Consider the following 72,089-nt stretch of genomic DNA (forward strand, 5'->3'; position numbering starts at 1 on the left):
TGTGGCAAGCTCATGGCCATGTTGTGGCCAGCTAAGGACAAAACAGTTGATCATCAGAGCACCACCACGACATGGAAAGCCCTTGGCCACATCATGGGATTTGGCAGAATGCCAAATTCTTCATTAAGTGCTTAATCCCTATAGATCTAAGCCCAAAACTTCAGATCTACTTCTTTTCAATGACTAATGGATAAAGTTTCCAACTTTATCCATTAGGACTCCATTCAAAGGCTAGAGCTACAACCGTAAGTCCATTAAGTCCTTAATTAGGCTATAATGTAACTTTCCAAAAATACCGAGTGAAAATTTCATTTTAAATAAGTCTAAACCATTAATGTGCAAAAATATATCTATCAACTTTTAAATTTATAAACCTAACTACTTAACTTCTTATGTACCTATAAGCATTCTATCTAGTCGAGTTATACAATAGCTTGGGTAATTCGGGTGTCGATCTCAAGGAACGAAATTTCAATTTAGAAAATAACTACTTCTAATTAAACTAAGAAAACAAACCTTAAAATGGGTTTTTTTTCCTAATTTTTCAATTTCAATAACTTAATTCAAATTACTATCACTTAGTGAAACTAACAAGCAATGAAATGATTTTTACTTCAAGATTAAAACGTACTTCTGTTTAGTTCTGATTTCCCTTCTCCTATGGTTCTTTTCTAGTGGATGGATTGTATTGATTACCAATTCATTAATTTACTAGCTATTGTGATCAAATACCTAGATGTACCAACATAAAATCAATATAAGCATGGATTTGACAATAAATGAGAAATCTAAGAGTTACTTTCCTATGATCAAGTCAAGTAACCAAGCATAAATTATGATTAATTAAGCTCTTTAACACAGTTAAAGTTATTAGCTTTCAGTTACTTAATCCTAGGATATGATTAATCACTAGCTCTAATTATTTAATGATCATAAACAATTAGGTAACAAATTCATGCAATTAGAATGATCATCTATCACAAAGAACTTGATTAATAAGCAATAAAAAACTACAACTTCAACATGCTTGGGGTTTGATTATCAAACACAAGTAAAATCAACATAAAACGTCCATAAATAAAAATCAACACATAAGATCCAGGTTCATCTTCACTAAACATAAGTATAGGTTTGATTAGCCCATAACTAAAAATAAAACAAACAATAAATTGAAGTTAACTAGAAAAGACATGGTAAAATCTAGCAAACTGAATGATTTAGTGATGATCTTTCTTTAGTTCTCTTCAAATCTTGAGTGCAAATCGAAATATTCATTTTTGGAGGTTTTCTACGGGTTATAGTTGTAAACCTTAGTTTATTCCGTATATATATATATATATATATATATATATATATATATATATATATATATATATATATATATATATATATAGTTTTGCTAAAATCTTATCGCCACGACGTGGGAATAGGTGCCACGCCGTGGGCATCTTTTAAATATCGTATCACTTACCGGAAGCTTCTAGGTCTACACAAATGGCCATGTCGTGGCCTTTAGATTGCCATAGCATGGCATGCAATTATAAACATCTTCTCTTCTTTTTCCATGCTGCTGCTAGCTTTTGTTGGAATAGTGTCTAAGCCTGTAACCATCTTTGTCAAGTACTTGACTCGATTGTGTATGGTCGTTTTGGGTTGCCTTCACCAAAGCAACTTGACTGGAGAAATAATAGAGAAAGAGGTTATTATGATTTATTAATACGTTATAAGAATAATATATTAAATGAGAAATCATATTTGTTTAATTAATATTGGTCATTAATTAATTAAGAATTAATTTTGTGATCAAGTGTAATTAATTAAACTAGAGGGGCTAAATTGTAATTATGTGATAGTTACAAAATATGGTAATGGTTATCCTTGATATGGGTTGGACGAATTCAAGGGATAAGATATCCTTGAAATCGTCCAAAGGATAAAGGATAAGGGTATTCAAGGCTTATCTTATGGTTACTTGGTGGGCAAGCAACTAGATAAGGATAATGACTGAAACCCTAATCCCTACACCTATAAAAAGACCCCTTGGCTAATGAAATTCGTCCATGCCTTGTCTAGGGTTCCTAGGAACGACTTTTATACCTCTTCCCTCTCTCTCTTGGCTCTCCATTTGCTCTTGGTGTTTGTGAGCCATTAGAGGTACTACACTTGTGGTACTTGCTTTCAAAGACAAGAAGATTCAAGATTCAAGATTCAAGTTGTTATTACTATATAACAACAAGAGGTATGTATTTCATCTTTCCTTGTGGATTTCGAAATTACTATAAGCATTTTAGGGTTCTTCAAGTGTTCATAATGTTGTATAACTAATAGTGATAACATAGATCCAACTCTAGGGTTGCATGCACACATAGGATTGTTTGTATAAAACCCATCAGCTTTGACCTCCAAGTTTCCAGCTTTTTTCTTTTTTGGTCCTTTTCCTTCACGAATGTCCTTTTTGGCTGCAAAATATAATTTAACTCAATAATACCAATTATCTTTGAATTTTACTAAATTATAGCTTAAACATATTAAAATAATGCCTAAGCATATGTATAAATATGGCAATATAAACCATTCATTCATTATCCCAAAAGACGATAAGGATAAAAGTATTCTCAAAACATCAGTGTAAAATTATAAACAGACAATGCAAAATAAATCTCTAGGGGATGTAGTGTGATCAAGTTAGACCTTTCCTTAGCCCTACTCTAGCATGCAATTCACATAACATGCATACTAGTCATATACTTAGGTATAGGTATTTTGGGAATCACTTACTTGAGCTCGTTTGATTGCACATATCTCACCCCTTTTTCTTTATAGAAATCTTCGTAAAAAATTTATTTATTTTTTGAAAAAAAATACCAGTTCCTCAGTTTGAGTTCAGACACAGCCGAGAGTGTGCGCAAATTCCCCAAACCAAGGCTGTAATACCAACTTGTAATGTCCCAAAAATAATGAGTGAAAACATTATTTTAATTAAGTCAAAATTGTTCATTTATTATCCTCAAAGATGATCAGGATAAAAGTATTCTAAAAACATTAGAGTGAAATCATAAACTATCAATACGGAATAAATCTCCAAGGGATGCAGTGCGATCAAGTCGGGCCCTTCCTTTTGAAACCAGAAGTACATGGGAACATTTTAAACATAAGCTATAGGCACAAAGCTTAGTGAGTTCCAAAAAAATACCACATACCATACATATAATTTCCATAGGCTACCCCCATGGTCTTTTCCATGGAATGACATGGGCTACCCCCAAGGTCTTACAACCATGTGCCATGGGCTACCCCATGGTCTTTCCTTGGAATGAAATGGGCTACCCCTAGGGTATTACAATCAAGTTCCATAGGATACCCCTATGGTCTTTCCTTGAAATGGCATGGGCTACCCCCAAGGTCTTACAACCAAGTGCCATGGGCTACCCCATGGTCTTTCCCTGGAATGCCATAAGCTACCCCTAGGGTCTTACAACCAAGTGTCATGGCTAACCCCATGGTCTTTCATGAAATTGCCATCGACTACCCCATGGTCTTGCATACAAATGTCACAGGCTACCCCCGAGGTCTTCCATGAAAACATCACAAAGACAACTAGCATTCTACATACCAAAATCCTATGGGTCAGCATTGGTGCCTTCGACCCATGAGTACAGTGCGTAGACTCACCTGAATTATTCAACATAAGCCCCAATGTAACACTCGTTCTGATGCACGGTGCTAAACATATTATCTCCCTCAAACTAAGGAAGCTTGTGTTTTTTTTTCCATGATTTCACTGTGACAGGGAAGCCACAAATACACTAAAACATATATTCGCTCAAATAAACATTGAAATTCTCATCGGATCGTGTCACACCCCCAACTGGCGGTGGAAACACCGGGTGGTGTAACGTCATTCCTTGTATCACAGTTATATAACATATATTGAACAATACAAAAAAGTTTTATAAACTATATACCGTTATTGATGATACAAAGTTGCATTATTCTTGTTTCCTAGTATTTATCACATAATGTCCGAACTATCGCACATGTCTTAACAGATATATGTTCTTTACGAACAAAAAATATAATAATAAAACTTCTCCTATTCGAGTAACAATCCAGCTTATCAAATTCCTGAAAACACATGCGTTTTGAAAATACGTCAACATAAAGTTAGTGAATCCATAGGTTTTGACTCTGAGTAAATATAGTACTTTTCCCAAGTTTGAAAAGTATAAAACATAATTTGAAAATATCATTCTGACTCATACTTGTTTCTCACATATAGTATATATATCCTAGGTAAAATGGTTTACTTACTAAATAATCATTATACCTATAAGTTTCATATACTATGAATACAAGTGTTTGTAATCCTATACAAACGAAGGTCGCTACATATAAATATTATTTCAGATCTATACGATTAAAAATCGCTGCATATAAATCTTATTTCAATTCTATACAAGTGAAAACCACTACTTATAAATCATATTTAAATTCTATGCGAGTAAAAATTGCTACGTATAAATCTTATTTTAATTCTATATGAGTAAAAACCGCTAGGTATAAATCTTATTACAATTATATACGAGTATGTGTGCTAGGTATAATTGTTTACTTAATGAATAAGTAGAATACCTACAAGTTCCTTGTACTTACAGTATAAGTGTTTGGGAAAATTATACTTAACATTAATTGTGACATCCCCAAAATCATGGCCAAAAAAGACCGGTTTGTTTATGCTTTGTTTAAAAATCAGAGTAACATTTTAAATAAAAGTGTTGCGGAATTTGTCCCAAAACAAAATATGATAAAGATTTATCAAAAGCATTTCCGTAGAAATGTATTTCATTAAAAGACCCGGGATGTCATGTTCGTACAAATCAAAAGCATAAACAGTACAATATAAGCCTTACTACATTATTTCATATCTACAGGTCTATATCCGTAATCCCTCGTCCAAACATCATATCTATGCTCAAGCGCCACTACCTGTAATACAAGAAACTGAGTGGGTCAGGCTTGGGAGCCTGGTGAGCACATAGGGTTTTCAACCCACAATAAATAAGTTTATTAATTTCATCAATCAACAATAACCCGATTACCCGTTCCCGTTATCCTCACTTTACGTCCCTAAACACCTATCATAAGGGACCTAGCCTAAGGATCATCATCGGGACGGACACTACTGCTAAGGGGATTCCTCAGTAATAAATGTCCTAAAGGCAACCATGTGGGGGATGGAGTACACCGGTGAACACATCGTTAACAAACACCTACAGGTTGTGAGCCTGCTAGTGTTCCACTGGATTGTCTAGAAGAGTCCGTGGTCGTCATCCATACTCCGCTAGATGACAGAATCAACAACATCAACATTGAGGCCTCTCATCATTTTATCACACATCACCTATTACATCTACCCATGTTTTACCCCAACATTTGCGTAGATATAAAATACATATACAGTTTAAATTATTGAAAACATGTATAACAACGTTCATCCAGCATAGATAGCAAGTATTCAGATAATATGCACACATAGCATGTAATTTATATAAAATACTTCATATCTATGTGTAAGCTGAAAGTAACTATGCACTCACTTGATTAGGTGGTGACTCAGCACTCGGACAGCGCTTCGATACTCTCAAAACGATATTCCTTTGATAAAACCTAGTATCGATACCACTAGGGTTTAGTTTAACGATAACCGCGACAAATTCATTAGTCCGAGTATTATTAAGTGTTAATAATACTCGATATAACTCATTTTAATAGCCCAAATAATTATTTTAAGGACCTAATAACATTCCTATAATTATATGAAAGCTATATTAAAAATTGCGTAAGCGTAGCACACTTACATCGAATTTTATCGAAAACCGGGACTTAATTGGAGCGGCGTTTCGAAACCGAAAAACTCCTTTTTCTTGGGACTCCGAGAGCCTCGGGGCTTCCCTAGGGTGCTAGGGGTTTTATCTAGGGCTTACGGGGTGGTTTGGGGTTGTAGAGAGAGAAAGAAGTTAGAGAGAGAAGTGATTTTGGTGTGAAAAATGAAGAACCATCGGCCCCATTTATAGCCCTGTGAGGCCTCGGTACGCTGAGCGTACCTCGGACCTACGCGGGGCGTAGCCATTAGATAAGAGCGCCAGCGAGCTTCCAGCTGTTAGCCACTTCGGAGTACATCAGGGCGAGCGTACGCGGGGCGTACAGACTTCGGACGCGGGGCGTATGCGAAGGGCGACGTGTCAAGATCCGAAGCGCGTTCCTTCATCAGCGATGGACGGCCCAGATGCAGCCACGTCATCAACCTCGCAACAGACTTCGTAGATTCATGCTTCAACTTTAAAAATTCGTAACTTTCTCATACGAACTCCGTTTTTAGCGTTCTTTATATCCACGCGAAGGTGGGAACGTACTCGACAACTTTCGTTTAGACTCTGTCGGCTAATTTTGGCTCGATTTTAAATTTTATATTATCAATAGGCCGGGACATGCATGGTCCGTTAAATCCTCATAACTTCTTCATCCGACATCCGTTTTCGCCCATATTTTTCTCGTTACGCCACTCTTAATGAGATCTACGATTCTCGTTCAGGTCGTGTCGGCTAAAAATCGCTCGATCTAATATTCAAATTTCGGGTTGTACACTACTAATCCGAAACTTCGAAAAATCATAACTTCTTCATACGAAGTCAGATTTGGGCGTTCTTTTTATCGATGTTCTTAGTTTAACATATTCTACGACTTTCGTTTAGATCGCTAAGGCTAAATCTCACTCTATCGTAAATTCACTATTTACGGTCTCCGGTATCGTGTCGGTTCTGTCGCGAAACTTCGACGGGTCATAACTTCTTCGTTATAACTCGGATTTCGGCGTTCTTTATATGTACGGAAACCTTGAGACATATTCTACAACTTTATGTAGAGATATAGGGATTATCTAACGCTTTAATTTTGACCCTCATTTTTTTATTCTTTATTAATTATACATTTATAATTAAATAATAAACACATAAACACACATAATACTCAAATATTTCATCTTTATTACTTCAAAAAGAGTTACAAGAGTTGACCTAGACTATTACATTGACAAAAATGATTAGCCCCGAAACCCGGGCGTTACATTAATACTTGTATATCGACAAAGTATAATTCTTCTAAAATTGTGTTACCATGAGTCCATAATCGCTACTATACGACGCCACTACCTCTGAATGGTGCTACAAGTGTCGCACCATGTGATAGATTTTCGCATGCTTCATCGACGTGAGAATATAATATATTGGGCAAGTTCGTCACCCGCAAACTGTTGGTTTGTAGCTAGCAACCACGGGTGGGGTTGTCAACCCGCATAGATCTACACACAACTTCCTTGTTAGAAAAATGGACAACTTTGTCACCTGAAAAACCGTTGGGTTGTAGCTAGCAACCACAGGAGGGGCAATAACCCGCATAGATCTATACACAAGTTCCTCGCTCACACGAGATTAGCGGTTACAGGTCAGAGGATTTCCCCTACGATTTCTAATCTTAGTTAATGAATAAAATAGCTAGCTCATGTAGACTTTGTCGAGTTCCGTTAGTTCCAATAGTGAAAGCATATACATGTCTAAAACCCTAAGGTACTAGACTATGCTTTAAATGTTACTCCTAATTTTTATAATACTTAGGCAGTACAACAACTGTAACTTGAAGTAAAAGCAAGTTTTATCTAACATAAAACCAATAACAACAACATACTTAACAATTAGTGTATATAACTCCCGAGTATAACTCCAGGGCTATATCACACATAATATATATAGAACTCCCGAGTATAACTCAGGGTCTACATTAGTATAATCTATAATAACAACATGCTAACAAGTAAAATAGTTGTATGATTTCGATATATGAGATATATTCTAAGTATATATGATACAAAACAACTATATCCTGGTTAATATAACTATTTTTGTTGATACAAATATACTATCATGTAAATATAATATTAACTTATATACAATATTTAGCATGTGTTTTCCCCCGAAAACATTAAAAAGTGGGGTCGTGAAACTCACCCTAGTAGTGTGATCTATAGAATCTAACTAAAAAACGGTCATAGGCTCGTCGTTGCCAGGCTCGGGAAGGGAAACGACCTTCGGAAAACGAGAGAGAATGAAAGTAAAAGGTGTAAGGAGAGAAAGGGACTCACTTGATATTTATAGGATGTCCAGGGCAAGTTCACGTTGTGAACATGCATGTTCACGTCGTGAAGCATGGTTGCATCACTTCATAGACTTGTCATTTGCGTTCTAGCTTCAAAAGGTGTCTGGATGACATTTTGATGTCGTGAAAGTGTTATGTTCACGTCGTGAGATTCCATGAGTCATCTCGTAGCCTTACCACGTGTTTTCTAGCCTCGATTAGTATCCTAGACGACTTTCACATCGAGGACTTAATGTTCACGTTATGAACCAAGGTAGCTAGGGTTTCTGTCACGTGTCATGCACTCAGACGGCTACATCTTCGGAAGATGTTCAAATGACCTAGATGGTTCACGGTCGTATATGGTTCACGGCCGTCATCAGTTCTCGGCTGTACACATAATGTAATTTCACGGTCAAATATTGAACACAGTCAAACAATTGTTCATGGTTGAAAACAATGAATGTTTCACGGTCAATGAATGAAACACGGTCTAACAACAGTTTACGGTCAAAGGAGTTGAATGGTTCACGACCGTATATTCTATTCACGACCGTACACACTTCAACAGGTTGAAACCATGAACACTTAAACAAGAGTTTTTCTAGCAGATTCTGATCCTTTAGCCTTGAATACTCGAACAAATGCAGATATCCAACAACCTAACACAAATCAACCACGAAAATGAAGAGAAAACTTGAGCCGTAAACACCAAAAACGAGTTTGACACCGGATTTGGCTCTGATACCAATTGTAAAGTCCCAAATCCAAGGAACCAAACCAGTGATCAAACAATGAACAATCAAAATGAATAAGAATGGAGTATTAGAAGGATTTAATTAAGCAATGCACACGTTTATTGATCAAAACGTCTGGTACACCTTGACACACACACACACACGACCGTTTGACTTCGATAAACTCTCACATTGACACATTCTGAGACTATTTAAAGGACCAAGACCGAACACAGTTAACGTCCGTGAACACCTACACGGCCGCAAACACTAAAGCAACAAGACCAAAACCCTACCAAGACTTATACATAAAGAAACCTAGCCTAAACCATAAAATGTGACCTAACACTTAATATATTATTGACCGGAGGGTCTTAGTACATTGTAGACCGGATAGTCTTGGTACACTATTGACCGGAGGGTCTTAGTACATTATTGACCGAAGGGTCTTATTTGTTATAATGTGATATGTGTTATTGTGCATACTGTCTTTGTGACTTATGCGGTTATAGTATTTTGTGTATATAATGATCTTATGTGCTTATACTGAGACATGTGTTATCATGTTTCTGTCTTGTGATATATGCTATATTATTTTGTGCCTTATTGAGTAGGACCGGAGGGTCCGAACCGAGTTATGAGACCGGAGGGTCTCCATTGAGATACATGACCGGAGGGTCCAACCCGAGCTGTGAGACACATGACCGGAGGGTCCACACTGAGTCGTGAGACCAGAGGGTCCTCACCGAGACGCATAAGACCGGAGGGTCTATGCTGAGTTATAGCGATGAGAGGCTTATTATTTGTGTACGTGGTATTTTAGGGAACTCACTAAGCTTTATTCTTACCGTGTTGTGTGATATGTGTTTCAGGTACTTCTTCGGATCGCAGGAAGACGTCGACTTGATTGTACACACTGATTCGAGACTATGTGTGGATGATTATAGGATAGTGACATTATTATGTGGATTTGTGTTAACACTTGAAACAATTATGTTTTTGAGAAATATACTATGAGTTTTTATGTGTTTTAAAAATGAAAAATTTGGTTTAAAAATTTACGTTGTTACATCATACCCCACTATTTTTGTGTTTTTCACACTTTTTGGGGGGAATACAAGTCAAATCTTATTTAACCATTGGATAATTGCATGTACCATCGTGTTTATATGTTTAACCTTTGGGCAATAAAGTTTTTATCATGTTTTAGCTACATAAAACTATGGTGTACATGTTTGACTAGATATTGCTATAAAAAATTTCAAGGTTATTGTATGTATTTTGGTAAAATTCGTGACTTGCTAGAGTCACAACAAAAATAAAATGTTTGTGTTACAAAACTTGATTATTTTACTAAAAATCATGCTTACTACTAAAATAGTTGTTATATGTTGTCACCATTTTAATGGTTTAAAAACTTAGAGGATTATGCTATTTTCACAACATATATTACAAGTATACAAGTCCATTAGTGATTATTTATAAAAAGGTGTTATAAACAATTTAACAAAAACGGTATACAAAACAAAATTTTACGACAGAAAACGTTGTGTGTCATAATCTGTCTATCATAAAGCTATTAAAGCATGAGCAATAAGTTGTATGTCGTAAAGATGTAAAACGCATGTCATAAAACTTCAGTCATAAATTTACACTAGTAATGTCATTCACACCATTCAATAAAGGGGAGTCAAAGTTTGCATAAATCTGTTAAGGCTCTTGTGAGACTCTCCTTCACCGTACCTACCTAGCGTACACCATAAGTCCTGTAGTTATAACCAGAGTCTCTAGGAGGGAGAGTGAGGTAATTGTGTATAGGTCTATACGGGGTTGACACCCCCACACTTGAGTTGTTCACTACAGCTAGACGAGCTAGTCTAGGGTGACAAATATCTTACCTAAACCGACACCTGAAGAACGTCATGATAGGCATATCAGTCACATCAAGCATGGTTGTAACGACTCGCATAGGAATTAACAATACGATTTTGGTTTACGGGAAGCTTACACTTCATCGGTTTTATTAAACTATAAATCTACATATTATTTTCAAGTATACGGTCCATTATACTTTTGGTCTTAGGGTTTACGACTACAGTTTCATGCATCAGAAAATATTGGATTTTCTGGGAACACACTCTTTACAAATACAAACAAAAGAAAACAAAGGACATGCATTCATATGTTCACGATTTTAGAATGAGACTTACAAACTATTTTCATAGAAAATATCAGATTTTCTAAAAGTACTACAAGAATTATTCTAAACAAGTACAAAACCATTTTATACAAAAATGCTTATGAACTCACCAACTTTTTAGTTGATGCTTTTCAAAATGACTTGTATTCTCTGGGATCTAGTAACAAGTAATCAACTCTGCTATGAAGTCAAGTGGTGCAACCTTACGAAATTTCACTTTTTGTCACTTTTATGTAACTGACGAACAACTACAATATGTAAACAATGTAAGAATGTATTTTCAATGTATGTCACTTGTAATGCTATGTTTCATTCATATTCAATTGTTATGGTACTATATAATGATGTCATCTGCCCCCGGACGTTTCCGCCGTCCTGGTTCGGGGGTGTGACAGTTCGGGATGGTCGAGGTCTTTTGACACAGTGTGGTTGGGTGTGGGTACCGGTAACCGGGGGTGTGAGGTAGAAGATCTTGGAGGAGTTACACAAATCCAAGTTCTCTATTCACCCGGAGGCCACAAAGATGTATATGGATCTGAGGTTGAATTACTGCTGGCCCTACATGAAGCGAGATATTGTATGGTTTGTGGAGCAGTGCTTGACCTGCAGGAAGGTCAAGGCTGAACATCAGGGACCTCATGACAAGGTTCAACCATTACCCATTCCTATGTAGAAATGGGAAGAGATCACCATGGACTTCATCACGAAGTTACCGATGACGACGAGGGACGAGGACTCCATTTGGGTCATCGTGGATAGGTTGACGAAGAGTGCCCATTTTATTCCGATACCCAAGAGCATTTATGTTGAGAAATTGGCAAATATATATGCAAGAGGTGGTGGTCAGGCACGGAGTGCCAGTATCGGTGGTCTCGGACCATAATGTTCGATTCACCTCCAGATTCGGGAGGAAGTTCCATGAGGAACTGGGCACCTAGTTGCACTTCAACACTACGTACCACCCCCAAACAGACGGCCAGAGTGAGTGGACGATTCTGACGCTCGAGGATATATTGTGGGCATTCGTATTGGACTTTGGATGGAGTTGGGATACATACCTCCCACTAACAGAGTTTTTATATAACAACAGTTATCAAGCTAGTATCGACCGACCACCGTTTGAGATGTTGTATGGTCGGGGGTGTAGGACTCCTGTTTGCTGGGGTGAGGTAGGGCATCGAGTCATGGGGAGCACTGAGGTGGTGCTCAAGACTACCGAGTTGATTCGGCAGGTGCACGACAGGCTACGAGTCGTGTAGAGCCATCAGAAAAGCTATGCTGACCGGCGCTGATTGGACCTCAAGTTTCAAGTGGGGGACTTTGTTTTGCTGAAAGTATCTCCATGGAAATGAGTCATCAGGTTTCAGAAGAGGGAAAGTAAAGGGCCCCGATATATTGGCCTGTTCAGGATTTCTGCTCGGATGGGCAAAGTGGATTACCGTTTGGATCTGCCGAACGAGATTAGCCAGATACACAACACCTTCCATGTGTCTCAGCTTCGGAAGTGTGTCACAGACGAGGCTACGACCATTTATCTGGACGAAATTCAGGTAGATGAGATCATATACTACATTGAGAGGCCCATTGCGTTTCTGGATAGGAAGACTAAGGTCCTTCGTAACAAGGAAGTGAAGCTAGTGAAGGTGCAATGGCAGACCGAAGAGGCTCCGAATGGACATGGGAGCCGGAAGATGAGGAGATCCAACTCAGTGAGTAGGTTATGGTTTTTCCCGGTTTCCTGAAAGCGGAAGGAACTCGACGAGTTTCTAGATGCACTCGACGAGTTGGGTCAACATCAACTATTGACCTTGACTGCTGACTTTGACTTTGACCATGGTTGGCTAAGTTTGACTTTAAGGGTATTTTTGGTATTTTGGGATTTTGACAAGTTAATCACATGATGGTTGTAGGCAGTGAGTTGGAGCTGCGAGTTGGGTCATATCTTATCAGTTCAACATTTCTTGAGAGGTGAGTCTTCTCACCTTACCAATGGGTCTAAGGCACCACGGTCGGCCCATTTTATGATTTGTGGATTGTTGGTTGATTATGCGTTATGTTAGTATGACATTTGCATGGAAGACCCCGAGGGCTTCCCATGGCAGTAGATTAAGACCATGTGGGGGTTCCCATGGCATTTGGTGTAAGACCTTGGAGGTTTTCCATGGCACCCTAGTATGTTTGTATGTTTAGCTTGTGTGATATTTCCTTGGTTAGTGAAGACCAAGTGGGGGTTCCTATGACAGCTAATGAAGGCCATGTGGGGGTTCCCATGGCAGGTAGTTAAGAGCACGTGGGGGTTCCAATGGCATTAGGTATAAGACCTTGGTGGGTTTACATGGAATCCTTATATGTTTTATGCATGGCTTATGTGATTTATGTAGATGCTATAGCTAATATGGACTATGTGATTATGTGGATTGTGTGGAGTATGATCTGGGGAACTCACTAAGCAAGTAAGCATTATCTTATAGTTTGTTGGTTGTTTTAGGTACTTCAGAGCCTAAGGGCAAGGGCCCGACATGATGGCGCGACATACACTCTCTCCGACATTTTATTTGGGGACACTCTGATAATTTGAATAAAATGTTTGATGTTATGGATTTTGAAAAAAATTGTTATTAAGATTTCATATTTTATGGGAATGTTTTGGTTATTTAAAAATGAAATATTTATTTGGAAATTTGGGTTGTTACACGTCAGTACCGATTCCGGTTAACCGCTGGTTTCGGGTACCCGGTATTAGAATCGAAACTGGCGAGTATCCAATGGGTTTCGGTTTCGTAAAAATTAGAATTGGAACCGGAACCGCTTAAGGCGGTTCCTAGACTTTAGGAACCAGAACCGCCTAAGGTAGTTCTTGTTCCAAGACTGGTAGTTTCGAGGCGATTCCGATTCTGAAAGCAAGTACCCACTTTCATAGCTCATCCCTACTGGAGGTTATATGAGGTGAAGGTGGGTGGGTGTGGATGTGGATTTTGTGTGAGGTAGGTGGCATGAGTGTTGGTGGGGGATAGAGTTGGGTGGATGGGTGGTTGTTATTGGTATGGTTGTAGGGTGTGGAGGTGGGGTAGGGTAGGTTTCGGTTGGTCTAATAGGAATAAGCTTTAAGCTCTAAGCTATAAGCCTTAAGGGTTAAGCCATAAGATATAAGCATTATGTCATCAGCCATACGACATAAGCATTAAGCCATAAGTCAATATCATAACCCACAAGCCCTAAGCCTTAAATCATAAGCCATACGCCTTACACCATAATTCTAAAACCTTAAGCATTAAGCCCAAAGATATAGACCATAAATCTATTAGCCTTCAACCCGATGATATAAGCTCTAAAGCCTAAGGTATACACCTTAAGCAACAAGCCATAAGCCCTATGTCATAAACATCGGCCCTAATCATTAAGCCATAATCCATAAGCCCTAAGTTATAAGTCGTATGCTCTAAACCCTAAGCCTAAAGCTAACCGTAAGTCATAAATCATAAAACCTAACGCCTAAATCCTAGCTCCTAATGGGATAAGGCTTATTCCCTAACCATACAACATACACCATAATCTATAAGCTATAAGCCTCAAGTATTAAAATATAAGTCCTAAGACATAAATTATAAGTCATAAGCCCTAAACCCCAAACCCTAACTCCTAGTGCATAAGCCTTAATACCTAAGCCTTATGTACTAATCCCTAAGTATAAACTCAAAGCTAAAAGCCAAAAGTTGTAAGTGATATGCCTTAAGTCCTAAAGCATAACACCAGTCTATAAGCTTTAAGCAATAAGCAATATGTTTATGTATACACTAACATACATACACACTTACTCCCCCCCCCCCCCCCCCCCCCAAACCCCCCATATATATAATCGAATATTATAACACATAGGTACATATAATTTAAAATATTTTATATTTAATTATAAGTAAAATATTAAACTAGAGACTTTTTATTTTTTGATATTTGTTTTGTTTTCTTGCTAGAACGAAAGGAATACTTTTAAAACCATTATTTGTTTATGAAATATATATATGTATATAAACACTTCAATTTTTAAAAACCAAAACCTAATAAAAATAAAAATTATATTATTTCATATAAACATTTTAATCCAAATAATTTCAATTCCCCTCTCCATGAAATGGACAAGCGCCACAAAAATATTATTATCCCTCTTTCATATAAATATGAAAGGTGAACTTTCCCCCCACCCCTAAATTTTGACTGCCCTGCATCTGAATTGTTCCAAGTTCACCCAAAAATCAATTTTTCCATCTCTTAAGATTAAGAGATTAAGAATACCACACCATGCTCTTTCCCTTCATTTATCTATCTCTAAATAGTTTTAATTTTTCATCTCTTCCCCACCTACACAATAGCAATGATGACATTATCGACGTCGACCAACACCTACCATGTTACAGAAGGATATATTAAAATTAAGACAATTGAAATCGAGAGGACATCGATTCATCCATTTTTCACCTACTCGGGTTGTCATCATCTTGCGGGACATTGAATTTATAGGTAACATGACACGTAATCATCTTTTTCTGCTTTTCCTCTCCGCTTTCTTCCTATTATTCACTGATTTCCAATTGCTCATGTAGTCTTGCTTTAATTCACTGATTGTAACAACCCAAAATCCAAGACCAAAAATTTCATTTTTGATTTAATAATTTATATAACGGTTTACTGAAAACACTTTAGTAACCTTGTTCCAACCATTGGAAACATTTAATGAAAACTAATATCAGAGTCAAATCCCAGAGATCACATATTGCAGAATAACATGGGTGAATGCGCTGCGACTGTCCTGGGCTCCTATATCTAAAAAACGTAAGCACCTGAAACCAAAACTATAAACCGTAAGCACGAAGGTTAGTGAGTTCCCCAGATACTACATACCGTACATATCAACTGAGCCATACATAACTGTGAGCCATACATATCAATCATATATCAAGTAAGTTGCTATGTGCCCCACATAGTCTTGCCGTTATGCCACGGGCCGCCACGTGGTCTTTTTTGCCAAGCCGGGGGGCATCCCCCTGGGTCTTACAGACAGGTGCCAAGAGCCGTCTCCTAGTCTTCCATGCCAGTATCACAAAGACAACTAGCATATATACTACTCTACTTAGCTGATGAGCACGCAGTGTGCCATGAGCCACCTCCTGGTCTTTCATACATATTGCCTAGGGCTAACCCCTGGGTCATCCTAGCATACATAATAGCATACTGTGTGCCAGGAGCCGCCTCCTGGTCTTTCATACATATTGCCCAAGGCTAACCCCCAAGTCTTTCTACCATACACAATCTAAATGGTTCGACACTGTGGCCGTAGACCCATACACACAATGAGGAGACTCACCTCGCACTACTGAAGTCCTGCAGATAATCCTCTAGTTGCTAACTGGAAATTCCACGAACTGCTAATCCTTCAGCTCCCCGAGCTATCAATACCAAAATAACACTTAGTCCAAAATGCCCTCAAAAGTCAAACTAGGTCAACCTTGGTCAAAGTCAAAGTCAATGGTCAAAGTCAATGCTCTGAGTTGACTCAACTCGTCGAGTTATCTTCTAACTCGTCGAGTTCCCATGCTAATCAGAATTGATGTGTCGCGACCCAATTCGTCGAGCTTACACCCAACTCGACGATTTCTACCTTTTTAGGACCGGGACATTTCCAAGCCAACTCGTCGAGTTCCTCCATGAACTCATCGAGTTCTCTAGTCTGTTATCTCTTCTTGATGCATTAATCCCTTATACTTCAAATCTACACTCTATACTCCGAATCTAGGCTGGAAATGCTACTAGAAGGATAAAGTTTCCAACTTAACCCATTACTACCTCTCCTAAAGGGATTAAGCTCTAACCCTAACCCAAAAAGGTCAAGGTCTTAATCTAAACTTTACCAAAACTATAAGATAACCCATGGGGTTGTAGATTTGGACTCTAAGGGCAAGAAAATCACGTAAAGCTTCAACCTTTATCCACATGCATGGCCCTTTGGAGTTAAAAAGGCTAAAATAGAGGCTTAGAGGTTACATGAGACTTCCATGGCCATAAAGTTGACACCTTTATGCCATGAGAGTCCCTCTAGACACTAGATCTGAAGTGTTCCTCACTTGGGACGTCCAAATCCCAAGAGTCATAACATTTGGACCAAAAACCACATAAAGATGCTAAGATAGAGATCTAATCAACTACTAGTCAAGTTTGAGGCTTGATTACCAGAAAGTAATGGAAATGAAGTGGTGTTTTTGGATCTACTAGCTTCTTCTTGAATCCCCCAAGCTTCTCCTTCTTCCTCAAGCTTCAAAGCACCAAAGAACACTAAAAAAATGGCTCACTATAACATTAGGTTTTAGAGATCTAGGGTTTGGAATGTGGTGGATGGAAATGAGGCTGAAAGGTGGGGATTAGGATGCTTAAATAGGGTACAAAACATGGATTTAGGTTTCTGAAACCCATACCAACTCCTTAAGTTGGTCCTCCCCAACTCATCGAGTAGGTCCCTCCACCCTCGTCTCAAACTTGCTCATACTCGTCGATTTATCCCCTTTGGATTCGACGAGTAGACCTTCAAAATGCAATGTATTTTTTTTCCTTCATTAGAACTTCCAGATTCCGGGTGTTACACTGATTGTAATTGATTTGTGAAAATAAATCGGAAAAGAAAAAAAATTGAAAAACGTATTATGATTGTTTCACTTATTGCCATCGATTTTTTCTCCTTTGATAATCTATTTGCGCCATCGTTTGATAATTGTCACTTGCTCTGGTCTATTGCTGCGATGCTGAAATGGTTTAATTGAGTGATATCATCTATGAATCCAAATCTAATATCTTAGAAATACTAAACCTACAAAAATAGTGTCAACTAAAGTTTTAAATCCCTCCAGCTTTTTTTATATATTGATGTTATTTCATCTTTGATTTATGTAAGGGATGTATATTCATATTCAAATTCATCTTCTTCATGGATATTACTTCGTTCACGATGCAACTCATAGTCATAGTACATTCTATTGTTCTTATAATTTTGTATTTATATATTCACTTGTTTCTTGGAAGATGCTTTTTAGTTTGATTTCCAAGTTTGGGCATTTTTGTGAATATCGATGTGGCTTTACTGACACTAGCAACCACCATCCGAAGTGTCAACTCTCTTTAATTTTTTCCTCATTTTGTTGGTAATTGATAAGGATCATTTGCATCAAGGAAACTGGTAAGGTGATGATTGGTTTTAAGATTATCTATTTGGTTGTTATTGCTTTACTCAGTTTTTTATATTATTTAGGTATCGATTATGGTGAACTAATGGAATTCGATGATTGAAAATGTTGGAAAAGGTATTGGTAGAGTAATTTGGAGTATAAACTATCTTTGGATCTAGGAAAGAGCCATTATGGTCAATATTGGACCAACATTGCATTACCCTTCATGAATCAATCAACCTGGTCCATACTTAATTCAACCACTTGAAAATAGATACAAAGGTACCACCATGAGAAATTTAGTCATTAGCCAATCAGTTGGTAATGAAGGATCAAGAACTAGAATCAAAGGGTCTAGAATATTGAACTCAATTGATATTAGTGGTGTTAGTGAACCAAGTAACAGTAAATAGAAGTCTAGAATTCGTGTTCATGAGCCAGACTCTTCTACTCCTTTTTTTTATACTTTATATGATTGAAGACTTGATTTTTTGTAACAGTGTTAACCGATTATTGTGTTATCAGAAGTTGAAAATGTGCATTTTAAAGATTAATGATATTGTTGAATATTCTACGTGAAACTATTTTGATTTGGATTTTCATCTCTAAAATGGATTATAAGAAAGTTTGGACAATTTTACTGCTAAAGAGTAATATGGCCTTTTACTTTTTTGGGGGTTCTGGATGTAGAAATTAGTACAGATCGTTGCAACGATTTATGTCCCCTTCAAGAGGGTATTTTGGTGGACTTAAAGGAGCCCTTCAGATAAAACTCTAACCATTTGTTTTGTACATGTTCACATCACTCCAACTGTTATATGACCAAAATAGGTCCCAAAAGTCAAACTGATATATAACCAAAAGTCATTTGCTGTAGATCATTCATCATTTTTTGACACATATAATAAAAAGCACATGACCATAAACCACTAAAAGTACCTTTTTGAAAAAAAAAATATTATCAAGATATTATTATTGTTAAGGATTTAGGCGAGGAAGAACAAAATATATTAATAAGGCACTAGTGAATACTTACAATGACTTATTTTCATTTTATGAAGACTATTCTTTAAATTTAGACATATAGTAGTACAAAAAGAATGACCATTACATAATTATAGTCCCACATTCAATGACTACTATAATTATATTGATCAAACATTTTTCACTTCTATAACTATATTTACTTATAGACACACATAATAATTGTAAATATAACCAAATGCAACTTACACTCACAATATTTGTTTTTTTCAAAGCCAAATCATCATATTTTGATACACATAATAAAAGGAACATAACCATAAACCACTAAAAGTAACTTGTTTTCTTGCTTTTACTAAGGCACTAGTAAACACTACCCTATAGACACATAAATATTTAATGTGGCCATATGTATCACATGTTAGCTACATTGGATTTTAAGTGTCTAAAAAGGCACCATGATACAGAAACATATACAATTGCATCATATCACCATATATGTAACACCCAGTCGAGGTATTATTTACATTTAGTCCCTTATATATTGAATTATTGCTTTTGAACCTTGAAATTAGTAAGTTTGGAGGAAAGAGTGATTGTTTCTTCCAATTCAGGATTTTGGGGGTAGAGCCCGAACGCGGGGCGTTCCCCTGATGAACGCATTGCGTTCCCGTGCTAGATGCAAACTCTAGCTTTTAGGGTCTAGGACCTATATAAAGAACATTATGTCCCATACCTTAGCCTCCTTACCAGCCCCTCAACCTCAGGAAACCTTAGAAAGCCTAACACTCCTCATCCTTGTGTGATTTTGATCTTGTGAAGCTCATTTTGGTGGTTTTAAGCTTGGAAGGAGAAATAAGAAGTTAGTAAAGAAGAACTTGAGTAGCTTTAGCTCAAAGAACTGGGATAGCATCATCATTTTGTACTCTTTTGAGGTAAAAAGCTCACAACTTGCCTCATGTATGCTTAGATCTATGGAAATGATGTTTTGGACCTTTTGGTCCCAAGAATGGATTTTTATGGTTCAAATATGTTTCTGGACTTAGGGTTACCACCCTTGATGCTATTTGAGTCCCTAAGATAGGAAAGTTGCCATCTTTAAGGTCTTAATGGGTTCATGCAAGAGTTATGGCTATCTTTATGGAAGTTGATTGCTATTTCTTGAGATTGGGACTCTTGGGTGCATGCAAAGTCACTAAGTCTGTGACTTTATGATTCTAGGGGTCCTAGATAGCTTGGATCTATGTTTTGGTAGCATGGCTTAAGCATTAAGTGCTTAATGGCCAGTTTTGGAGTCTGGACATGAATGACCCACATAAGGCTCGGGAACGCGTTGCGTTCCCGTTAGGACTCGCGATCTAAATCGAAGAGGAACGCCCAGTGTTCCACAAGGGAACGCCTTGCGTTCGTTACGTCAGTGGACCTCTTTGGGCCATTTCCTTGGACTATACGACTATAGGTCTTTGGATCATTCTTTTGGGCTGTTATTGGACTATATTATGTGTTGGGCTTGAGCGAAGGCCCATTTGAGAAGTTGGGCCCAATTTAGAAGATTGCGCCATAAATGGGCCATCAGTGGGCTTGGAAAGACTATATGGAATTGGGCCCTTCACGTTATGGATTTGGGCCTAGGTCATGGACCAAAGTAGATTAGGGGTAAAATGGTCATTTTAACCTAAGAAGGATTATTAGTTTTCGATTAAGTGTTATTGTGGTAATAATAGCTCGGGGAGTCAACAAAACTACTGCTAGAGATTTCTTACCGTGAGATTCTGCTTTCAGCTTTGCGAGGTGAGTTACCTTCCTGTATGAGTGGGTCGAAGGCACCAATGTCGGCCTACTGGTAGTTGTTGTAGTAGAGATTACTATCTTTGTGATAGTTGTCTGGTTTGCCACTATCTGTTATGTTTTATGTGTTTACTTGTTATGATGTTATTTGGTAGTGGTAGGGGTGAAATAGACCCAGTATCCAGTTGAAATAGACCGAAGGGGAGGCCAACACCCAGATATGCTTGGCAGTATCCGGTTGAAATAGACCGAAGGGGAGGCCAGCACCCATATATGCTCGGTAGTATCCGGTTGAAATAGACTAAAGGAGAGGCCAACACCCAGATATGCTTGGCAATGTATTTGTTATATGGTATGTAGTATGATGAGGGAAATCATTAAGCTTTGTGCTTACGTTCTTTAGTTTTGGTTTCAGGTACCTCTTCTTCGAAGGGAAAAGGGTCAACATAATTGCAGTGCATCACACCATGATTTCCGCACATGAGATTCTTGGGAGATATACCCTGATGATGTTTTATTGAGACATGTTTCGATTATTGACATTTTGGTATTGTTATGGGATGACACGATGGATGTTTTTATGCTAATGATTTCTTTATTACTTAATCAAAAATAGAATTTTTAGTCTTAAATTTGGAATGTTACAATATATTTATCTATTGTCTCATATAAAAAAGTATCATAATGTAAATTAGTAATTGAAGTTTATGCTGACATATGGCCATAGTGTTCGAGTGTGGCTAATAATTGTCATATTTGGTATAATTAAGTGTGGTTAAAGATTTGATTATCAACAAAATGGCCATACGAACTAATTTAAATATATCCAAAACAAGTCTCTAAATTTTTTTAGTGAATTTTAGCCACACTTTTAATAAAAAGTGTGACAAACCGTTTTTCGGAAAGTGTGATCATAAGTCATTTTTGTATTAGTGCTAGGCACCACCAACTTCAAGCTCTTTCAAAATGGGACCAAAAGAAGCAAATTTTAAGCTCACACACTCAACTTGGGATAAGATGCACGAATTCTAGGGTTTTCTAGACAGATGGGCGACTAGGGAGGCCATCAATGGGACTTAAGGCCTTTAAATAGGGTGCAAGACCCTAAATATTAGGGTTTATTAATCAGCCATCAACTCGTCGAGTTTTCCCTTACCAACTCGTCGTGTTGGTCCAAAAATATACGCGACCCAAAAGTCTTCAACACGTCGAGTTTATTCAAAAAACTCGACGAGTTCCAAAGGGAATTTGCCTTTTAAGAAATAAACCTCATATCTAGAAATTGGGAAGTTACACCGAAGCAAAGATAGTTGATAGTCACATTTACGTTTGCGATTATTACTTTTCATTGGAGGTCATTTTAGCATGTCTCTATGTAACAATTTGAAATGCACATCAAATGTTCAATGAAATGCCCAAACATATATCTTATTTAGGTATGAACTCAAATTCCATCTCTTTTCTTGTTAGATTTTTATTTGGTATTGATATTACTTATTAGGAGTAACGTTAATATGTGCCTTTCGTTTTGAGATATGTAGTAGGATGTGATCAAATGAGGTTCACATAACAAAGTAAGTAAGATCTGATGGAATAAATTTGAAGTATAAGAAAACAAAGAACATGTTGATGTTGTTGATCAACCAAACATGCATACCAAAGCGCTTCTAGCCCAGCGGTATCTGGTGTTGCCCTCCGTTCTTGAGGTTAAGGGTTCAAGTCCCGTCGTGGACATAGATGGATTTAAGGAGTGGTTTAGAAGTAGGTTATATTTGAAACATGCATGAGAAACTAAGCTAAAACTCTGTTAGAATATCTCAACAACTTGATCCACTAAGCTAAAGACCAGGTCAAGTGAGTAGGATACTTACTGACTCGATCAAAACTAGACCAACAGTTGGAGTTATGACACTTCCCCTCCATTCAAACTTGGACAATCCCATGTGGAAGCAGAATTCCACATGTTTTGATATTGGTAGACTCTTTGTCATAAATAATTAAATTTGATCATTAAATTACCCATCATATAACAGCTCCCTATTACATCAAGACAAAAGGGCTGTCTATTTAGGTTGACTAAACAGAGGAGTTGTTGAAGACTAAGTCAAAAATAAATAAAAAAAAAAAAAGTAAAGTGTCGTAAGAGTAATGATGATAAAAATCACATTAATGCAAGAGCTTTTGTGTTCAACAAGACCACATATTGTCATTCCACTTCTTCCTTTAAAAAAAATGGCAGACAGAAGCATCTTCCTCATCTTAACTTTCTCTTGCTATTTTTTCAGCAATCCTTGTCACTCAGAAACAGATACCTTACTGCAAGGTGAAGAGCCGAAGGACTGGGACTATTTGATTTCATCAAATCGGGTCTTTACTTTGAGGTTTTTTGGGTTTGCAAGTACCATCAGCCCTTATTTAGGGATATTCTACAATCCCATAATTATAAGAAGCAAAAGCGATGGTTTTGGAAGAAGAATAATGTTTTATGATGATAGTGGTCAGGAAAGAGATGAAGCAGTTTGGGTAGCAAACAGAAACAATCCAAGCACAGATATATATATATATATATATATATATATATATATATATATATATATATATATATATATATATATATATATATATATATATATATATATATATATATATGGAAAGCTGACGATAGATATCCATGGAAAGCGGAGCATTTAATTGTTGTTGATCTCTTCAATCCTTCTCCATTAATAACACGCAACGCAAGTGCTACACTGTTGGATACAATAGTTCCTCATCTTTATGGCTTTCAATACTTGTCAAGACGAACCCATTATTGTACTCTCTGTACTTGAAACATACTAATGAATTAATATTAGTGCAACCCAAAAGAAGCTAATTAACTCAAGGAATGTTGTTACAAAAAGACTTGTTAAAGAACGTTGGGATTTAGTTAATATAGATATGGTAGAGACATTCTATCTATCATCTATCTAATCAACCACTCTTTCTCTGTTAACAAAATAGGGAAAGCAGTTAAACATGCCATGTTGGATGTTTTTTCGGAAGTGAAGGACATCCAAAAGCTGTTGCTGCATCGACTGAGGCACTTCTACAGTTATATACAAACAGATAAGAAGATCAACCCTGAGCTGCATTATTTCACCTTTCAAACCATCTCATCTGCCACAAACAATTTCTCAAGCACTAATAAGCTAGGACAGGGTGGTTTTGGATCAGTTTATAAGGTAAACTTTCAAAGTTCAAACACACTCAGTCTCTATTTATAATTAATTAAGAAGGATCCAGATAAAAGCTGATGCATGTGATGGATTAATTTCACAGGGAAAATTAGTTGATGGGCAAGAGGTTGCTGTAAAACGACTTTCAAGAAGCTCTGAACATGGAGTCAAGGAGTTTAAGAATGAAACCGAAATAGTCCATAACCTGTCTTTTGTGAATATGAGTCCCTAGCTAACACAAACTCCCAAACAATAACTCTTGGTTTGAAATAAAACAATGGTCCACTTTTGAGTTTTGAAGTTTTTTTTCTTCAACTTTGACCTTAAATATATTTATTTGTATTACATATTACTTGATAAAACTTATAACAATGAAAAAACATTTAAAATACAATCTATTCATATATTTTGCATCAAGTATTATCTACCAAAAACAAAAATATTTAAGGTCAAAGTTGAAGAAAAAAGACTTCAAAAGTCAAAAGTGGACTATCAAATTGGGACGGAGATAGTATATAAACAACTGATTGAAGAAAATGTTGGATGGCAAACCAATTTTCACAACCGTGTTCTGGATACGTGGCTGTTTGAGTGGAAAAGTGAATATACTTTCAAGGGTATATATATATATATATATATATATATATATATATATATATATATATATATATATATATATATATATATATATGGAAAAGTGAATATACATTTAAGGGTATATAAGCTTTAGATATTCAAACCTATCATAATACGTCGTTTTAGTTGATATGTTCATTATAATGTTCTTAAACTTCAATCTCTAACTTGATTTACTTTCAAGATTTTCGGAATTTCACTATCATCTTTTTCTTACATCACATCTTTTTGTCGAACACCTACTAGACTATATATATTCCAATTAAAAATGAAAATTATGTAAGAAGCAGATAAATATGAAATTTAATTATAAAAATCTTGTAAGTAATCAAATTAGAAGTTGAATTATAAGAACATTGGACAGTTACAATCCTACCTAATAAATAAAAGTTTTTTTTACAACATGTCACATTCTCTTTCACTATGCCACATGTAGTTTTGTGGATTAAAATAAAAGCCACATGTCGTTTTGTAGTTTGTTTGAATTATATATATTTAATTTAATTTAATTAATGTCATCATTCCATTAATAAATCTGTCAATTAAATAACATATATGGTATCTTGCCATTTCTTTTGCTAATATATCGTAAGTCATCAAAACTTCATTCTATGGTCTCCAAAATCACAGCAAATTGTAAATCCTTTCCTAATTGATGGAATTTTCTTATATGGTATTTCAATTGACCATATATTTACTCATGCCAATTTTTGAATCATACAAATCAATGAACTCTAATGTATAAACAACATTCCTTCATCACAGTTAGCCGATTGTTTCTTTTGAAGTTGAATTCCTAATATCACATTCGAACGACATATAAATAACTACATCTGGTATGTAACTCAACTTTTTTTTTGTTTTGTTTTCAGAAGATGTGGTCATTTATGTGGTGTTGCGATTCTACTTCAACTCATTCTCCATCCAGTTTTGTTTTTTAAATCCTTCTTCTTATACATAGCATCATATAATCATATTGACAGAGCAACCAGTATGCTGTACAGTATAACTACAGATACATGTTTATTTCTACTTTGCTAATATGCCATATGTTGCACTGTATGTGTTTTATAAATTGCTTCAGAAAAAAAAAATCCTATAATATCTATTTTCTCACAGTTTCACTGTTGTATGTATGTATCCATGATTAAGGTTATTGATATGGACTGTTTAACTCAACTGAAAATGTATAAAACAGATGTAATGCAAGTTTGACTGTATTGGAAATGTAATTGGATGTTGATGAAATGGCTAAAAACCACAAAGCTTAGGAAGAATTTACAATAAAGAAATTGGTCTGCTCATACTCCGTTTGTGCCAAACATTTTCTAATATTGTATCATGGTTTTTCATAAATGTTTAATGTTTTTTTAGTTAATATGACCATTATGCCCTTGTTGTCATATTTGGTCAATTTATTGTTTTTGTATTTGTAGTAATACAAACGAATAGCAACGAACTTTCATTAATTTTTTTCTCCAATCATACAACAAATAGCATTCTAATTAAATATAATTTCCTTTTATTTTTTAAATGTACAATTGGTAACAAAGTTGAAGTATTGTTAGATAATTTGGACTAGTGAAACAAACATATGATTTATAACTTTATCCCTTTAAATTGTCATTTTAATCATATTTGTGAATTTGTCACTTTCTGGTGTGTACATGCATTCATAGCCCAAATATCATAAATTTTGTTTGTTTTTATATCTGTAGTAATATTGAGGAATAGCATTGAACTTTCATTAAATTATTTCTCTCCAATCATAGAACAAATAAAATTGTACTTGATTATTATTATTTCTTCATTTTAACATGTCCTAATAATAAGAAATCCAATTCCTATGGTAAAGTACTTCGTATTTTCTTTGGCTTCTCAAAATTATGTTCTTGATAAGCTTTTTGATATTGTATCAATCATAGAAATTCAAAGAAACAATTTCTCATACTATAATCATTTCCAACATTATGCATTTTTCCTATCAGTATCAGAATTACTTTCCCTTATTTTGAAGTCGTTTCTTCTACTTAATCATCTTCGTCGACTGCAGCATCTAAAGAAGGTTAGCAATCTTAATTCCTGTGCATCTGTATCATAGTAATAGAATGAACCGGTGATATATACGATAACAGCTTGATGTATGAATAATAATATTGTTTTGTGTTTACTTCTTTTGGATCACTTCATTGCTCTCTGAAAGTTTGTTTATTTAGTGTTGCTTTGTAATGAATTTTCGTTAGTTTCAACGAAAATTTGAATTGATACGTTGAATCTGTTACGTTTAAGTTTTGTATTTGTGCTTATTATTCATCAAATTTTAGATTAGTCGATTTTAACACATCTTCATTAGCTTTAGAGGAAAATCAGATTTCATTAATTGAAGAAGCTAAACCTGACTTGCAGAGCTTAGTAAGCAAGTCAACAATTGTGGACAAGTTAGTTTAGGCATTCCAAGGGGCAAAATGGTCATTTTTTTATGGATATACATCTTAAAGGTAACCTACTTTGATATATATATATATATATATATATATATATATATATATATATATATATATATATATATATATATATATATAGAAAACATAAATGGTCATTTTTTTCATGGATATACATCTTAAAGGCTTAAATTGCTATGAAAATGGAATTTTAATGTTGTGTTGTGAAAACATGATTAAAATGCTGTCAAGAAAACATAAATGTGCTAAAAACATTTTTTAATGTTGTAAGTTCAAATATAAGACACTTCAACTTCAGATGACATATTTTTAAAAAAATGAATAAATAATATTTTGATGAATATGCTTACAATAGAACATCATTTTAGGCTATAAACTTGAATATGATAGTAAAAGTAAAGAGGATTGCAAAGGAGTGACATCTATGAAATATATTTCCAACGAATTCGGTCACCAGTTAAGTTTTTGGATTAAAGTTCTTGAAATTAATAAAATATTTATTTAATAGCATAAATATATAATGAACAAGAAGGTATCTTAATGTCTTATATTCATAACAATTTGTATAGTTACATAGATGTTAGCCAATATTTCTTTTTATATCACATAAATTACCACATATTTCGATCATTTTTTACATTTGAGGAATTTTGGTAAATTATATAAAAGTAAAAAAAAATATATGAAAAATCGAAATTTATTTTATTAATTGGAAAATCTTTATGGACAAATAAACTTGGTAATGAATATTGTGATTTTCATTACATAAGATAACGAGTACAAGAATATATATATATATATATATATATATATATATATATATATATATATATATATACACACACACACACACACACACAAAACATATTTCCACTCTACATCCTCAACATATATTTACGTCTATTCCCCATCAAGCTAAGGCCGAGTAGCGACCTGTAGCTTGTCACGTAAGAAAAGAAATCGCTGTGAGGATAGAGGTTTTGTAAATATATCTGCAATTTGATCATCTGTGGAGATATGCTAAACTGTTAGTTGTCGTTGGGCAATCTTCTCTCGCACAAAGTGAAAATCAACTTCAACATGTTTAGTACGTGCATGGAAGATAGGATTCGCGGATAGGTACGTGGCTCCTAGATTGTCACACCATAAAATTGGAGCAGAAGGAGTCGAGACACGAAGTTTACATAAGAGTGCTTGAAGCCATGTAAGTTTTGCAACCGTATCAGCAAGAGCTTTGTATCCAGACTCTGGATGACCGCGAGACAATCTTTTGTTTTCGTGCACACCATGAAACAAGATTAGAGCCAAGGTAGATAGCATATCCCGCAGTGGATCGGCGGTCATCCGGGCATCCAGCCTGGTCCGCATCAGAAAAAGCATTCAGCGGGATGTAAGTTGAATCTGTGTAGGCATGTAAAAGTGTACCTGACTTTTGTTTAATTAGGAGACCATAAGAGACAGTACCTTGCAAGTATCTTAGAATTCGTTTCATAGTGGACCAATGATTTTGAGTGGGAGAATGCATGAACTGGCAGACTTTGTTAACTGCAAACATAATGTCTGAACGAGATAAAGTGACATATTGAAGACTCCAACTATCTGGTGATATTTTTTTGGATTATCAAACTATGGACTATCGCCAAGTGAGAGGTTTGTTGTGGTGGTAAGAGGCGTTGAAATTGGATTTCAGGTCCTTGTTTAACAATTTCCATGCCCAAAAAATAGGATAAAAAGCCCATATCTTGAAGTGAAAAAGTCCAGCTAAAAGTCTGAATAACACGCTCAATGTCAATAGGGTTGTTTCCCGTTAATATAATGTCATCCATATAGACAAGCATGTAGAGAAGAACGCCTCTTGAAGGGTAAATAAACAGGGATGGGTTTGTTTTGGAGGCCTGAAATCCGAGAGTATAAAGTGTTGTAGAAAGCCAATGAAACCAGGATCATGGAGCATATAGGGACTTGTGAAGAAGGCACACATGATCACGTTTGGCATGATTAACAAATCTTTCAAGTTGTCGAAGATAAACGGTTTCATGGAGATCTCTATACAAAAATGTATTTTGAATATCAAGTTGTCGCAAGGGCCATTTTTGTGTGACTGCCAATGATAAAATGACCCGTATGGTGGTGGCTTTAATGATCGGGCTAAAAGTTTCCTGATAATCGATACCATGTTGTTGTCGAAATCCCTTGGCAACTAAGCGTGCTTTGTATCGTGACACTGCCCCTGTTTGGTCCCGTTTGAGTTTATACACCCATTTGCAGTCAATAATATTCAAGTTCATTACCATTTTGTAGAAGTGCTGAGTATTCATCTGTCATGGCTTTTTTCCATTTTGCGTCCTTGTGTGCAACTTTGAATATGGAAGGTTCTAGTTCAGGTGTTCTAACATGGGTGTGAAAGGAACGTTTAACTATTTTGGGATATAGGCGAAGGTTTGAGGGACGAGGAGGAGGCATATCTGATTGCATGGTTGGTGTAGTTTTGGTAGACCGAGAATGGGTGTTGCGAGCATAAGTATAGAAAAGGGGTGGCAGAGGTGGTGACGGTGGTGGTGGTGGTGTTGTAGCCAGATCTTACGATTATGATGGTTGATGTTGTATTGGAATCGCTGGCTGATGGTCAGGTGATGGTGATTGATGCTGTGGTGAGGGAGGTGTGTTTAGTAGTTCAAATCGTGTGGTATGTTGGGGTAGGATGAGACATACGAATTGGATGATGTAGTTAACGGTGGGTCTGGTGAGGAGATGGTATGGTATGGAAATGAGTCTTCATGGAAACGCACATATTGGGCAATGTATATTTGCTCAAATTTGGGATCAAAACACTGGTAACCATGATGAGATGTGTTATAGCTAAGGAAAACACACGGCATGGATCAGAAGTCCACTTTATGTTTGTTGTATGGATGGAGATGTGGGTAACAACGACATCTAAAAACCCATAAAAAAGAGTAGTCGGGGTGTGTTTGAAGACATGCTCAAAAGGTGAGATATTGGAGTTTGTCCAAGATGGCATGCGGTTAATGAGATAGACAGTCGTATCAAACATGAAATGCCAAAAACGATGTGGAACAAGAGATTGGGAAAGCAAGGTGAGATTGGTTTCGACAACATGACAATGGCGGCGCTCAACGAGACCGTTTTGCTCACTTGTGTGTGGACATGAGAGTCTATGAGTGATGCCAAGTGTTGAGAAGAACCGTGAAAGGTTGCAAGATTCACCACCCCAATCTGTTTGAACAAACTTTATTTTAGATTGGAATTGTCTTTCACTAATAATCATAAATGCCTTAAAGGTGTCACATACATCAGCTTTGGTTGCTAATGGAAATATCCACTTAAAGCGAGAAAAATGATCAACACATAACACGAAATAACGGTGCCCATCAAAAAAGGTAACAGGAGCAGGGCCCCAAACATCACAAAACAATATATCCAAAAAGTTTGAACTTTTTATTAGTGGAATATAACAAATGAAGTTTCGATGACTTCCCAAGAACAGGAATCACAACTAAAAGAACTAAAATTCTCTAGTAAAGGTAAATGGTATTTATGGATAGTATTGACTTCAATAACTGAGAGTGAGGATGTCCTGAGCGTTGATGCCAAGTGATGGAAGAAGCAAGAGTAGTGGAGAAAGCAACTTTTGAAAATGATTATATCCGCGGAAGCTGGAATTAATAAAGACTGGCTTTACTTGGACCCGTGAGGAGGGTGGTGTGAGTTATCTCGTCCTTCACGGCAAAAAAAGAGGAGTGAAATTCAAAGTAGACATTATTGTCTTAACAAAAGTTTTGAACAAAAAGTAGATTTTTGTTTAATTTTGGGAACACGAAGGATGTTTGTAAGCGCGAAAGATTTTATGGGAGCATAAATTTTAGAGGAACCAATATGGAGAATGGGAAAACCTCTTTCCACTCTTATATACATAGAATCAGAAGACTCTACTCTCTGATGCATGGAGAATAAATCAGGTAATGTTGATTCCAAATATTAAGATTGTAGTTAAGTTGATTGTTTAAGAATATATATAACTCTTTTCTTTGCCTTAATTATACTTTGCAGCTGCAAAAATATCTTGGTGAAGAAGGTCATCCATACCACAAGTTCAGTATAGGTTAGTAATTCACTTACTTGTTTAAATCTGTACAATATCATTTATAATGGAATCTCTCTCTCAAATTTAGGTTTCTGCAACATACTTTTTAATATTTGTTTCGTGTAACATCTACTTTTTACCATATGGTTGCATACTTTTTTAGGTTAAATGCAAGATATACATGCATATTATAACATCTTACTTTCATTTTGTCTTATAGTGTTGTACTTTGAAAAAAAATTCTCAATTATGATTATAATAAACAAATAAACTAAAGTACATTGCTATATTTGTATTTTTTTGTGATAATTGATTATGGAGTGTTGAAACAGGAACACTATGGCGGCCTTTAATTCAAAACTCAAATTGAAGAACAATTGTCGGGGTTTATCGGTTCAGCTTAGCCTATAATTTGTCAAGTAATCCACCAAATAATTCTCAATTTTATGTTTTTAAGCACTTAGTTAAACATTTATAGTTGACACTTTTAATGTGTATTGGTAGACACATTTAGTATATTATTAGACAATGTTCACTAATAATGCATTTGTATTTGATACTTTTGAAGGTATTAGATGATGTTTATTAGTTTTATTGTAAAGTTATTATTTTTGTGGTTGAATTTCAATATTATTATAAGTTTAATCTAATGAGTTTTGTCAATATCTTGGAGAGAAAAAATTGGATTTTTTTTTTCATTTATTGCTGTTTAAATAAAAAAAAAAGAGAGAGAGATTTAGTGACGGAATACCTATGGAAAATCCGTCGGTAATACGAGCCGTCGGAAATCCGTAGGTGATAAAGTCAATGTCAATCAAAGTGGGTCCCATCGGTAATATGTAGGTAATCTGTCGCTATAACGTTCTGTAGGTAAAATACTGACGGAAAAATGTCGTCAGTATTCCGTAGCTAATCCATTGGTAAAATTTACCCACGAGCATTTATGCTACGGCCCGATTTCCGTGGCAATTCCGTAGGTAACACCCTATACTTACGGATTTTGCCGTAGGTATTTTCAAATTTTTCTAGTAGTGTAATTTGTTGAAGAGAGGAATTGTTAGATACTTAGATAGAGAGACATGAGGAAGAAGAAGACGATGAAGGTGGGAGGGGGTGGTGATGGGATTAGGGTAGGGTTGAGGTGGGCTGGTGTAGGGCGGGTGTCTATTTATTTATTTTATATATATTTTAAATACAATTTTATAGTAAAAAAAAGGAAAATGAAATTGAAAAAGGGTACACTATTAATTTTAGATCAATTGTGCAAATAATATGAAACCACATGGATCAACCATACAAGATTTAGAAACCATAAAAATCACATCCATAAAAAAAAGTCAATAATAACTAAAGTTGTGACATTTAATTTGTTAAACCATAAGGATCATTTATGTAATTTTGTGTTTCCTTGATATATCTCTGAGTGGTCAACGTATGTCCTTGATATATCTCTGATTAAATCAACTGTTGTTAGTAGGGATGGCAAAACGCCCCATACCCGATGGGGAACCCAAAACCCGCACCCGTTTTGACCGGGGAATCCCCAAGTTGACCGGGGATGGGGACGGGGATGGGGAATCCCCGAATAAAAAAAGTGGGGAAGGGGATGGGGATGGGGACACCCCTAATCCCCGACTCTGGACCCGCCCCCGATATATATTAATATATAAAAGTAATACAAAACATATATTTATAGTACAATTTACAATAAATAGAATTTTATCCAAGTAACCTAACTCATTAGTAATTTTTGGTTGAAATTATACTTTGTTTTTCTTTTTATCTTATTTAAACTCATGTATGATTTTTTTTTGTATTTTGTTCATTTATTTCACTTCAAATATCACTCTGATAATTTTTTCTACTTGATTTCTCATGTATATATTTAAATATGGTAGAAAATTTATTTATATTTTTTATGCAATCTATATATTTTTTTATATTTTGTAAAATCTTTAAACTTATGTTGGTAAACTTGAAATTTAGATGTTTTCTTTACATAAATTTTTTCATATTAAAAGAGAAAACGAAATCCCCGATTCCCCGTTGGGGGTGGGGATGGGGGTTTATTTATATTCCCCGGTGGGGATGGGGATGGGGATGGGGATTGGAATGAGGATTCGGGGATGGGGATGGGGATGGGGATTGGGGTCCCCTATAAAACCCGCCCTCGTTGCCATCTCTAGTTGTTAGGACTTCTGTGTTCAACTAGTTTAAAAGTATTGGTGATACTGATACTGGAAATGAATATTTATTATTGATCTTTACAGTGGCTTTTATAGCCAATAATACATACATGGAAAGGAGCTATTACAGGAAAGCATTAATACTAATATGACAGCCAATGTACATTTAGATGACACTTAAGACTATACATGTATAGCTTTATTTTGTGATCTTGGAGATATTCCTAATAACTAGATCACATCTTGTCGATCCACTTCTCCCTTGAAAGAATGGCAGACAATAGTATATTCCTCATCATCTTCGTCACTTTAACTTGGTATCTTTTAATCCGTCCTTGTTACTCAGAAACAGATACCTTACAACAAGGTCAAGAGCTCAAGGACTGGGACTATTTGATTTCATCAAACAAGGTGTTCATTTTAAAGTTCTTTAGCTTTGACACTAGCATAAGGCCTTATTTAGGGGTATTCTACAACCCCCGGAGAAGCAAAATTTCTGGTGGATATGTATGGCAAGCTCATGATAGATGTCCATGGCAAGCTGAGCATTTTATCAAGTGGAGTCAGTGTAGTTGATCTCGTTAGTCCTACTCCAGTAGCACGCAACGCAAGTGGTACCCTGTTGGATAATGGAAATTTCATACTGCAAGAACTATATCCAGATGGGTCTGTTACACGGGTTTTATGGCAAAGCTTTGATTACCCAACAGACACCCTTCTTCCTGGGATGAAACTCGGGATCAATCTCAAGACTGGGCATCGATGGTCACTCACTTCTTGGCGGAGTCGCGAGCTTCCAGCCGATGGATCTTTTAGGTTCACAACAGACCCCAATGGCACAGGTCAAATCGTGATCTTGAGGCGAGGGAACATCCACTGGAAGAGTGGATCTTGGAAGAATCGTGGATTTCAAAACACTGCTCTACAAAATTATTGCCCTGATGTCCGCCTCTACTATATATCTAACGAAACTGAGCAATCCTTTATGTATTTAACAAAAACATACGATTCATCGCCAGCTCTGAGGATGCATTTAGGCGGTCAGCTTAAGGCTTCAGCTCTTTACGTTTACATCCAATGCCGCTCAAGCTCAACCTACAATACAGGTGTTGGTTGTGCTGAATATGAGTTTGAAGAGTTAAGTTGTAGGAAAGGCTATTACTTTGAGAGGAGAATTGGCAACGTATATATATATGGGGACGTATATGAATATGATGAAAGCTATAACTTGACTTCATATGATTGCCAAAGAATATGCTGGAGTAATTGTTCTTGCATAGCTTATACTTATGGAACAACAAACAGGTCAGAGTGCAAGACTTATGGCAAAAGGATATACAACCCAACCCATGCTGAAAATTACCCATTCAGAGTACATTACACCATCGTTTCTGAGAAAGGTTAGTAAGTTCACAATATTGATGCTTTACTGTTGGTCAAATTTAAGTGCCCTTTATTAATATACATAATCTGTTTTCTTTCCTACGTATTTGTTTCATTTCGGATGTTTTTTGTAGGAGTATGGAAAATTTAATCTTGCCCATTAATATAACTGTAAAACAAATCAAAGAATTGTTTATTTAGTTAATTCTCGTTTAAAGATAAAATATGCGTGCGCTAGCATTTGCTGCAAATGATCATAACAGTTATTGGCATATAAGAAAAGAGAATTTTTAAATGCAGAAAAGAAGAAGTGGATTTGGTTCATCATCGGGATAGGATCATTGGCTTCACTCCTATCATGCTACTTGGTATGCAAGAAGCTTCATATTAGAGGTATAAACCTCAACTTTTCACTCTGTTATCTTCCTGGCTTTCAACAATATAATTTCTCTATATTTTTAAAGAAATGTTCTATAATTCCCAAATTAGACTTCGAGTTGGTGAACAACGGTAGAAAGTTTTGACTTCAATACTAATCATTCTACCTATGTAATCAATTGTTTTTTTATTAACAAATTAGGGTTTTCCAAGAAAATCCAAAAGTTGTTGCTGCGTCAGCGGAAGCGCTTACAGAGGTATGTACGAACAGATAAGAAGATGAACACTGAGCTGCATTACTTCACCTTTCAAAGCATCTCATCTGCTACAGACAATTTCTCAAACACTAATAAGCTAGGAGAGGGGGGGGGGGGGGGGGGGGTTGGAGCAGTTTATAAGGTAAACTTTCAAAGACACCCTATTAAAGAACAATCCAGATAAAAGCTTAGGTGCTGGATTTCACAGGGAAATTTAGTTGATGGGCAAAAGGTTGCTGTAAAACGACTTTCAAGAAGCTCTGAACAAGGAGTCAAGGAGTTCGAGAATGAAACCGAACTCATTGCCAAACTTCAACACACTAATCTTGTCAGGCTTATAGGGTCTTGCGTTGAGAAGAAAGAGAAAATCCTTGTATATGAGTACATGCCTAATAAAAGCTTGGACTCCTTTCTATTTGGTAAGATCTAACATTTGCTACATTTTGCACATGAGCTTGGTTATTTCTTTGGATGCTGCTACTTATTTGTTAACAGATCCTAGGAAGAAAGGATTACTGGATTGGAATAGTCGCTTTGTAATCATTGATGGCATTGCTCAAGGACTCCTATATCTCCATAGATTTTCAAGGTTGAGGGTTATTCATAGAGATCTAAAAGCAAGTAACATATTGCTAGATGACTACCTGAAGCCAAAGATATCTGATTTTGGTATGGCTAAATTAATTGAGATCAATGAGTTTGAAACAAATACAAGTAGAGTCGTTGGAACACGGTGAGTCCATAACATGTCTTGTCTGCAGTAGGAGTTCCTATAACAAACTCACAAATGATAACGCTTGATGTGATATCCAGTGGTTATATGCCGCCAGAGTATATGATGAAAGGCACGGTTTCAACCAAGACAGATGTCTTTGGTTTTGGTGTTTTGTTGCTTGAAATTGTGAGCAACAAGATGAATCATGGGAGCTATGATGTGGAACACCCACTCAACCTTCTTGGGCTAGTAAGTTAATCCTATCCAAGACTGGTTTTTTTCATTTGATGCAAGTTATTTATTGTTTGAGAAGAAAGTCATTAACTCAATGTGTAAAATATATGTGGAGTCCAAGATCGTCTCTCCAAAAGAAAAGAACCCTTATGGATAGAGGGGGAACTCCAATATATAATGACACTTATAGGACCGTGTCATATCGATGTGAGATAACTAATACTTCCATTTAAAGATGGAGGCTCGATGTGGAATTGTGTGTAGACATGGATGTGTTAATCCATGTGGGTAGAGTCAAAGATTGTCTTTCCAAAAAGTATGTAGAGTCCAAGATATATAGGACCCCAACACATCCATGTTAGTCCTCATCGAACCCCCATCTCTGTGGGGGGGTGTTAGTGTATCCCACATTAGTGTGACATGGTTCTATAAGTGTATATATGTTTGAGTCTTCCCTTTCGCCATAAGGGTTTTTTTGGAGAGACAATCTTGGACTCCACATATATCTTAAACAATGTTGCATAAATGCTTAACCTGATTCAGGCATGGGAATAGTGGAACGAAGGCAGAAGTTTGGAGTTGATGGATCCGATACTGGAAGAGTCATGCAATCCCAAGGAAGTAATGACATGCATCCATGTAGGTCTCTTGTGTGTTCAAGAACATGCGATGGACAGACCTACCATGTTAGAAGTTATTTCTATGCTCACAAATGAAAAAATGCATTTACCAAAGCCAAAACGACACGCATTCTACATTGAGAGGCATGAGGCAGATTTGGTAAGAAATGCTAATTTGGGAAATGGCTCTGTAAATGGGCAATCAATTTCGATTTTAGTAGCAAGATAGGAGGCAGAAATAAACATATGTAATATCGGTATTTGTCATGTGATCTATAGAGTCGCAACATGGAAAGAAATATGGTCGGTTGCTAACAAATTATTCACTGTTTTAATTGTTTTATAAATATTTAGAGTATGATGTGTTTATAAAAGTTGTACTAATATAAAACAAAACTCGTTATCCGACTGACTCTACTTGTTTGCTTTGTTACTTCTACCAAATTAAGTATGATAAGATAGTTGATGAACCTGCATAATTATATTTAAGAGTGACTTGATAACATAATTGCACCAACAACCGAATATAAGTAGTATGGCTTGTTGGTTAATTGTTTCACTAATTGTATTTAAGTGTAATGGATTGATTTGTTGACCAAAATCAATCTTGATAAATATTAAACAAGTAAGAAAGATGCGGAGTGAACACTTGTTTAATTTTATTCAAGATTCAAAATAAATTGTCATTTATGGGCAAAACCCCTGAACGAATGGGTGTCCAAGGGCAGCGCCCCTAGGAGTGTGTCCAAGGGGCAGAGCCCTTGGCTTGGGTTGAATCATTGAAAATGAACCCTATTTTTGACTTTGTTATTATCCTTACTAAAATTCCTGTGTTTGTGACAAATTTTTTATTGTTAGAAACAGTTTTGAGTCAGAAAACTATCTTGTGACAGTTTTTAGACAAGAGAGATATTTAACCATATTTCGGTTAGAATTTTGGTACTTATGAAAAAAAAACTTTCTTATTCTCTTCTTCTGTTTTTGAAGATTAGGGAGTATCATCCAAATACTCCAAAGTGATTACACAATTCTTAGAATTTACAAGTGCTATTTCTTACCCGATATTTCTAACATGGCCTGATGCAATCCGGTCTCTGATCCAGTTTGATGTAGTTTATATTTTATACAGGTTATTTCAACTCTCTATAAAGACCTCTAATGAATTTTGTATAAAATAAAATTTAAAAGTAGATGTAAATTAAATGTTTTGCAGACTTTAGGGGGTTAAATGAAAAGTAGGCAAATTGTGATTGACTGATGCTATTGAGGTGGGGCATAGCATGCAATCAACATTGATCCACCCGGGTAATTGGTGCATTTTTTATATTATAAATAATTAAACTTCATGATTATAATTAAAAAAAAAAAGAAAAAAGAAAAAAAAAGAAAAGACCAAAGAGATAAGAGCTGTGATCCGATATAATTAAACCGTGAAGAATGGGGCAGAAGGGCGAAGACTATGGGAGCTTTGAAAAACAGGGTTCTAATCACATCAACACTAAAGGGATGTCTACTTCAGTTGACTAAGTCTTAGGTAATTAAACAGGAGTTGTGGAAGGTTAAGTCAAGAAAAGTGTCGTAAGAGTATTGATGATAATAATCACTTAATGTTAGAGCTTTTCTGTCCAACCAAAATCTCGTCTTTTTATTCCGCTTCTTGTTTGAAAAAAAAATGACAGACAGAAGTATATTCCTCATTCTCACCCACACTTCATCTTTCTGTTTTTTCAGCAATCCTTGTGCTGATAAAAATTAAAAAATAATAATAATAATAATAATAAAAATAAAAATATAAAAAAAAAAAAAAAAAAAAACCTTACAACAAGGGAAACATCTCACGGACTGGGATGATGAATTAGTTTCGTCAAACAAGGTCTTTAGTTTGAAGTTCTTTAACTTTGGCACTAGCATAAGCCCTTATTTAGGGATATGCTACAAGCCCTTAATAACAAGAAACTATGGTGAATATGATACTTTGTACAACAGATATAACCCAGTTTGGGTAGCAAACAGAAATAATCTGATCATAGATAGATACGGCGAACTCATGATAGATGTCCATGGCAACCTGAACATTTTATCTGGTGGAGTCACTGTTGTTGATCTCTTCACTCCTACTCCACACAACTAGAAAAGAGGATATTACCGACAGAAATTTAGCGACAGAAAAATCCATCGGAAACAGAGACCATACCAACGGATAAAAAAAACTTAATTAAAGGGATTTAGTGACGGTTTCCGACAGTTTAGCAACACAACACATTTTGTTGGCAATAACGTTACAACTACCGACACTTTACCAACACTAATGAACAATTTTTCATTCCGTCAGAAACCTCGTTGGTAAATTTTGATTTTCTATTTTGATTTTTTAATAATAAGCGCAATTTGGTAAATATGAGAATGTTAAAGGGTGAGCTTCAATGCATCGTTGTGGGTTGGATTTTGCCTTACTTCCACTTTCCTTCTTCCCTTTCTACTTCACACGATATCTCTTGTTCATCCCACTGCATCCTCAATCCACCTCCATCCGGCCAGCCCCTCCGCCTCCATCCAGCCACTGCCTCCACCAACGACGCCAACTATGCGATCACTGCCGACAACAAAGCTCTCCAGCTCCTTCAAAGTCGTCGACACAACATACGTTCTCCCTGCCACTGTCGGTCCGACCTGCAACCCACCGCCCGTTAACCGAGTAAAATTTCGTCGACGACCAGCATCGCCTCGCTCTCTTGCCGTCACCACCACCGTCGAATTCGCTGATTCGATTTCATCTTTTTTCTCCACATTTTGGTATAAAAACCCTAACTTATTTTTACCATTGGATCCGATTTCAGTTTTTTTCTCCAAGTTTTGGTAAAAAAAAAAAACCTAACTTATTTTTTCTATTACATTGATTGAGTTTTATGTTTATATTTGATCCATCGGCAAGTAACTTCCAATGTGATTTAGTTTTTTGATTTCTCCATTGAATTTTCTTGTTGATTTGGAAGTTTTGTTTACCTATAGAAATCAAACCTTAGATTGATTAATGATGCTTTTCACAACTGGGAGATTATGGCATCTTATGCTTGGTATAATCAACAAACTTGTGTCCTCACCCACCAAAGAAGAACAAGGATTCCATCTTCTAAACACGGTGATTCGGTGAAACACTCAAGAATCACAATAAATTAAAATTTTCAAAAATCAACCATTCATCAGCATTGTCTACAAAATAGTCATTGTTTCAAAGTATTATTTCAACTCAGAGTTTTTTTTCCCAAGATCCAATGTCAAAACAGAAAGTTGTGTACGATCATGCATTCGTCTTCCCACGATCCTCGGAAGTACCTGAAACCATAAACTAAAATTGTAAGTCAAAGCTTAGAGAGTTTCCCAAGAGTACCACCACACAAACATATAATCAAATAAATAACGGGTCCACAACCTACTAGTTGGATTACCCCCGGCCCACAACCTTACGGTTGGAATGCCCCAACCCACAACCTTACGATTGGAATGTCCAATACATAACCACTACTAGAAAAAAGGCCTTTTACGACGCTCATTGCGCGTCGTAAAAGGCTCAGACGACGCGCAAATGCGTGTCAAGGAAGGCCATGTCATAAAGATAGACGACGCGCATTTACGACGCGCATTTACGACGCTCTCTTATGATACGCAATGCGCGTCAAGGAAGGCCGTGTCATAAAGATAGACGACGTGCAAAGGCGCGTCATCTAGAGACGACGCGCCCTTATGATACGCAATGGGCGTCAAGGAAGGCCATGTCATAAAGATAGACGACGTGCAAATGCGCGTCATCTATAGACGATGCGCTTTTATGATACGCAATGCGCGTCAAGGAAGGCCATGTCATAAACGAAGATGACGCTCAAATGCGCGTCGTCTAGAGACGACGCGCTCTTATGATACGCAATGCGCGTCAAGGAAGGCCATGTCATAAAGGAAGACGACGCTCATTCGCATGTCGTAACCTTACGTCTCTCGTTTTTACTACGCACCTTTACGACGTTTTTACGACGTGCATTTACAACACACATTTACAACGTGAATACACATAATAAATGACAAATATACCAAAACATTCATTTTCATCTAAACGTCAAATATACCAAAACTTTACATATATGTTGAATTACCTAAGTTGTAACTACATGTTACCTTAAGTAACATTACTAAAAGTTAGCAAAAAATTGTACATGTGTCTCAAAAGACTACCTAGCATTACACATGTCAAAAGACCATACCTAGCATTAGTGGTTAACCATAACATTGTTTTGCGGATACATTGTCAAAAGACCATACATATCATCGATAAATGAAGCCTGTAACAAACGTTGACCATTCTTCACGTATCTCATCGATATCAGCAGTTGTGTACTCAGCTTTGCCATCCCCGATCTGTGAAAACATTTGCATATTGTTTTTATTAATAAAAATAGCATATTAAAATATTCTGTAACAGTAAGTTGCTATATTTTAACAGTAAGGATGCCATAAATTATAGTAATGAAAGTAGAATGCTATATCCTTACATTGTCTTTGACCAACACTTCAATTCCTTCTTCCACTATCTCCTTCATGAACCTTAGCATGTAGTAGCCACATTCGGTAGATCCGGGCTGAACTGGACACTACAAAGTTACATATAAAATGATCATTTCAATTGATCCAAAAAATAAAGTTAAAACTACAATTTCAATAAGGAATTAAGTGCTGACCGTAACATTAACCCAATTTAGTTTAACCCTTTTGTTGGATCCACTTTGTGTAGTGTACAAAACCATTGCCCTATAAAAAAACATTAACAAATATGTGTTTATTGTACTCACATCAAGTGTTTTGATAATTTATATTACTTACGAATCAACAATTTGCTTCAACTACATATTGAAATTGCCAGAGCTCAAGGAATCAAGATAATAGCAAGTATCCGATTTCATGTCTAGTACACCCAATACCCAATGTCTTCTACAAAAACCACAAAAAAATGTCAAATAACATAATTGCAGTCATTTTAAAAATAAAATGTCAAATAACAATACCCAGGATTGTAGGGCATAAAGATGATGTCATTGCCCTTTCTTTTAGACAATCGATCTGCTAAACCTCTGCTTGCATCGTCAATATTCTTAGATTTTCCTTTACGCGTACTTGGTGAGATTACTGCCGGGTTCACAAAGCAAATTCCATGGTCTCTTTCTGGGGAGCCATACTTCAATTTGTTAAACAACACCCTGTTATCATACAAACACTAAATTCATTAAACATTTTTTTTAAGACACATTGTTATTTAAATTAAATTTCTTGCACTTACATCATATAAGACACAATAACAGCACCAGTCAGCTCATCCATTGTAAGAACTGCTTCAAAATCATCCCAAGTTAAGTACGTGTAACTATCGTACCCAAAAAGATCATTCTCACTCTGCACTCTTATAGAATCAACCTTTGTAACTTGTCCATCAGCCATCATTGCAGTCATTTTCAAAATACTACTGTTCTCAATCCTTATCCTTGTCTTCATCTGTGCTCTGGTCCACCTTCTTTGAACGGTCACATTTTGTTTCTCCTTTTTAATCTTCTTTTCTATCCCAATCAGTACTTCTTCCACATCATTCCCTTCTTCCACATCATTCCCTCCTTCCATATCACATGGTTGTTTTTCTTTCTTATTACTTCCTATTTCTTCTTTTGGAGGTGTTGCATCTTCCTTCACTGGTGTTACATCTTCATTCACTGGTGTTGCAGCTTTCTTCACTGGTGTTGCATGCTTTTTCACAGATTTCGCCACCACTTTTCCCTACAAATGCAATCAAAAATACAAATAGTATTACCAAAAAAATTAAGAACTCACTCAAATATCAGAAAAATTAAGATAACCAAGGGAAAATATGTTCAAATAGTATTACCAGGTCAGAGCATCGAATAACTAAGTGTCTTGGCCAGCTTAGTATGTGTCCCAGTGCATCTTTGACCTTCACAATGAACTCCTCTTCAAGTGGAAAGGGTACTAAAGCTTCTCCTTGCAAAATTGTTTCAATCATAACTTCAATGTTTTCATCTGTTACATAAACATAAAAAATAATTAAGATTCAATCTTCTAAAAAATGAAAATATATAAATAATAATAATGCAAATATATTTCAAAATACCCGATGCTTTCATTATGGTTCCTTTAGCAACCACATTTGCAGCAAATTCAACCGCAAGAAGACATGAATTATCCTGCAAAATATAGTATGTTAGTTTGTAGAAAAAGAAAATTATTTAAATATATTTTTCATAATTGTCTTCAAGGACTTACAAGTGATTCATTCTGTGGTTGTTTTTCAAAATCTTCAATGACGCCCCCTATTTGGCAACTTGCAGCTTCAGAAACATTAAGTACACCTCTTTTTAGTTTCTCCAAGTCATCTTCAAGTTTGTTTATTCGTTTATCCACCCTCTCGTTCTCAATCTCCAAGTAATACTTAACATTCTTGGGTAAATAAAAGTATTGTTGTGGCGTTATAAATCTACCCATCCCTCGTACACGCCCACGTTGTTCCTGAGTACCCAACGCCTCTGTAAGCACATCATGTGTTCCACATGTAACCTCTCCAAAGCTTCCCGATTTCTGAAGCTCATCCTGTAAAAAAATAAAATGGGACAAATGTTAGAAAAATAAAATGGGACAAATGTTATGTTTTTTTATATATTTGGGAATTAATGAAACTTACAATTTTATCAACAATCGTCTTCACATCTGCATCGTATCCTCCTGTCTTCAACTCTCTTGCTTTTTTCCACAGCACTGTCCTATCAATCTCCTCTTCCGTCTTGCCGGTTTCTTGCATCTAAATTATCAAGAATAACAAAATCAATTAACATAAATATATACAAATAAAATAATCAATATTCAGTGGGAATCATACAATGTCATTAATGAGTCCAGCATATCCTTTTCTGCTCAAACGATGATTGTATTTATGATGTGCACGAGTATTTTTAGCTTTCATACTTTTCTCCTACATTAGAAACATTAAAATTATAAATACAAACATTAAAATTGTAACTAAAAATGCATATAAGAAAAGTTTAACAAACCTCCCACTTCTTTGTAACTCTATGGGATACAAAAACTTTCCAATCTTCTTTCTTTATAAACGGATAATCTTTTGGAGGTTTGAATAGATTTGCCTTGGGATCTTTACTTCGGTTCTTAATGAACTTGGCATATAGATAATGCTTGAAGTTTCTCCACTTCTTCCCGATCGATTGGAGAATTTGCTTCCGGCTCTTTGGGTCAACTACAAACTTTTCCTGAAACATAAAAAAAAGGTTGGTTCAAAAACAAATCTGAACAGGGACAAAAACATATCTGAACAAAGGTAATAACAGGAAGAAAACAGAGACTTACCAAAACATATTGCCATAATCCTTCCCTTACTTCCTCACCAACTTCCAGCCACGAGTCATATGTTATGGGAACCATTGTTCTTGCAACCAAACCCTCAAAAGTAGACAGTTTTGTGGCTTCCTTTCCAACCGGGACACCTTTTTTATTGTAAGTTATTACAAGCTTCACTTTATTAGCTTTTGTCTTTGTTGTCGGACCTCCTTGTTTGGAGTCCTCGTGATCAGAAGCTGAATCTGATTCCATGTCACAAAAACACAACCTGTTTCAACAAGATTCAAATTAAATTAAGTACGTTGTTATTTGTTGCAGTTGGACATTGATTAATCACATTCAAAATCTGAAATAAAAACATACCAAAAACTTTATTATTCTGCAACAAAAAATATTTAAACTAATATGCCCTCGCCATCCGGACGCGTACATAAAAAATCATCATCAAGGTCTAATAAAGCGGAGTCTTGTGTTAAATCAAAAGTAACATCAAATTCCAACATATCATCAGTTTCACCATTTGATCCATACTTGTACATCCTATGAGGTGTGAATCCAACAACATGCAAATTCTCATCTTGTTGATCTTGAACATAAAAAACCTGTTTGACTTGACTAGCTAATACGAAGGGTTCAGACTTTTGACCAAGCCTATCAAAGTTAACTACCGTGAATCCTAAATCATCCTTTTTTACTCCACGACTATCAACCCAATCACACATGAATATAGGAATACTAAACATGTGATAATTAAGATCCCATATCTCCTTTATACGGCCGAAGTAAGTTACAGCACCATACACAGGATTGGAGTCTTTTGCACTAGCAATCTGCATGGTATGTGAAACTAAAGACACTCCACTGCATTGAGTTGTTCTAGACTCATCTCGAGATGTTGTATGAAAATGATATTCATTTATGGCAAAACCGCTATATTTAGTAACAACAAAATTAGGCCCTTTGGCCAACCAACGAACATCATCACAAATATCTTCCCCGTTAGCCAAACGTTTTCCAACCTAACAGAAAAATATATAATTAATGTAATTCAAAAAAATAATTAAAAATATTGTAATTCTAACTATCTTATTTTAAAAACAAACCTCTTTCTTAAACCAACTAATAAATGTCCGACTATGTTGGCTCTGCAACCATGTACTCTTGCGAGCATGACGGGGGTTCAGATCCTTCAATTCCAACATATGTTGCCTGAAGTGTATTACAAGTTAAAAGAATGTTTTATATGATAGATAATGGTATAAGAGTATACAGTTTCATGTAATTCTTACTCTATATACGGCTCCACAACAGCAGTGTTTCGTAATACATAAAGATGAGCTTGATCAAGTAACTGAGCATCTACAGCATCAATTGTAGCCTTTGATAAAGGCTTGCCACTGCGGATTCTTTCATCAACACGCTCATGAGGATTGCCAATTGATTTCTTGTTTTTTAAGTAGTCTGAACAAAATTCTAAGGCCTCCTCTGCCACATAACACTCTGCAATGCAACCCTCGGGTCGATGATGATTTCTTACATACCCTTTAAGTGTTTTCATGTATCTCTCAAATGGATACATCCACCTAAAATGAACCGGGCCACACAACCTCACCTCTCTAACTAAATGCACCATCAAGTGAGTCATGACATCGAAAAATGAAGGAGGAAAGTACTTCTCTAACAAACATAATGTTAATACGATGTCACTTTGCAACTTGCCTAGCTTACTAACATCAACAACTTTACTACACAACTCATTGAAAAAATGACACAGGCTTAGGATTGTTCTCCGCACCTTCACATCTAACACCCCTTTGATTGCAAATGGAAGAAGTTGTTGCATTAGTACATGGCAATCATTAGACTTCAAACCATTCATCTTTGAAACATCATCCGACACGAGATTCTTGAAATTAGAGCAATACCCATAAGGAACTTTTATGTTAGACAGGGTTTCATAAAATAGATGTTTCTCTGCAGAATTCAATGTGTACTTGGCAGGCGGAAGCCAATGTCGATCCCCTTTTGGTTCAGGTCGTAATTCAGTCTTGATGCCCAACGCTTCAAGATCTTGTCGTGCTTTTAATCCATCCTTCGTCTTGTGAGGCAAATTCAACGCTGTCCCATAAACACTCTCGGTCACATTTTTTTCTATGTGCATGAGATCTAACTGATGGCGAACAGGCAACTTCTTCCAATATTCAAGTTCAAAAAAAATGGACTTTTTATGCCAAAATTTAGATCTCTCGTCGATACTTTCTTTTTTCTTCTTTGTCTTCTCCTTCTTTGGCGTTTCCTTCTTTGACGCTCCCTTCCTTGACTTTATCTTCTTTAACTTTATCTTCTTTGATCCTACCTTCTTTGATACTACCTTCTTTGGCTTTATCTTCTTACCCCATGTAGTCTCAAATCCCGCCAGATAGTCATAAATCTCTTCACCTGATGATGGTTGTGGCATAAAATCGTGCTCCTGTTGATTGTTGAAATGTTTTTTTCTTTTGCGAAAAGGATGTTCAAGTGGTAGGAATCTTCTATGCCCAAGGAAGCATACTTTTTTGGACTTTGGCAACCATTATGAACAAGTATTCTTTGAACATATTGGACAAGCATAATAACCTTTGGTAACACACCCCGAAAGATTACCATACGCGGGAAAATCACTTATAGTCCAAAGTAATATTGCTCTTAAATTGAAGTATTCTTTCTTATGAGAATCAAAAGTCTCAACGCCAGTTTCCCACAAGAGCTTTAGATCTTCTATCAATGGTGCCAAGTAGACATCAATATTGTTACCAGGTTGGTTTGGCCCGGATATCAACAGAGTCAACATCATGAATTTTCTTGACATACACAAATAAGGGGGTAGATTATATGTTATTAGGATAACTGGCCAACAACTATGCTTGGAACTTAATGACTTGTGTGGATTGATACCATCAGCAGACAAGGCTAATCTAAGATTTCGTTTTTCCTGTCCGAATTCTTTCCACGTGTTATCAACAAGCTTCCAAGAAGGGGTATCGCGAGGATGAGTAAGCTTCCCACTATTGACCCGACCTTATGCATGCCAAGTTAAGTCATGAGCAATTTGTGGTATTGAAAACATTCTTCTAAATCTAGGGATGATAGGAAAATACCACAAAACTTTTGAAGGTACGTTTTTGGAATTCTTCTTCCAACGAGAAGTGCCACAAGTTGGACAATGAGAAGCATCTTTATGTTCTTTCCAGAATAGAACACAATCATTTTCACATGCATGAATCTTCTCATATTGTAGACCTACTCCTTTTAGCAACTTCTTGGACTCATATATCGAGCTAGGGATGGTATTGTTTGATGGTAAGATATCTTTTAGGACAGACAACAAAGCATCAAAACTAGCATCAGACCATCCAAATTGACCCTTCAAATGTTGGAATTTCAATAATCCACTAAGTGCATTATACTTTGACCCTACATAAAGTGGCTTATCACACTCTTCAAGAAGTGATTTCAACGAATCAGGTTCATCGTCTACGTATTTGAAGGCATCATGAAGCATATCCTTTGTATAAATAGCATCAGGAGGAATGGAATTGTTAGGGCATCTAGAATCACTATTGGGTTGTTTTTCTCCATGGAAAGACCAAATCTTATAATTCTCATCGAAGCCGTGGGCAAACAAATGATAACGGACATTGTCAATTGAGTGGTGACACAAATTGATGCAATTTACACAAGGGCATGGAATAACATCTAACTTTGGATTATTAGTTTGTGCAAACTCTAGAAAAGCATTCACACCTTCATCATATGCATTTGATAATCTACTAGAGGAAATCCATGATTTATCCATTAAACATTTGTTGCCAACCTACATAATTATTTACCATTTAAAGCAATAATGATTACGCATGTTTAGGGACAAAAACTATGCAAAAACAAAACTGTACAGGGCCAAAACTATACAGGGACAAAAAAATTGTACAGGGGCCAAAACTGTACAGTGACAAAACTGAAGCATGGAACAAAACTGTATAGGTTATCATTTACTTTTTAGCATCCAGTTACTTTTTCAGCTTGTTTGAATATTTTTATGTGTTTGTTATAAAATTTTATGAACTTTTACAGAAATTTGAAAATTAGAAATACTTTTCAAATTTTGAATATGATCTTTTTTGCAGAAATTTTAAAGTTAGAAATGGGCTAAACAGGTGTCCAGCATAAAACCACCTGCAAACCCGTTATTTCATAATTTATGGGTTTGACCTTTTTACCCTTGGGTGGTCAATCTGTTTAAAATTAGGTATTAACTGTCAGTTGACAGTTACATTCTAAAAATGTATAAATATTTATGTTTGATGTTAATTGTGATTAATACTGCATAAGAACTTCCTATAGGTATGGCTGTTCTTTGTTGTTTTTTTCTTTCTTTCTTTCTCTTCTGTCTTTGTTGGTTAATGAGTTGATGTTTCTACAAATGTATAAATATTTATGTTTGTTGGTTAATTTATAGTGGTGTTTCCATTCCTGATTTAATGTGGCAGATTGAGGTTAGTAAAATTTTCATCACAAGTCGATTAATTATCATTTTATTATTATTTAAAGATGATTGAATTGATTTGTATGAATCCTGTGAAAGGGTGAGTAATTATTGTTTTTGTTATAAAATTTTCATCACAGGTAAACTCTCTGTTTCTCAAGGTTGTTTTTAGAATCTGTAATAACTTTAGTTATAGATTAATTATTGTTTTTGTTATAATATGATTGAATTGATTTGTATGAATCCTGTTAAAGGGTGAGTACCTAAGATCTATAGGTATGGCTGTTCTTTGTTGTTTTTTTCTTTCTTTCTTTCTCTTCTGTCTTTGTTGGTTAATGAGTTGATGTTTCTACTTGTTTCCATTCCTGATTTAATGTGGCAGATTGAGGTTAGTAAAATTTTCATCACAAGTCGATTAATTATCATTTTATTATTATTTAAAGATGATTGAATTGATTTGTATGAATCCTGTGAAAGGGTGAGTAGTTATTGTTTTTGTTATAAAATTTTCATCACAGGTAAACTCTCTGTTTCTCAAGGTTGTTTTTAGAATCTGTAATAAGTTTAGTTATAGATTAATTATTGTTTTTGTTATAATATGATTGAATTGATTTGTATGAATCCTGTTAAAGGGTGAACATGATGGATCTGTTAGAAAAGAAGAGGTGCAAGTGTTATATGTATTGCTTGTAGAGTAGCAAGAAGCTTTTTGGATGACATTCTTTTTAATCTCATTCTGTTGAGCTATATGTTATATGTATTTATTGTAGAGTATGTACAATATATGTTAGGCTTTTGATTTTTTTTAATGTTAAGTTAAAAAGGCTTGGATATTTTAAACGAATATTCACAAAAGTGAATTTTTAATCAAAATAATATAATAGAATCTATATTAGAAAATGAAAAATAAAAAACTTATGTACCCTAAAAAATAGATAGATTAAAAATAAATACCTTTTCTTACCTGAGTATGTGGAATATCAGTGTAATTTATAGCAGAAACTGTTGCTTTATCACCCTTTGAGCCTGCAGCAAGTAACAAAAAAATTGTAACTCATTGTAACTACATGCATATTGCAATGCACAATTATGAAAAAAATTAACGAACAGCATTTAGTGTACAAACCACAGTCAGATTATGTCAAAGCCTAGAAACATCTCATTCATCAATCCTATTATAAGTATACAAAATGCAAAGCTAGAATAATAATTTTTGCCATGTAAGCTAATTTTTTTGGCAGTGCCCATCATACCTACTTGCATGGGAAACCAGGGACATCAACCTTCTAAATGACTAAAAGTAGGTTCTACTCCTAATTGCATTTGATCATAAGTGAAAATGTTTCTTGTAAGAATAAATTAATAATTGGAGATACTAACCGTATAATATGCACAGCACCAAGCCACATACAGCTGTAGTTACCACCCAGATCAATGCACTTTTAATCCTCTTGCCAATAGTCCTACAAGCAAAAATAGTTAGAAGCATAAATACATACACTTTCAATGTTTAATGAGAAGCTTCAAGTTACAGATGATGAATACAATACAATGTTAAATGGGAAGCTTCAAGTTACAGATGGCAGTGGTTTGATACAGGTGTACAGAAAAGAAGTTGAAGATAGGCTTGCCTTATTAGGCATGCTCATGTTTATACAAATTATAATTATTTAAGAACCCATGTTTTAATGTAGTTTTTGAATCTGACCCTTGGTTGTAAATAAACATTGTAAAGTGGTTTAATACTAATATTCATAAAACAAGATAGTAAGATAAGTTAGTGTATATATTTTGGTTTTAGAAAGGTGTGAGAGACCAAAAGAATTGAACATGTGTGTGGCTATGTATTATGTATGTATGTATGTTTGGAAGTAGCCATTAGCCAAAAGAATGGATCTTCTTTGAAAACAAGGGAAAAGTGGAGGGACCGAATTGTAATATTGTGTGCTTTCTGTTTTCATCGACCCACATGCAAGCAAAATACTCCAATTCAGGAGGATTGATTGTACCTGCAATCTCCTTGCCATCTATTTATAACTCGGTCTACCTTGATAAGCCTAGGTGTAAGATTAAACTACTCTTCTTTACTGAGATTGGTACATGGGTGTTTGTCAGTGAAGTTAAATCAACTTCAGATATCTCCACGCAAGGAGTCAATGATCCATCTAAGGGGCTAATAGGAGGCTTAACAAATGAAGCCTTGTACAGCTTCGGAGTCCAATTGGAAAAACAGATAGAGTTAGTTCATTCTTCATACAGAGGTTTGTATGCTTTAGGGGAATTAATACCTCCTAAACCTCCGGATCACAATGTTATTTTGGTTCCCTGTTCCACTGTTGAATTGAATTGTCTAGTGGTTGATGTTTATTGGTGTTATATATTAGTACAATCAACTAATAAAGAGTTGTTATTGATATACAAACATGAACAATTATTAATTAGCTTTGTATTAAGGCAAAGAATCGACTTTATTTTTAACAAGATGAGATGAATGTTTTGTTCGTTTGTAGCCAGAAGATTTGTTGCAATAAAATCAGAATTTTCTTTAGCTAGCAGTTTTGTGTTTGTCTTTTTTTGCAAATTATGCACCTATTTGAAAATTGAATATGATAATTCTGATGAGTATATCATTATTTACAAGCCTCTACTTCAAGATGGTGGTATTGATAGAGAATGTGATAAAGAATGGACCTTCTTTGAAAACAAGGGAAAAGTGGAGGGACCGAATTGTAATATTGTGTGCTTTCTGTTTTGCTCTTATGCAGAAACATCCCTACGTAGCACTGTTATTGAAACAAAACAAACTGCTGAAGGTAGTCATAAGAAAAGGTAGGCATTAGGCAAAGGGTAATTTGGTCTTTGTGCATTGGGTGTTACATTTTCACTCCTGAAATTTTTTGTATGTGATGAAAATTGACAGGGATTATTTTTTTGCATAAAATACTTGAGGCCTGAAGTATCTTAACTAAAAAATATATGTAAGAAAGTACAAATACGTGAGTTATTATATGACCTTAACCTTTTAATAATTTGCCAAGTACATGCCACGTAGGTTGCATGTCAGCAAACACTTATCAGATAATTTTTTTTTCATTGTGTGTGAAGGTTGGATCTTCCAAAAAAAATCAAAGATGTTAACAAACGTAGTAGTTTAATTAAAATATTTCCAACAAAAACACAAGTCGAGAGCAACTATGTGAAACCTTAACTATGTTGGAAAATTAAGTTGGGATCGGAGTGGAATAGGCGTAACAGAAGAACATATATGAAGTAAAACATAAGACAAGTATTACCTGGTCAATTTTTTCCGAGGTTCATGATGTCTTTTCTCTTCCTCCGCTTTTCAGATCTAATCAACAAAGATTTCTCATTTAGAGGGAGAGGGACGGTTATAGAAGTGATGAAGAGGTGAGATAATGAAATTCGAAATCAAAGAGGTTTATTTCTATTTTTGCAAACACACCCACAGATAAAGAGAGATAGAAAGGGTAATCGGGGTATTTTACATCTTTTAATTCGAAAGGGTGTTCGTGGAAGACTGGGAAGCTCAGATGATGACAGCAAATTAGCAAATATTATATCTGAAAGGCATCGGGATAAAACAATTGGGTTGCACTCTCCAATGAACGCACCTTGATGATTGCAATGGTTGCTGGTATTGGTGGAGAGTAGCAGCTCTAACCTGATAGTTGATACCCAGTTCGGAGAAAGATTGTTGGGTGGGTTTTTAATACGTGATTTTTTTTGGAAGATCCAACCTTCACACACAGTGATGAAGAGTGGTGTTCCTAACTTCTGTGTTGTTCTTCTAGCACTAAATGATCTAGGGTATTATTGTCTTTTTCTATTTTATGATACACAAGGTTTAAACTTTAATGATAATAATTAATATGTTAATTGATGTATTTATTTGTATAGGTATAAAGCAAGGGGAATTCGGTTGGATTTTGGTGATCTTGCTTATCTTTCATGTGACAAAAGAAAGTTCTTTGAAACAATTGGAATGGAATTTGGAGTTCCGAGGTTTGGAAAGACTGGAATCACTGCTGGTAATGACCTCAATGAAGAAACTTTGGATGCTTTAAACAAACAGGCAAGCTTTTTATAGATTTTTAATTCTTAAGAGTATTGAATCATTTAGTATTTTGTAACTTTGAGTATCGACTTTAGCTTGGGCAGGAAGTTTCTCTTGAGAGAACTTTTCTGATTAGGGCAGGAGGATAATCATTTGGATTTCCTTTCTGATTTGTTCTTATTTCCATTTAGTAATCAAATAGCTTCCTAGATCTATATATCTCATATTTGAGTTTCATTTATCTGTTATTGGATTTTGGTTTCTATCAAAGAGGTTGTGTGATGATCAAAATGCAAAATGAATCAATGGCTGATTTCATAAATACATACACTTTCAATGTTTAATATGCTCTAACTAGTCTTTTGGTTCCAGAATAAGATGCTTTTTGACTAATTAAGTGAAACAACTTAGAACTTTTTTCTATGTTCTTAAGAAGATCAAGTGTCCTTGCAGAATTTCTTAACAGTTAAAAAATAAATCTAGACTCAGACATCTACATTTAGGGTTTAATGAATGCTTCAACCATGATTTCATAATCTCAATCCCTATTACAAATCGTCCATACATACCCCCAATCGAAATGAAAGATACAACATGATTTCATAATTTCATAAGTACAATCAGAAAACATAAAAAATTATGTTCTACCAGACCAGGGTTCGAAGAACCTGAAGAGAAACATCTCACAGAGGAGTTTGATTAAGAGTACTTTGAGGGATTTTTCGACTCTTTTCTTAGGCAACTGTCATTATGTATACACGGTTAGTCAATCCTTTCTTCACCTTGAGAACAAGGTGAAAGTTTGGGATAAAAAGTAGAGAAAATGTTCGCAAGATGAAAGAAGGGGATAAAAACATTACATATAACTTGAGAAGCTTAAGATTTTACCTTGTGTTCGACTTGAGAAGCTTCAGTTGGTGAGAAACCCTTGAATGTGTTCAACTTAGCATTAGATTCATGGCTACCAGGCGCTTCTTCCCCTTGTCTCGACTTTCTTCTGCTCTTTCTCTTCTGTTACAACGTTATATGGCCAACCGGGAAGCTCACTTGGGTCGATGATCGGTTCAACAGGAACACCTTAATCGGACCTAGGGCACGTAAATTTTAGCAGTCTCCAATGATGTCAGTTGAACCCACGGTCGTCGGCGAGGCGAAATCAGCCAGAGAAGTAACCTAACGATCGGAGGAGGAGACGTTGTCTGCAAGGGAAGGCGAGTCGAGGTCTCACCGTCGATAGAATCGTAGTAGAGAGTGAAGTGACTGATGAATAGTGATTGTTAGATATTTTGTTAGTAACCTCGATTTTTGTGAACAGATGCGCGCCTTTCACTAAAATTATAATGCGGCATTTTGAGACGGCGCACATTTTACATTAAGTGCCCTCCGTGTTTTTAAGTTTTTTACATTAGACACTAACTCTAAGGGCACTCAATAAAACGCGACATATATACTTAAATTTTTTGAAGAGATGACATTTTTTTAATGTCACTCTCTCTTGCGTAACATAGATCAATGAGCGTCGTATTTTGCGCGTCGTAAAAGGCCTTTTTTCTTGTAGTGAACGGGTCCACAACCTCCTGGTTGGAATATCCCCTGCCCACAACCTTCCAGTTGGAATGCCCTGGCCCATAACCTTATGGTTGGAATGCCCGTTCTGTTGACTTACAACACAAAGCAATACAGTCTCAACCCCACCATACCATGTCGACATGTACATAACAAATAGCATATATTCGACAACAGAGAATCATATAACCGGTTAACAGACTAGCAGGAAGATCTACATATTACTATTGTATAGAAACATCCTATATACCAGGATACATAACTAAAGGGGCCAACATTGGTACCTTCAACCCCTAAGAACAGTGAGCAAACTCACCTCACAGTCTGACGAATAACTAAACAATACATTACTCCAAATACCGTCTCTACAGGTCACTTATTCAACAGATAGAGACCAAAGCTTAACTATAGCTCAAAATACCCTTAATTCAAACTTGGTCAACCCTGGTCAAAGTCAAAGTCAACGGGTCAAGGAGTCAACTTGGTCCATTTAGCCGAGTACGTGGGACGTACCCAGCTTCTACGATGGGCGTACTCAAGCCTTAACCAAAGTCGGGGGATTGACCACATATGCGCAAGGTACGTTGAGCGTAATACACAACGTACGCTCAGAACCTCAGATCAAAGGCTAAAATACCACTAAGAGTCATAAAGTTTCCAACTTTATGACTTCGCATGTCCATTAAGTACTTAATACACAAAATTTCAACATCTTAATGCCTTAAAACCTTCTAGAGCATGCATGGAGGAAAACTAAGCATCTAAACCACATATTTATGACTGAAGACCCCTCATAAGATCTGAAAGTACAACTTATTTGGTTAAGAGCATGTCATACTCAAGAATCACCATATTTTGGACCAAAAGTGCTATAAATGAAGAAATGGCTAGATCTACAAGATAGGGTGATCAAGTTATGAACTTTTTACCTTCTGGAGGTTGCTAGCAAGGAGATAATCTCATATCCCAGTTGCTTCCTGTGACAACCCGATATTTCAACTCTATGTAATGACATAAAAAGTCAAGTATTGTAACCACTTTTGATATAATGAAATTAACTTCAAAAATAAAATGTCCAAAAAGTTTGTATCAATTACCTACTATGTTTGATGTCATTAAACCGTGATCGTACGTAAAAAGAATGCCAAATCCGACTTCGTATATTGAAGTTATGATTTTTCCAAGTTCGGCTTAGCGACAAACAGCTAAAAACTCGAATCGAAGATCGAGCGACTTTTGGCCGGAATGACCTAAACGAGAATCGAAGGTCTTGGCAATGGTATTGCAATGGTAAAAAGTCTGGCGAAAACAGACGGCAGATAAAGAAGTTATGAATTTCTAACGAAATTTTCTTACCGCGACCTTTTAAAAATAAATAATAAAAATATTTTCAAAATTTGCCGATGGAATCCAAACGAAAGTTGTAGAGCGTAGTCTCACCTACGCGTGGATATAAAGAACGTCGAAAACGGAGTTTGTATGAGGAAGATATGAATTTTTGAAGTTTATTAAATATTAAAAATATAATTTTTAATAAAAAATTCGGTATTATCCGAAGGCTAAGTCGCACACGAGTACGCCCAGCGTACTCAAGGCCTAGACCTCGGATCGTCCACGTCGCGCCCTATGCGAGCCTATGTCCAGTCCCATCCGGAGTCCGAAGAAGTCGAGGATGCGCTCATGCATGACGCATGAGTACGCCCAGCATACTCGCGTACGCCCAGCGTACCCGCATACGCCCAGCGTACCAAGGCGGTTCCCAGCCCCTATAAAAGGGATGTGAGGGTTCCAATGAAAGGGCTCATTTCTCTCTCAACTTTCTTGCGTTTTGCCTCGTTTTCCGTGCAATTGATATCCCGAAGTCCCGGTTACCTTGCTCAAGTCCTAAAGGTCGTTTGTGCTCCCGAGATTCCCGAAAATCCCGAGAAAATCCGCTTTCTCGAGTCGAAGTTCTGCTCGGTTTTCATCTCGCCTTTTCCGATCTTTCAAGTGAGTTCATACCCTTATAATCCACACTTTTAAATGTTTTATAAATACTTTTATATGCTTTTAAGGGGAGAATACAAGTAAACCACACGATTATTATCGTGTGTTATATAAAGTTTCATTATACATCTTTTTATCAATGAAATCATATGTGATTTATAACTATTATAGGGAAACTTTGGTATGCAAAATATATCACGATAACATAATATCCTTTGAAATGAAAAATGTTGTTATATATGTACAAATCAAACCCTCTGCTTAGACTGTATGTATATGTGTCCATCTTAGACATTATAAAAATTTATACTTTCATAACAAGTGATTCATTTCTTTCTAGGGATTTCTATACAAACGAGACACACTTTTAGAAAACTATAATAGGTATAGTTTTACGAGAACATCACGAACTTTCACATACTAGAAACACTATTTCAAGAAGTTTACTTTCACCTACAAGAACAAACGAACATTTTCACAAGTAAATCTGTTTTATACTAAGTTTTGTGAGACATTAACTTTATGTACGTTCGAGTACACATTTCAAGTCCATATTATATACCAGAATCCCTTGGAGGGGGAGCATGGTGTTTGTGTATAGATCTATACGGGCTTGACAACCCGCGCCCTGACTGTTAGCTATAGTCCACCATTCGGGGTGACAAACGTCAGAACATTCCAATGCCTGAAGAACGTTGTGTATAGGCATTTCTAGTCAATAGGATGGTTATAAAACTCACATGGAGTATTAAAAACACATTGATTTACGGGGTTTTTCAGACGTATTGGAAATTTTATATGTACATACATTTTCTAGAAACAAACATTGGTCTTGATAGAAGGCTACATTTATGCTAGTAGAAAATATAGGATTTTCTAGGAACAAACAGACAAGAACAAAACATTTCATTTCATACAAACAATGTCATTTAATACTTATGAAACTCACTAGCTTAAATGTTGATCTACTCTTTCAAAACTAATTGTATGTCCCAAGGATTCAGTAATTACAAGTAACAAACAGCTTTTGAAGAAGGGACGCTGCGACGCCAGTTTAAATTCATATTTTGGCATCATATTGTAATTGGCTTTTGAACATGTACCTTTTAACAATGTAAACTTTCAATTATATATATGATGGTTGTATTGCTTTCTTTACTATGTATTCATTTGTTACGTTACCACATGAAGTCATCCGCCCCCGAACGTTTCCGCCGTTCCGGTTTGGGGGTATGACACTTCCGAGCTCCAAGTTCTTCTCAGCACATTCTTCTTCTTCAAGAATACCACAAAACACAAAGATAAACTCAAGATGCACTCTTCTCACTTAGATTTAGCTAAAGGGTCGTTTTTCTCAGATGGTGGCTAATGAGGGAATGAAAAATGAGAGACAATGATGCTTATATATGGACAAAACCCTAAATTAGGGTTTGAGGATTTACCACGTACGCGCAGCGTACTCCTAGCGTACAAAACGTACAATCAACATACTAACCTCCTGGCCAAAATTACCAAAATGCCACTATGGGCCATTCTTGCAATCTTTCTCAAACCCAAGGGTCAAAATGCAATATTATTTCATACTTAGGGTTAAAATTGAAAATAACTCATCATCGGGATGTTACAATTCTCCCCCACTTGAACTGGACTTCGTCCTCGAAGTCAGTTGCCGCAAATAACTCAGGATAATGCTCCTGCATCTTCGCCTACTGCTCCCAGGTCTACTCGGTTCTTTTCCGATGTTGCCACTGAACCTTTACCAAATGTATCTCCTTGTTGCGCAGAATCTTCATATTTCTCTCCATTATCGCTATCGGTCTCTCAATATAATTCAGGCGTTCATCGACCTGAATATTGTCCAAAGGGACCACTACCTCATCGTCCAACGCGAACTTTCATAACTACGAAACATGGAAAGTATTATGGATCTGGCCGAGCTCACTTGGAAAATCCAACCGGTAGGCCACCCTGGCTATTACACGGAATGGTCCAATATACCGGGGACTCAACGTTCCCCTCTTCATGAGCGTATCACACCCTTCCAGGGTGAGACCTTTAGTAGTACCATATCACTGACCTGAAACTCTAACTCTGATCGGCGCCGATCGGTATAACTCTTCTACCGACTCTAAGCGGTCTGCAATCTCTTTATGATCTGCTGGATAAGCTCCATGGTCTGGAGGACTACTTTAGTCCTTCCCATGACTATGTGATAAACCTCTCCCCAACAAACAGGGGTACGTCATCTGCGACCATACAAAAGCTCAAAAGGCGAGCACCAATGCTGGAGTGATAGATATTATTGTAAGAAAAATTCGCAAGTGGTAGGTAGGAATCTTAACTCCCATCGAAATCTATGACACAAGATCGCAACATATCCTCAAGTGTTTGGATGGTCCGCTCACTCTGGTTGTCGGTCCGCGTATGATAAGCATTGCCAAAATGCAGCTTCGTACCCAGTTCCTCATTGAACTTCCCGGTCTAATACAATGGAGACCGGAACCCTATGACGAGCAAAAATCTCCCGAACATACACATCGGCCAACTTTTCGGCTGAGGAGCTCTCCCAAATGGCAAAAAAAGTAGGCATTATTGGTTAATTGATCCCCGATGACCCATATAGCATCAAAAACCTTGGCAGTCTTTGGTATCTTGGTGATAAACTATTGTGGTGATTTGTTCCCACTTCCACATAGGAACCTCCAATGGATGCAACTTGCCATACAGCCTATGATGCTCAGCCTTGACCATCCTACAAGCCAAGCACCTCTCAACATACCAGGTTATCTCCCTCTTCATACACGACCACCAATAACTTAGTCTCAAATCCCGATACATCTTGGTGTCTCCCAGGTGTATCGAAAAGTGAGACTTATGAGCCTCCTCCAAAACTATCTTCCTGATCCTACCAGAAACCGGGGCCCAAACCCGACCACAAAAACTAACTCTACTTTATGAACTTACCCTATTTATAGGGTACAACAGACTCACAAAAATTAACAACGACTAGACATTAAGTATCAAAACCAAGATGCTTTGTAAATACGTACATAAAGTGTCGAAACCATATTATTTTCGACTCTACACAGACACAAATTGCTTTCAACTCCTCACTATACACATTCTACCCCAACACAAGATCATGCTATGATTAGAACTACCATGTCAAAAGTTATTTCTTTGCTCGCAAATGAAAACATGCATCTACTTGAACCAAAACGACCAACATTCTTCATTGAGTGGCATGAGCCACATTCAGCAAGATATGATAATCTGGAAAATGGCTCCGTGAATGGGCAATTGATTTCAATTTTAGTGGCAAGATAGAGGAGAAAAACCATGTGTAATATCGTTAAATCGGGTAGTATTACATTGTTCACAATCTTAATGATTTATAAATTTGAAATGTTCAAGATGGCTAGAAACCTAGTTTGCATGGCGCTATGTTGTTATTACAACCTTTCTTTAAAAGCTTTTCATTTAATTGTGCTATATTAACATATAATTTTGTTTGTATGTAACCGTGTCCCCATAGTTTCATGATTTATAGTTCATGTAAATTCTAAAATTATCATCTAATATGGACATTTGGCCAAAATGTGGACTTCTATAAGAATAAAAAAATGGGTTTAATTCTATTTGGTATTTTGGCCAAAATACCTTGAATCCTCGATACCCAATCAAATCCATTTTCGTTAACGATTGAATTTAGTTCTCTAGTCTCATATATAGTAACTCTCGAGCTCTTTCTTATATATCGAGGATCATGGAAATAAGCAAGAATATTATTTCTACAAGACTACCATTTATGGGGATTTCCATTGAGATACCTGAATAAGGTATTAGTTGGTTCTCACTCTCTTAAATTGATTCGAGTGGGATGATGAATCTATTTATTCGCCTCTTTGACAATAAATTAGAATTACTGTCCAGAACGACCGAATATATGAGATTACAACGACCCGTACATGTCATTCGATTCAATTCTGAATAATTAGGAACCTTATCTCCTTTTTTATTTTTACCAAAAAAACGAACTAAAATTATTTTTATTATATGGTTATTAGGACATCATTTGTTTAGGAATATTTCCTAATTATTAAATTTATTTGAGTAAAATTATGAGACTTTGTGAGGTTATTATACAAAAAATGGAGATTAATTTTGAAATTATTAAATTCCAAACTCTAGAATTTTGATATGTTTCAAAACTTGCCCTCAAGTTTTGGAATTTAATTTTTTGAATTAAAAGTTTAATTTTGAAATTATTAAATTTCAAACCCTAGAATTTTACAAGTTTAAAATTCACCCAATACTATTATAATATTATAAGAATAATTATTATATATGTATAACTTATATGTTAATCTTACCGTTAGTAAGCCTCATTCACGAAGTCGATCTATAAGGAGGGTATAAGGTTATGGCCTATAAAATGGCCGTTTAATGGGTGTCCACTTTCACCCACCGCTTCCTTGATTGGTGGAGGGTCGTTAGTCGAACGGGTAGGATAGTGTTGGGGCATGTAAGTGCTCCATAAATAATGAGTGTTTATTAGGTTTTATATTTTCCCTTTATTGTATTTATCGTGTAAATACTCTCCCTCCTATATAAAGGGAGAGTTGGTCATTTAAAAAGTAAGCTAGCTCATTTCTCATTTCTTAGAAGAGTTACTTCTCTCACAATGTAATTCTAGAGAGAGAGAAAGTTGGTGGGTTCTCCCCACCTAGGGAGAGTTTATCTCCCACCATGTTCTTCATGCTTCATCAATAGTATTCTCTCTTATTCTTAATTTATTTTTATGAACTCATATTATGTTCTTTGTGTTCATACTTCCAAAAACACGATTAATCTCAAGATATCTTTCTTCCGCATTCACCATTCGTTAGAAAAATGGGTCTCTACAATTGGTATCGGAGCCGTACCTTGAAGATCTCACGATTAGTTCAAGGGAACGACTCCCGTTCGGTGATTATCTTGTGATTTTTCCGTGTTTCTGCAAGAAAAAAATTTCGGGATGCAAACCGGAATTTTTTTTTATGATGTTCTTTGTTATTTCTATCTTTTGGGTGATTCTATCTTAGCAAAAATAAAAGTTGCTGCTGCTGATCGTTCTATTTTTGCTGGAAAATTTGATGTTCTTCATGTTCTTATTACTTTTCTGTTGAAGAAGTGTACAAAAATGGGAGAAGAAATTATTTTTGTGGTCTCCAAAATGTTGAAGAAATTGTTCCAGGAGGTATATGTTCTTGGAAATGAGAAGACACAAATTTAATGGGTTTATTTTTCTTGAAGAAAGTGGAGAAAAACATTTATTTTTGAAGTTTTTCTTTCCCAGCAACTCTTCTCATTATGAGGTAAGAAGCTCTTGATTCTCATATTTTAGTTGTTGTAGATCTTCAATTGAATTGTTTGGACGTAATGTGTTGTTTACATAAAGCATATTGTCCTTGTTACTCTTTTGGGTAAAGAGTACTCCACTATTTACTCCCTCAAAAAGACAAAAACCATGTGACATTGTCCAATCTCATCACATTTTGTCCCTAAAAATACCCCCTGCACACTCCTCTTTTGCCTTCCCAAGACCCTCTTTTGACTTAGAATGCTTTATAAAAAGATTCCCTTATTAAAATATGAATAAATGGCCTTTGCGGTACCATTTTTCATGAAAAAAGAGCATTTTTCGTCACCTGTTCAGCCCCTTCCGGACCCCCGAACCGCAACCAAAAACTGCCTACCGGAGTTCCCTAAGAAGCCTCTCAGCAGCCCCTCTTAAGCCTTGATCCGAGGTCATCATTGTCCCATCAGCAGCCGAGGTCAGCAGCCCTTGACCCGCAGCCAAAACAAAAAAACTATGCTGCCTTTGGTTCGGACCCCTCTTGCTCGGACCGCAGGCATTCCCTACCGCAGTTCACATGCGTATTTGCTCCTCGCACTGCAGTCGCGCCTGCTTGCTTGATCCGCAACCAACGTAGACTTGCGTTCTTCATCTGATCAGCAGTCCCCATCCAAAGCCTCCATCCGAAGCCAAGACCCCACCGCACCCACCATCCGCACTCAGCTTGACCCGTCCGCACCCATCTCCTCTGATCCGCACTCACCTCCTACCGCAACCACATCCCACCCAAATCTCCTCCTCTCATCAGCAGCCTCCGCCCAGCTCCTCCTTCTCCTCTTCCTTCCTCCTCCTCCCCCCTCCTTTCCTCCTTCTTTTTCCTCCCCTCCCCTCCTTTTTTCCCCTCCCTTTTTTAAACCTTTTTTTTTCAAATTCTTTTTAATTCAGATTTTTTTTCTTTCTACATTATTTTTTTTAATTAATTATCTTTTTCAGCCAATTGTTTTTTATTTAGCCATTTTTTTAACACCAATTTTTTTATTTAGCCATTTTTTTTTATTAAAACCAATTTTTTTTATTACACCAATTATTTTATTTAACATCAATTTTTGCCACAACCGCACCCTTGGATTGTCACATTGGTTCATTTTATGCCGGTTATTATTATTGGAATAATATTCCTACCGCAGTCGGACTTCATATTATTTTTTTGTGATGCTTGCACCACAGCGGCGATTGATCAACAAAGTTGTTTCGCATTCTTCACTATATGGGATATTATCACTTGGCGCTCTTGATTTTTGGTTGATGAATCATGTATCTTGAGCATGTGGACTTTATTCTCTATTGAAGACCACTTCAAATGTTCCGGCACCGCAGTTTGGATATTTGGATATTTTTTGGCACAACAGATTTTCTCAGCACAGTTTCAGCAACTGTCACCAGCTTTCTCATGACCGCAAGAGTATTTATTTTACTCTTTTTCGTTTCTTATCGAGACCCTTCATACATCTAGGGAGAGCTTCTCTTAGCTCTTGGTATCCGACACTCTCCATCCGATGATTTATTGATTTTTGATATCCGGTCATTGGTTGTCAAAAATAGGGAGAGAATATCATCCGGATTTGGTTATTATTGCTTGAGTTTGGATTCTTGAAGACTTCTGAAGACGATTATTTAGTTAGTGATGCGATGTGGCACTTATTTTTGGTCTTCACGGATCAATTTTTTGGCATTACTCGATGTTTTCTGATTCAAATTATTTATTATTCGGACTCTACCACAGGATGATTTTGTGTTCGCATCTAGTTCAGATTTTATGGTTTTACGAGTTTAGATTTGTGATATGTTGAAGACGAATATTATTTTGGCGATGTGACGTGGCACTTATTTTTGATCCTTGGATCAAATTTTTGGTATCGCTGGACCATGTTTTTGGACTCACATTATTTTTATCCGGACTACATTTTATGGATGCTTCACATGTTTAGCAGGTTATTCTTTGAAGAATTTCGGTGTATTATGATTCGAGAACTCGAGATGTTTTTCAGACTTTTGAAGACGAAGTGTTTCTTTTATTGGATCTTCTACTTGCTCATGGTGACCTCCTTCTTCGGGTGATTATGACTGGTTTGAAGATTTGGATCTTATTTTTTCTGCTTCATTGGTTGTGCTTTGAAGCCGAAGACCTTCATTTCAGAGATTCATGGCCAGTTTCAGACTTCACAGACACTTCAGAGTTTCAGAGATATTTCAGCACTTGATTTCATTTTATTACCACGCTTGCTAGTTGGATTACTGTATTATAGCATTGTATCACTTATTGTATCTCTCATCATTTGTAAGCATTTAGGGAGAGAATGTTGGGGCATGTAAATGCTCCACAAATAATGAGTGATAGTTAGGTTATATTTTCCCTTTATTGTATTTATGGTGTAAATACTCTCTCTCTTATATAAAGGGAGAGTTGGTCATTTTAAAAAAAAAAGCTAGCCATTCTTACTTTTCTTAGTTAGAGTTACTTTTCTCAAAATATAATTCTAGAGAGAGAAAGTGGTGGGTTCTCCCCACCTAGGGAGAGTTTCTCTCCCACCATGTTCTTCCTGCTTCATCAATAGTATTCTCTCTTATTCTTAGTTTATTTTTATGAACTCCTATTATGTTCTTTGTGTTCATACTTCCAAAAACACGATTAATCTCGAGATATCTTTCTTCTGCATTCACCGTTCGTTATAAAATTGGGTCTCTACAGATAGGGCAAACCTTTCCTCATTAAAAGTATAATGAATTTATAAAGTAACTAAAAAAATTTTACAAAATTCTCAATCTTAGTTACTTTAGGCAAAAGTGAATTTGATGCAATTCCATGAAATTACACTTTGTACCCTTGCTAGGACGTTAGTGGAGTGCGTGTGGTTAACCGGCACACTAATTTGGCTCTAAGCAAAGGTGGAAAAGGGTGACTCGATGTTTGTCATAGATCGATGGAGCGTGTGTCGTTAACCGACACGTCGATTAGGTGACTATAACATTGGGGGCACCATGTATATTTGCATGGTTATTCACACCCTATTTGTGATCCTCGGCATCCCAGTCACAAACTTGAGGGGCATATCAAGATTTAAACATGCCATTGAAAGGTTCAATGAATCTCAAAGATCTAAGAGTTTTCAATTCATTTAAAACTTCATTTTAATTTGTTTTTCATGGTGGAAATTAGTGAATCGTCATTCACTTAACTTCAAATTATTTGTTGTTTCGATTACAACATCCCTCTTCTAAATTGCAAATAATGTTGTTGGATCCTAGCCCTAATTTTTCATTTGGGTGTTTTAATTTGGGATTCTTGTCTAATCAAACTTTAACTCTTTTCCTTTTCAGATGTCGAACTTGAACAACAACGCTTCCAGCTCAAATACCTCCGGCTCATTCTCACTCATGAATTTGTGTGGGAGGGTGATTTTCGACGGAAACAATTTTAATGATTAGATCCGTAACATAAGAATGGTCACCCGCTACGAGGACAAGCAGTATGTCCTCGACAAGGAGTTAAAAGAGGTGGACATGAACATTGCCTCTCCCGAAGAGATCGCTGCCTTCGAGGTCGATGAGCGTGATGCCACAAAAGTCCATTGCATCATGCTAGCGACAATGACTGTTGAACTCCAAAAGTCCTACGAGGACTTCTATCCCTACAAAATGCATTAGGACTTGGTTGAAAGGTATCACCAAAGTGCGAGGCAGGAGAGGTACAAGATCATCACTTCGATGATCACGACCAAGATGAGAGATTGAGAGTCTGTCACTGCTCATCTACAGAAGATGCAGAGGTATGTTAACCGCCTGCAGAAGTTAAATGTTATTTTCGATGAAGAGCTGGCGATTGACATCATTTTTCATTCGCTGCCACCCTGCTTCAACCAGTTTCGCATGACCTACCACATGAACAAAGAGGAGGTCACGTTGAGCAAGTTGCAAGGTCTGTTGAGGACTGTTGAGAGTAACCTCAAGGACAAGTCCGTTGCACAAACTCCTACTCCTACTGCTACCCCGGTCTTGGCTATTGGGCAAGGAAAGGGTAAGAAGAGGAAGGCTCCCTCAAAGAGCCACCATAAGGGAAAGTCCCGTGATAATACCTCTTCTAGTGGAACTAAGGTTGGTTCTGTGGGACCCACCTCCAACCCAAAGGATGCAAAGTGCTATCACTGCCACAGCTTTGGGCATTGGAAATGAAGCTGCCCGAAATATCTGCAAGACATCAAGGATGGGAAGATCAAGCCGTCCTTCGCCGGTATTTATACTATTCAACCTAATGATTCATCACATGCTATTTCTTGGGTACTTGATACTGGATGTGGTTTTCACATTTGTTCTAATTTACAGGGCCTAAGAAGAAATAGGGATGTTGAGCATGGGAAGATAAACTTGATCATGGGGAACAGAAGATCGTCGCCTGTCACCAAGATTGGAGTTTACACTTTAGTGCTTAGTAATGGATTAGGACTAGATTTGAATAATTGTTGCTATTCGTCAGAGAATGACAAGAAACATCATTTCTTTTCATGTTTTGTATAGACAAGGATTTAGATATTCATTTGATAATGAAAAGGGTTCTATTAATGCTTATCTTAACGGTGTTTTCTATTTTGAAGCATTGCCTTGTAACTGAATATATGAAACTATGATGGTTGTAGACAACTTAGGAAATGATGTGTTGCATATCGAATCTTCAAATAGTTTGGAAAAAGCATGCTTGTGGCATTGTTGTCTTGGGCATGTCAACAAGAAACGCATAGGCCAACCCCAAAAGGATGGATTGTGTGCGAGTCTTGTTTACTTGGAAAGATGACCAAGTAACCCTTCACTGGTACTTGTGAAAGGGGTGAGGGTTTATTGGATCTCATACACATCGATGCGTGTAGGCCCTTTTGATGGGTTTTAGGCATAAGAACAATCCTATGTGCTCATACAAACCCTAATGCTTGGATCTAGGTTTCTCTATTGTACATGCTTTGAAACCAAGACTAAGAAACTTAGATCTAACATATTATAAACTGAATTAGGGTTTATATAATTACCTTTGATTGTTATATAGCAATAACAATCAATTCCTTGCTTGGATTGGCTTCAAAAGCTTAGTGCCTCAAGTGATGCACCTCTAATGGAGTCACAAACACCTTATGCAACTTGGATGAAGAGGAGAAGAAAGGAGGCTACCCAAAAACGACTAGAACCCCTAGAGAATCAGTTGTCCACGTTTTTGGGGCCTAAGGGGTCCTTTATATACTTGTGTGGGCTGCTAGGGTTTCAGTTAAAACCCTAATGGACAGCTTAAACTCTAAGCAGCCCACGAAACCTTCTGGATAAGGCTATGGACGAAAATATGATGGGCTTCCATCATAATTTCCTTCACCCCTTACTCCTTTAGTATTCCATAGCCCAATAACTCAATTATCCAATAATTGCAGTCCAGTCCCCTAAATTTAATTAATCTCTTTTAGCCACAAAATTAACTCTTAATTAATTCTTGACTAATATTAATTAAACAATATGATTTCTCCTTTAATATATTATTCTCATAATATATTAATAAATCATATTTAAACCTTTCTCTCCTTAAATCATCCTACATATTGCTATGGTGAAGGCAACCCAAAAGGACCATGCTCATAATCGGGTCAAGTACATACCAAAATAGTTATGGACTTAGACACTAATCCAACAGTCTCCCACTTGGATAAGTCTAATAACTATTTTTCGTATGACTTTAGAACCTGATAAGCAATCGTATCTTTCAAAAGCCGCTGTCAACTCTGATCTTATCAGATAACGTGTCCTTTAGATAAGGGATCATATCTTCCTCCATTCTCAAGATATCGTATAGACATAAGATATGAATTTTATGTTGGGTTTTGAGCAATCCAACACTTCCTAAGTGTGCATGCAACCCTAATAAACCTTGAATCTATGTTTGTCTAAATACATGCAAAATAATAATTTTCCAAGGTTTATAACCTATCTAACATGGCATGGGGAACATTTCAACATAAAAGAGTTAGAAGAGATTACATACCTTTTGGTGTGTTGGGTTCTTAGGAGTTTGAGGGCCAAGCACCAATAGTGTGAATGCCTCAAATGGAATCACAAACACCACAAACTCTTGGAAAACTTTGAGAGAGTATATACACCTTGTATAAATCGGCCACACACATGCACACACACACTAGATCACTAGCTTTCTCTTAGGCTTCATTTCATGCCCCATAAGCATGCTTATATAGTATGCATGGTTAGGGTGAAACCCTAATAACCCATGTCTTTTCCTTTTCCAAGGATCCATGGGTTAAAAGCTCCATGGATCATCCATGGACTTCCACATAAGCCTAGCCCATTAACAAATGAGTATTAGCCCACACTATATAAAACAAATAGCCCATAATTTAATTAGTATTCCTTTTAATCTCTAAATTAATCCATGATTAATTTAAGACTAAAACTAATTAAATAACGTAACTTCATATTAATATATTATAACTCATAATATATTAATAAACATATGTGTATAACTCTCATAAAATTATCCATAATAGTTTGGATGAGATGCAACCCAAATGGACCATGCCGGTCGGGTCAAGTATATACCAAATAAGTTATGGACTTAGACACCTTATCCAACAGACTCCCACTTGGATAAGTCTAATAACTATATTTGCCTATAACTTCAGGAACCAACCAACAATCATAGCTCTCGAAAACTCCCTCGAACAGTGAAGACTCTGTCGAACTATGAAGCGCCATTTTAGATAAGTGATCACATAATCCTCTGTTCTCATGATATCAGCCGGACAAATACATGGAACAACGTCGTACTTATTGTCCAGCAGTTTGTTTCCCGATTTTCGATTTGTTTGACAAAGAACTTAATCGAACACATCAATTCAGTTCTGACCGGCCGGTACATAGGTCACAACAAAATCATCGAGGGGCCCAGATATCGCTTCTATTTCTAGAAGGAACAGATAAACTTCGACTCATATGCTTGTTCTACTACTTGTTGAATTGTACACAAAGGCACGTTTTATAACATCAAGTTACTGATGCGTTTACGTGCAATCAATGCACAACCGACTCATAGGTAACAACTCATATCTCTAGGTTTGAAGATTTATATGATATTACCGTCTCACGATCACTCGAGATAAATTCCATGAAGTGATACAAGTGAGCGTGGGTTTATTCCAATACTCATAACTTATGAGCACTCATGAATGTTGTAGCAACCATTGCCATGACTAAACTCATTTAGCCATCTACAAACCCGATTCATGACAGTCTTGATTCATACCTACTTCCAACATATGAACGACTGTGGATTGTTTAAATAACTTAGTCATTCGGAAAGAATAACCTAGCTATTTTGGAAGTCAAAACATGCAAAGTGAAACACGATAATAATTGAATCTAATATGGTCTCAGAACCCTTTTGAATATAAATAAAACCACTTTTTATTTATCACCATATTGATTACACATTATTCAATGTTTCAAATAATCAACTTAAGGCTTGAATAAAAAACAACAGTCGTCCCATGCTCCTAGCATGTACACTTTGTTTTTTCTAAACAATAGTTATGCCATACCCCAAGTATGCACACTATGTTTGTCTATGATCCTTACATTGTGATGTAGATCAATTGAACATGATTCCAATGATACTCATTTCACAATCCCAAATCCTTATTGTAAATGCAAGAATTCCAAATTTATGTCATTTACTGAAATCTGTTAGATTCTAAACTTATATGCATTGATCCTCTTGTAATGATTATGCACAAAGTCAGAAAGACTTGACAACAACCATTACAGAGCATTCCAAAGGAGATCAGCTCCTTGGGAACATCCTTTTTGCATTAAGTTTCCTAATCTTACATAGATTTAATAACTTCCACCTATGGAGACATTTCCATAGTCCCATTTGACTATCACTTCCGAACAAGAGTTACCTCTTTTCAGAAAATGTCAATATGGTCCTACCAAAATTAACACTAGACTTCCAAATGTCCCTGAGCAACCAATCTTTAGCGAACCTCAGATTGTCCTCGACAATTGCTTAATCACTTTAGTCATATCCAGTTCTAGACTTTTCCCTTCTAAATGCCTTAAGCATTTGGAAAATTTAGAAAGGATGAATATTATGAAATCGATCCTATATCCGAAGCATATGGGACACGATTCATGATGTTTGACATAAAGACATGATACTAGACCAGTCTTTTGCTACAATATTTTTCATTTGCCATGTTTTCAAAATTTAACTATGAAGAGGGATGCCGTAATCATAATCGAATTTTGAAAACGCAATATATATAGAATTTCCTTAAGTCGAACCATTCAGACATAAAATTCATATATATATATATTCTTGACTAAAGATGATTAAAAACTCAATCTAAGCTTTAGAATTGAAATGAAGTATAATTTCCTCTCCCTTAATTATAGCAAAACAACTTTTCAACCCCTGCAACTTCACGGATTGAAACTTTGTTTTCTATAATTAACATTGCTAGCTTGCAATACCAATCATAATAATAATCATGCTCCCACTAACATGATGATTATCAGCATAACACTTATGCTCCCACTAGCCCTGACATATTTTCAGAAATTTACTGGACTTCTGAAATTTAGATTCATACACCTTTCCGTAGATAGCTCAGCTGTGTGTCTAAGCAATTTCAAGAACTATGAAAAGGGATGCCGTAATCATAGTCTCAATTGCTTAGGCATTTGCCATTTTTCACAAGTCCATGTTAGTGTGCCGGTTAACCACACGCGCTCCACTAATGACTTTTGAAAATGCAAATGACACAATTGATATCTACTTAAAATCTATTTAGTGAAAGCGTTTCCTCACCATCATTTTCATGAATCGGAGAGAAACCTTATGACACTTAGATTTTATAGTGTATGAGTTCCTATCCATGCGAATTTGCCAAAACCATAATCACAAGATAAGGTTAGTGACAAATTCAGCCTTACACGGATTAAACTTGTTCAATCTTAGTTTCTTGTCACCTTGGTAACACAGGCCCACCAATGCTTCCAAGTTGAATTCTGATAACTCACATGTAAATTCAACTTATTTGAAGTAGGTACAGAAATAAGAATTATGTCAACACGATAGGTTGCAAACCTTAAGTCGTGTGCTAGTGATAAATTACAGGTTTCACTCTTGATTAAATCTTAAAACTCTTTCAGGATCTTTAAGGCTCCCACTGTCCTCTTGACATATAAGTTTTTCTAGTCAAGAACCATTCCTTGACAAAACAAATATTCAAGGGATAGTGCGGATTCTTATCAAGACTAACACTTCACACAATTGGTCTTAGTTGGTCTTTGTCTCATCCAAGACATCACATCTTACCAATCTCAAATGTACAAGAGTAGAAAACATTTTACTCTTACATTTGATAAGTGTTTTATACCTTACTTTATGTCACTCAATGTTATAATCTTGGAGTGTGACTCTAAGAATTGTTTTGGAACGAAGTATGACTCATCTTCTTGATTTTAACCAATCTAACAATTCATGACCTCTCTTCTTAGCCATAACAATGCACTAAGACGTCCATAGAGTATGAATTTGTGATATGGTTTCTAAATCATTAAGTTGATCATAAAACTGATACTAAAGTACTCTCCCATCTTTTCAGATTTGAGAAACTTTTATCCTTCTGCCTAATTTGATTCTTCTTATTTGCTTTGTCATACATTGTATCCTTTCCAATGTTACAGAATTATACTTAACCTTATAAGTATAATCATATTTACTAATCTTTAGTAAATCATGACAAATCAATCTTTGTGGTGGACCTTGACCAGCGCACACCCAGTGTACCTAATTCCTTA

General features: G+C 36.1%; 2 protein-coding genes, 2 long non-coding RNA genes and 1 pseudogene across 5 annotated transcripts; 2 read left to right on the forward strand and 3 right to left on the reverse strand.

Annotated features, from left to right (window-relative positions):
- The first annotated feature begins 23,735 nt into the window (after positions 1 to 23,735).
- On the forward strand, positions 23,736 to 24,619 carry LOC145077353 (uncharacterized). Its single transcript, XR_013693153.1, has 2 exons — positions 23,736 to 24,325; positions 24,423 to 24,619. It is a non-coding gene; the product is annotated as an uncharacterized LOC145077353 (long non-coding RNA).
- Positions 24,620 to 33,920: 9,301 nt separating this feature from the next.
- Positions 33,921 to 37,614, forward strand: LOC145077219 (G-type lectin S-receptor-like serine/threonine-protein kinase CES101; annotated as a pseudogene). The gene is made up of 7 exons (XR_013693053.1): positions 33,921 to 35,108; positions 35,392 to 35,484; positions 35,672 to 35,868; positions 35,935 to 36,145; positions 36,222 to 36,459; positions 36,540 to 36,690; positions 37,219 to 37,614. The product of XR_013693053.1 is annotated as a G-type lectin S-receptor-like serine/threonine-protein kinase CES101 (transcript).
- Positions 37,615 to 41,438: 3,824 nt separating this feature from the next.
- On the reverse strand, positions 41,439 to 42,093 carry LOC145067830 (uncharacterized). The gene is made up of 3 exons (XR_013688896.1): positions 42,023 to 42,093; positions 41,837 to 41,935; positions 41,439 to 41,702 (listed from the first exon to the last, which is right to left on the reverse strand). It is a non-coding gene; the product is annotated as an uncharacterized LOC145067830 (long non-coding RNA).
- A 91-nt stretch (positions 42,094 to 42,184) lies between these two features.
- On the reverse strand, positions 42,185 to 44,474 carry LOC145052686 (uncharacterized). Its single transcript, XM_079000549.1, has 9 exons — positions 44,393 to 44,474; positions 44,221 to 44,313; positions 44,026 to 44,142; positions 43,611 to 43,934; positions 43,459 to 43,531; positions 43,216 to 43,367; positions 42,619 to 43,106; positions 42,347 to 42,538; positions 42,185 to 42,272 (listed from the first exon to the last, which is right to left on the reverse strand). Exons 2-9 carry the CDS (start codon positions 44,302 to 44,304, stop codon positions 42,185 to 42,187), a joined length of 1,518 nt encoding a protein of 505 aa, XP_078856675.1. The 5' UTR covers positions 44,305 to 44,313; positions 44,393 to 44,474.
- A 551-nt stretch (positions 44,475 to 45,025) lies between these two features.
- Positions 45,026 to 50,331, reverse strand: LOC145052694 (uncharacterized). The gene is made up of 9 exons (XM_079000559.1): positions 50,286 to 50,331; positions 50,183 to 50,244; positions 49,057 to 49,149; positions 48,953 to 48,967; positions 47,854 to 48,549; positions 45,995 to 47,166; positions 45,800 to 45,905; positions 45,127 to 45,715; positions 45,026 to 45,042 (listed from the first exon to the last, which is right to left on the reverse strand). The coding sequence occupies exons 1-9, from the start codon at positions 50,329 to 50,331 to the stop codon at positions 45,026 to 45,028; spliced, it is 2,796 nt and encodes a 931-aa protein (XP_078856685.1).
- Positions 50,332 to 72,089: the final 21,758 nt, after the last annotated feature.

Source organism: Lactuca serriola, chromosome 1, assembly GCF_051521515.1.
Source record: "Lactuca serriola cultivar US96UC23 chromosome 1, Lser_US96UC23_V15, whole genome shotgun sequence".
NCBI lineage: Eukaryota > Viridiplantae > Streptophyta > Magnoliopsida > Asterales > Asteraceae > Lactuca > Lactuca serriola.

Bases quoted from the DNA above. Each gene is read 5' to 3' on its own strand.
- LOC145052686 (XM_079000549.1), bottom strand. From the start codon at position 44,304: ATGAAAGCTAAAAATACTCGTGCACATCATAAATACAATCATCGTTTG. The intron at 44,143-44,220 runs GTATGATTCCCA...TTGATAATTTAG, and splicing joins CTGGACTCATTAATGACATT to ATGCAAGAAACCGGCAAGAC. The intron at 43,107-43,215 runs GTAATACTATTT...TTGCATTTGTAG, and splicing joins TTATTCGATGCTCTGACCTG to GGAAAAGTGGTGGCGAAATC.
- LOC145052694 (XM_079000559.1), bottom strand. From the start codon at position 50,331: ATGCTGTTCGTTAATTTTTTTCATAATTGTGCATTGCAATATGCAT. The intron at 50,245-50,285 runs GTAGTTACAATG...TACTTGCTGCAG, and splicing joins TTGTGCATTGCAATATGCAT to GCTCAAAGGGTGATAAAGCA. The intron at 45,716-45,799 runs GTTTGTTTTTAA...TTTTTCTGTTAG, and splicing joins TTAGTTGGTTTAAGAAAGAG to GTTGGAAAACGTTTGGCTAA.